The 72,089-nt window shown below is 45.9% G+C and overlaps 1 pseudogene across 1 annotated transcript; it reads left to right on the plus strand.

Moving 5' to 3' along the window:
* The first annotated feature begins 38,099 nt into the window (after positions 1 to 38,099).
* Positions 38,100 to 57,599, plus strand: LOC311116645 (transcription factor AP-2-delta-like; annotated as a pseudogene). Its single transcript has 8 exons — positions 38,100 to 38,373; positions 38,906 to 39,415; positions 43,933 to 43,993; positions 49,663 to 49,828; positions 50,325 to 50,443; positions 55,170 to 55,311; positions 55,608 to 55,721; positions 57,389 to 57,599. The product of its transcript is annotated as a transcription factor AP-2-delta-like (transcript).
* The last annotated feature ends 14,490 nt before the right edge of the window (positions 57,600 to 72,089 follow it).

The raw sequence follows: 72,089 nt of genomic DNA on the forward strand, positions 1-72,089 counted from the left end.
AAATACTGGTGGCCAACGTTAGCTAGGGATGTGAGGGTTTATGTCTCCTCCTGCTCGGTGTGTGCCTGGTGTAAGGCGCCTAGACATTTGCCCAGGGGTAAGCTACATCCCCTGCCCGTTCCACAACGACCATGGTCCCACCTATCGGTGGATTTCGTAACCGATCTTCCCCCCTCCCAGGGGAATACCACCATTTTGGTCGTTGTGGATCGGTTTTCCAAGGCCTGTCGTCTCCTTCCCATGCCGGGTCTCCCTACTGCCCTACAAACCGCTGAGGCCCTATTTACCCATGTTTTCCGGCACTATGGGGTCCCCGAGGATATAGTGTCTGACCGAGGTCCCCAGTTCACCTCCAGAGTTTGGGGGGCGTTCATGGAACGGTTGGGGGTCTCGGTAAGCCTTACCTCGGGGTACCACCCAGAGAGCAATGGGCAGGTGGAACGTGTCAACCAGGATGTGGGTAGGTTTTTGATGTCCTATTGCCGGGACCGGCCGGAGGAGTGGTCTAGGTTCATCCCCTGGGCAGAGATGGCCCAGAACTCTCTCCGCCACTCCTCCACCAATTTAACACCTTTCCAGTGTGTTTTAGGTTATCAGCCGGTCCTGGCACCATGGCACGAGAGCCAGATCGAGGTCCCTGCGGTGGACGAGTGGATTCGGCGCTCGGAGGAGACGTGGGACGCTGCCCATGTCCATCTGCAGCGTGCCATCCGTCAACAAAAGGCGAGCGCCGACCGCCACCGCAGTGAGGGACCGGTGTACGCACCGGGAGATCGAGTCTGGCTCTCGACTCGAAACCTGCCCCTCCGCCTGCCCTGCCGGAAGCTGGGTCGGCGGTTTGTGGGGCCCTTCAAAGTCCTGAGAAGATTGAACGAGGTGTGTTACAGGTTACAACTGCCTATAGAGTATAAAAATATTAACCCCTCGTTCCATGTGTCTCTTCTCAGGCCGGTGGTAGCTGGCCCACTCCAAGAAGATGAGATAGGAGAGACCCCTCCGCCCCCTTTGGACATCGAGGGGGCCCCGGCGTACAGGGTCCGGACCATCTTGGACTCGAGGCGCCGGATGAGTGGTCTCCAGTATCTCGTGGAGTGGGAGGGGTACGGTCCGGAGGAACGGTGCTGGGTGCCCAGGAGGGACATACTCGATCCATCCCTCCTGACTGAGTTTCACCATGGGCATCCCACGCGCCCGGGTCCGCGTCCTCCTGGCTGGAGCCGCGCGTCAAGGGGGGGTACTGTCACGGTTTCGGCCGAGGCTGCTCCTCCTCCTGGTTCGGGCAGGCTTCGGCGATCGCCGTCCCCGGAGTACCAGCTGCCACCGCTCTATGTTTCGTCATTCGATTGCTTTTGTCTGTCTGTATCACCTGTGTCCATTTGTGTGTTGATTGCGTGTCTTATAAGTTCCTTGTTTTGTTCTAGTATGATTGTGTGTTGTTAATTACTGCCACAGTGTCGGAGCTACGTCTTTGCTCCCTGTTTGTTTTGTGTTTTAGTGTTTACACGTGTGCGTAATTCTCCCTCGCCTCTTTGTGTTTTTGAGGTCGGAGGTTTTCCTATTATACTTTGGACTATTAAATACTGTTGGACTTAACCTCAGTGTCCGGCGCCTGACTCCTCCACCACATCCACATCGGTTTAGTGACATTGGTTCTCCATGTTTACTCTCCGAAATTTTTGGGTGTTGATTGTTTTGGTACTATTGGTCGATCATTTTCTCAAGCATTATAATTTGTTTTGTGTTGTTATCCAGATTGAAGGTTATTACCCACGAGTATGTGGAGGGAAGTGCTAATATTTAGTAAAACTGACAGATATTGAATATTATTCTTGAGGCGATCTGCACCACTGTTTTCAGTCTGCCATCTTACCTCCTCTTTCGTCGGCAAACTTAATGATGGTGATGAGTCGTGCTTTGCCACGCAGTTGTGGGTGAACAGGGAGTACAGGAGGGGACTAAGCATTCACCCCTGAGGGGCCCCTGTGTTGAAGATCAGCGTGGCAGATGTGTTGTTACCTACCCTCACCACCTGGGGGCAGCCCGTCAGGAAGTCCAGGATCCAGTTGCAGAGGGAGGTGTTTAGTCCCAGGGTCCTTAGCTTAGTGATGAGCTTTACAGGCACTATGGTATAGGGGTATACCATTAGTATAGAGTTAGTCTATATGTTTAACAGAATAGGGTTAGTCTATAGGATTAGTCTATATGTTTAACAGTATAGAGTTAGTCTATATGTTTAACAGTATAGGGTTAGTCTATAGGGTTAGTCTATAGGGTTAGTCTATAGGGTTAGCCAATGTGTGTCCTAGAAGTATCAATATAGTTTGGTCACTTATCTTAACGGTACAAAGGCTCTAGAAGTCATCACGCAACACATGTCATCAAAGCGGGCAAGAGAACAGTATACTCTCTATACTCAGTTTGTTGTTTTTATGAAATAGTTTTAATTAAAATGTTTTTAATCATAGCTAAAGTTTGTATTGCTACGGATTCCACGACACGGTCAGCCTTTACGGCTGGCACCGCAAGTTTGTGTCCCGGATTCCTGTTAAGTAGCAGTTAGCTGCTAGCCATCATGAAAACAGAGCAGGCTAACACTAGCAGTGCTAGCCATCATGAAAACAGAGCATGCTAAAGCTAGCAGTGCTAGCCATCATGAAAACAGAGCAGGCTAACACTAGCAGTGCTAGCCCACCGGTGTTTTTATCCACAGCTGGGCACAAATGTGTCAGGTGTGAGATGTTTTCCACACAATCACAAGATGAAGATAAGGTGGAACTGGAAAATGGACATGTATTTGTCTGCCCTAAATGCACGACCATCAAGCATCTTAGGGAAGAGATCCTCCGGCTGTTAGTCCGGCTGGGAGAAAAGGATAACCTGCTTTCTAAGTACACCAACCTTGCTGTAACCCAGGCAAACCCAATCTCCATTTTAAATGTCTCCTATAGCAAAGCTGTCGATGAGTCGGGTGGCGTTGATCTGTCCCAACCAACTGACAGATGTTAAGCTCAACTTCGCGGCCCATGGGAGACAGGACACTCGCAAGGCGTAGGAGATCGGCGAGGCAGTCTGGCCACCCTTCATTTAGCAGAGAAGATTTGATCCAGCTTTCAAACAGCTTTGCCTCGCTTGAGACGGACATATCAGCCCCGGGAGTCAGCACGGTGTATACCCCCAGCCGGCAGCCTCCCAGTGGCACCCTCCCCCACGGCCGCCCAGTGGCACCCTCCCCCACGGCCACCCAGTGGCTTCCCACGGCCACCCAGTGGCTCCCTCCCCCACGGCACCCTCCCCCACGGCCACCCAGTGGCAACCTCCCCCACGGCATCCTCCCCCACGGCCACCCAGTGGCTCCCTTCCCCACGGCCGCCCAGTGGCCTCTCCCCCACGGCCTCCCAGTGGCACCCTCCCCCACGGCCTCCCAGTGGCTCCCTCCCCCACGGATGCCCAGTGGCACCCTCCCCCACGGCCTCCCAGTGGCACCCTCCCCACGGCCTCCCAGTGGCTCCCTCCCCCACGGATGCCCAGTGGCACCCTCCCCCACGGCAACCTCCCCCACGGCCACCCAGTGGCTTCTCCCCCACGGCCGCCCAATGGCACCCTCCCCCACGGTCACCCAGTGGCTCCCTCCCCCACAGCACCCTCCCCCACGGCCACCCAGTGGCACCCTCCCCCACGGCATCCTCCCCCACAGCAACCCAGTGGCTCCCTTCCCCACGGCCGCCCAGTGGCCTTTCCCCCACGGCCGCCCAGTGGCTCCCTCCCCCACGGCCGCCCAGTGGCTCCCTCCCCCACAGCACCCTCCCCCACAGCCACCCAGTGGCACCCTCCCCCACGGCATCCTCCCCCACAGCAGCCCAGTGGCTCCCTTCCCCACGGCCACCCAGTGGCTCCCTCCCCCACGGCCACCCAGTGGCTCCCTCCCCCACGGCCACCCAGTGGCTCCCTCCCCCACGGCCGCCCAGTGGCTCCCTCCCCCACGGCCACCCAGTGGCTCCCTCCCCCTCGGCTCCCTCCCCTACGGCCACCCAGTGGCTCCCTCCCCCTCGGATCCCTCCCCCACGGCCACCCAGTGGCTCTCTCCCCCTCGGCTCCCTCCCCCACGGCCACCCAGTGGCTCCCTCCCCCTCGGCTCCCTCCCCCACGGCCACCCAGTGGCTCTCTCCCCCTCGGCTCCCTCCCCCACGGCCGCCCAGTGGCCTCTCCCCCACGGCCACCCAGTGGCTCCCTCCCCCTCGGCTCCCTCCCCCACGGCCACCCAGTGGCTCTCTCCCCCTCGGCTCCCTCCCCCACGGCCACCCAGTGGCTCCCTCCCCCTCGGCTCCCTCCCCCACGGCCACCCAGTGGCTCTCTCCCCCTCGGCTCCCTCCCCCACGGCCGCCCAGTGGCCTCTCCCCCACGGCCACCCAGTGGCTCCCTCCCCCTCGGCTCCCTCCCCCACGGCCACCCAGTGGCTCTCTCCCCCTCGGCTCCCTCCCCCACGGCCACCCAGTGGCTCCCTCCCCCTCGGCTCCCTCCCCCACGGCCACCCAGTGGCTCTCTCCCCCTCGGCTCCCTCCCCCACGGCCACCCAGTGGCTCCCTCCCCCTCGGCTCCCTCCCCCACGGCCACCCAGTGGCTCTCTCCCCCTCGGCTCCCTCCCCCACGGCCGCCCAGTGGCCTCTCCCCCACGGCCACCCAGTGGCTCCCTCCCCCTCGGCTCCCTCCCCCACGGCCACCCAGTGGCTCTCTCCCCCTCGGCTCCCTCCCCCACGGCCACCCAGTGGCTCCCTCCCCCTCGGCTCCCTCCCCCACGGCCACCCAGTGGCTCTCTCCCCCTCGGCTCCCTCCCCCACGGCCGCCCAGTGGCCTCTCCCCCACGGCCACCCAGTGGCTCCCTCCCCCACGGCCACCCAGTGGCTCCCTCTCCCTCGGCTCCCTCCCCCACGGCCACCCAGTGGCTCTCTCCCCCACGGCCACCCAGTGGCACCCTCCCCCATGACCAACGCAGTTCAGCAGTTCACTTCCCTATCGGATTCCATCACGACCAATATCATTGTGGGCAGCTCGATGGTGAGAGATTTTGACCTGCCTACGATCTGTGGACCGACCAAGGTCCACTGTCACCCAGGAGCTCCGTGTCCATGACATCAACTCCCTCCTGGCAACGGTTCTGACCAAGTACTCCAATATTGACACCATCTTCAGTCACGTAGGTTTTAACGACCTTCATTTTAGGCGATCTGAGGAACTGAGGGAGGACTGCAGAAGAAAATGTAGCACCCTTCACTAGCACAGGGAAGAGAATAATTATCTGGCCCCCTCCTGTGCTATCGAAGGGGTTCGGAACGTTTCAGCCGACTCTTTGCCCTGAACGAGTACCTGAAGAAACTTTGCAATGACAGGAATGTCTCTTTTTGTGACAACTTTGATTTGCTGTGGAGCAACCAGCACTTTTTAAAAGAGACAGGATTCACCCTAACCACAGCGGTTCCAGGATTATTCCAGCAACATCTCAAACTGTTTTAGAGACTGACAGACAGTCTGGTAGCGCTCCAGTTCTCCTTGTCAGAATAACCAACAGAGGACTTGGAAACCATACAGTGCATTCGGAAAGTATTCAGACCCCTTGACTTTTTCTACATTTTGTTACATTACAGCCTTATTCTAAAATTGATAAAATTGTTTTTACCCCTCATCAATCTGAACACAATAGAAATCTAAAATGGATTGTGTTAAGAGATAGATGGGAGGGGTTGAGTGGATCTGAAGGTTGGGATTAAAAACATCAAGATAACTAATGTAAAATATACTGTGTCCGTAAAATGTATATGGGTTCGGAACTTTTGTGAAACAACAGTTAAAAATATATGGCAAAATAGAAATCAAACTGGATGGTCTTCAGAGATAGATGGGAGGGGTTGAGGTAGCTGAAGGATGGGATTAAAAACAAACTAAACATAACTGTTGTAAAATACATTGTGTCCATAAAATGTATATAGTATGTATAAGCTGGAAGTAGAAGCCTAAGTATTGTTGTTCACTACTTTACTCCTATCAGGGGAGGGGTGGTAGGGTTAGAAATGATTTAATAATAATAATAATAAACATAAATTCTGAATACAATACCTCATAATGACAAAGCGAAAACAGGTTTAAAGAACATTTTGCAAATGTTTTCAAAATAAAAAACAGAAATACTCAGACCCTTTACTCAGTATTTTGTTGAAGCACCTTTGGCAGCGATTACAGACTTGAGTCTTCTTGTGTATCACACTACAAGCTTAGCACACCTGTATTTGGGGAGTTTCTCCCATTCTTCTCTGCAGATCCTCTCAAGCTCTGTCAGGTTGGATGGGGAGCGTTGCTGCTCATCTATTTTCAGGTCTCTCCAGAGATGTTCGATCGGGTTCAAGTCCGGGCTCTGGCTGGGCAACTCTAGGACATTCAGAGACTTGTCCCGAAGCCACTCCTGCGTTGTCTTGGCTGTGTGCTTAGGGTCACTGTTCTGTTGGAAGGTAAACCTTCGCCCCAGGTCCTGAGCGCTCTGGAGCAGGTTTTCATCAAGGATCTCTCTGCACTTTGCTCCGTTCATCTTTCCCTCGATCCTGACTAGTCTCCCAGTCCCTGCCACTGAAAAACATCCCCACAGCATGATGCTGCCACCAAAATGCTTTACTGTAGGGATGGTGCCAGGTTTCCTCCAGGCATGACGCTTGGCATTCAGGCCAAATAGTTCAATCTTGGTTTCATCAGACGAGAGAATCTTGTTTCTCATGCTCTGAGAGTCCTTTAGGTGCCTTTTGGCAAACTCTAATCAGGCTGTCATGTGCCTTTTACTGAGGAATGGCTTCCGTCTGGCCACTCTACCATAAAGGCCTGATTGGTGGAGCGCTGCAGAGATGATTGTCCTTCTGGAAGGTTCCCCCATCTCCACAATGGAACTCTGGAGCTCTGTGAGAGTGAACATAGGGTTCTTGGTCACCTCCCTGACCAAGGCCCTTCTCCCCCGATTGCTCAGTTTGGCCGGGCGGCTAGCTCTAGGAACTTCTTCCATTTAAGAATGATGGAGACCACTGTGTTCTTGGGGACCTTCAATGCTGCAGAAATGTTTTGGTACCCTTCCCCAGATCTGTGCCTTGACACAATCCTGTCTCAGAGCTTTACGGACAATTCGTTCGACCTCATGGCTTGGTTTTTCCTCTGACATGCACTGTCAACTGTGGGACCTTATATAGACAGGTGTGTGCCTTTTGAAATCATGTCCAATCAATTGAATTTACCACAGGTGGACTCCAATCAAATTGTAGAAACATCTCAAGGATGATCAATGGAAACAGGACGCACCTGAGCTCAATTTCGAGTCTCATAGCAAAGGGTCTGAATACTTATGTAAATGAGGTATCTGTTTTATTGTAAATGAGGAATTTTCCTTTCTTTTTTTATACATTTGCAAAATAAATTAAAAACCTGTTTTCGCTTTGTCATTATGGGGTATTTTGTGTAGATTGATGAGGGATAAAATGAATTTAATTAATTTTTTTTAAAGGCTGTAACGTAACAAAATGTGGACAAAGTCAAGGGGGCAGAGAGGCCCACATTCATTGAATATGGCACTTTTAAATGTTAGAGGAATCACAAGTAAACGTTTATCGTGAATGACCTCATCACTGAGCGCAAAGTTGATTGCATGTTTCACACTGAAACATGGCTGTCTTCAGACTGTAGTGCCTCTCTTATTGAAGCCTCCCTCCAGACTACAGCTTTTCATACTCTATCACTGAAACATGGCTGTCTTCAGACTGTAGTGCCTCTCTTATTGAAGCCTCCCCCCCAGACTACAGCTTTTCATACTCTATCACTGAAACATGGCTGTCTTCAGACTGTAGTGCCTCTCTTATTGAAGCCTCCCCCCAGACTACAGCTTTTCATACTCTATCACTGAAACATGGCTGTCTTCAGACTGTAGTGCCTCTCTTATTGAAGCCTCCCCATCCCCAGACTACAGCTTTTCATACTCTATCACTGAAACATGGCTGTCTTCAGACTGTAGTGCCTCTCTTATTGAAGCCTCCCCCCCAGACTACAGCTTTTCATACTCTATCACTGAAACATGGCTGTCTTCAGACTGTAGTGCCTCTCTTATTGAAGCCCCTCCCCCAGACTACAGCTTTTCATACTCTATCACTGAAACATGGCTGTCTTCAGACTGTAGTGCCTCTCTTATTGAAGCCTCCCCCCAGACTACAGCTTTTCATACTCTATCACTGAAACATGGCTGTCTTCAGACTGTAGTGCCTCTCTTATTGAAGCCCCTCCCCCAGACTACAGCTTTTCATACTCTATCACTGAAACATGGCTGTCTTCAGACTGTAGTGCCTCTCTTATTGAAGCCCCTCCCCCCCCCCCAGACTACAGCTTTTCATACTCTATCACTGAAACATCGCTGTCTTCAGACTGTAGTGCCTCTCTTATTGAAGCCCCTCCCCCAGACTACAGCTTTTCATACTCTATCACTGAAACATGGCTGTCTTCAGACTGTAGTGCCTCTCTTATTGAAGCCTCCCCCAGACTACAGCTTTTCATACTCTATCACTGAAACATGGCTGTCTTCAGACTGTAGTGCCTCTCTTATTGAAGCCTCCCCCCAGACTACAGCTTTTCATACTCTATCACTGAAACATGGCTGTCTTCAGACTGTAGTGCCTCTCTTATTGAAGCCTCCCCCCAGACTACAGCTTTTCATACTCTATCACTGAAACATGGCTGTCTTCAGACTGTAGTGCCTCTCTTATTGAAGCCCCTCCCCCAGACTACAGCTTTTCATACTCTATCACTGAAACATGGCTGTCTTCAGACTGTAGTGCCTCTCTTATTGAAGCCTCCCCATCCCCAGACTAAAGCTTTTCATACTCTATCACTGAAACATGGCTGTCTTCAGACTGTAGTGCCACTCTTATTGAAGCCTCCCCCCAGACTACAGCTTTTCATACTCTATCACTGAAACATGGCTGTCTTCAGACTGTAGTGCCTCTCTTATTGAAGCCTCCCCCCAGACTACAGCTTTTCATACTCTATCACTGAAACATGGCTGTCTTCAGACTGTAGTGCCTCTCTTATTGAAGCCCCTCCCCCAGACTACAGCTTTTCATACTCTATCACTGAAACATGGCTGTCTTCAGACTGTAGTGCTGCTATTATTGAAGCCTCCCTCCAGACTACAGCTTTTCATACTCTATCACTGAAACATGGCTGTCTTCAGACTGTAGTGCCTCTCTTATTGAAGCCTCCCCCAGACTACAGCTTTTCATACTCTATCACTGAAACATGGCTGTCTTCAGACTGTAGTGCCTCTCTTATTGAAGCCTCCCCCAGACTACAGCTTTTCATACTCTATCACTGAAACATGGCTGTCTTCAGACTGTAGTGCCTCTCTTATTGAAGCCTCCCCCAGACTACAGCTTTTCATACTCTATCACTGAAACATGGCTGTCTTCAGACTGTAGTGCCTCTCTTATTGAAGCCTCCCCCCAGACTACAGCTTTTCATACTCTATCACTGAAACATGGCTGTCTTCAGACTGTAGTGCCTCTCTTATTGAAGCCTCCCCCAGACTACAGCTTTTCATACTCTATCACTGAAACATGGCTGTCTTCAGACTGTAGTGCCTCTCTTATTGAAGCCTCCCCCAGACTACAGCTTTTCATACTCTATCACTGAAACATGGCTGTCTTCAGACTGTAGTGCCTCTCTTATTGAAGCCTCCCCCCAGACTACAGCTTTTCATACTCTATCACTGAAACATGGCTGTCTTCAGACTGTAGTGCCTCTCTTATTGAAGCCCCCCCCCAGACTACAGCTTTTCATACTCTATCACTGAAACATTGCTGTCTTCAGACTGTAGAGCCTCACTTATTGAAGTGCCAACTGTATTAAAAAAAAATCCAATCTGTTTTTTTGTGCCCAGCACAGCACAGAGACAGCCTCAGCTAAAGTAATAAATTATCGTAGAGCCAAACAGCTCTCTGTCCTTGTGCTCTTAGATTTATGTGCTGCATTCAACACTGTTGACCATGATGTCCTTCTGGACAGACTGGAGAGGTGGGTTGGCCACTGTTGACCATGATGTCCTTCTGGACAGACTGGAGAGGTGGGTTGGCCACTGTTGACCATGATGTCCTTCTGGACACACTGGAGAGGTGGTTGGCCTCTGTTGACCATGATGTCCTTCTGGACAGACTGGAGAGGTGGGTTGGCCTCTGTTGACCATGATGTCCTTCTGGACAGACTGGAGAGATGGTTGGCCTCTGTTGACCATGATGTCCTTCTGGACAGACTGGAGAGGTGGGTTGGCCTCTGTTGACCATGATGTCCTTCTGGACAGACTGGAGAGGTGGGTTGGCCACTGTTGACCATGATGTCCTTCTGGACACACTGGAGAGATGGTTGGCCTCTGTTGACCATGATGTCCTTCTGGACACACTGGAGAGGTGGTTGTCCTCTGTTGACCATGATGTCCTTCTGGACAGACTGGAGAGGTGGGTTGGCCTCTGTTGACCATGATGTCCTTCTGGACAGACTGGAGAGGTGGTTGACCTCTGTTGACCGTGATGTCCTTCTGGACAGACTGGAGAGGTGGTTGACCTCTGCTGACCATGATGTCCTTCTGGACAGACTGGAGAGGTCGTTGGCCTCTGTTGACCATGATGTCCTTCTGGACAGACTGGAGAGGTGGTTGGCCTCTGTTGACCATGATGTCATTCTGGGCAGACTGGAGAGGTGGTTGACCTCTGTTGTCCATGATGTCCTTCTGGACAGACTGGAGAGGTGGTTGGCCTCTGTTGACCATGATGTCCTTCTGGACAGACTGGAGAGGTGGGTTGGCCTCTGTTGACCATGATGTCCTTCTGGAGAGACTGGAGAGGTGGGTTGGCCTCTGTTGACCATGATGTCCTTCTGGACAGACTGGAGAGGTGGGTTGGCCTCTGTTGACCATGATGTCCTCCTGGACAGACTGGAGAGGTGGGTTGTCCTCTGTTGACCATGATGTCCTTCTGGACAGACTGGTGAGGTGCTTGACCTCTGTTGACCATGATGTCCTTCTGGACAGACTGGAGAGGTGGTTGGCCTCTGTTGACCATGATGTCCTTCTGGAGAGACTGGAGAGGTGGGTTGGCCTCTGTTGACAATGATGTCCTTCTGGACAGACTGGAGAGGTGGTTGACCTCTGTTGACCATGATGTCCATCTGGACAGACTGGAGAGGTGGGTTGGCCTCTGTTGACCATGGTGTCCTTCTGGACAGACTGGAGAGGTGGGTTGACCTCTGTTGACCATGATGTCCTTCTGGACAGACTGGAGAGGTGGGTTGACCTCTGTTGACCATGATGTCCTTCTGCACAGACTGGAGAGGTGGGTTGGCCTCTGTTGACCATGATGTCCTTCTGGACAGACTGGAGAGGTGGGTTGACCTCTGTTGACCATGATGTCCTTCTGGACAGACTGGAGAGGTGGGTTGACCTCTGTTGACCATGATGTCCTTCTGCACAGACTGGAGAGGTGGGTTGGCCTCTGTTGACCATGATGTCCTTCTGGACAGACTGGAGAGGTGGGTTGGCCTCTGTTGACCATGATGTCCTTCTGGACAGACTGGAGAGGTGGTTGGCCTCTGTTGACCATGATGTCCTTTTGGACAGACTGGAGAGGTGGTTGTCCTCTGTTGACCATGATGTTCTTCTGGACAGACTGGAGAGGTGGGTTGACCTCTGTTGACCATGATGTCCTTCTGGACAGACTGGAGAGGTGGGTTGACCTCTGTTGACCATGATGTCCTTCTGGACAGACTGGAGAGGTGGTTGTCCTCTCCGGTCCAGTTCTAAATTGGTTCAGGACCTATTTAACCAGTCGAAAGTTTTTTGTCACCCTTGGTGAACATAACATTTCTCTATCATGTGGCGTTCCACAGGGTTCAAATATGGATCCGGTACTGTTCAGTTTATATACAGTATGTTACCCCTTGGCAGCGTTATCAGAAAGTACAGCATTTAGCAGACGCTCTTATCCAGAGCGACTTACAAATTGGTGCATTCACCTTATGATAGCCAGTGGGACAACCACTTTACAATATGTTTATTTATTTTTTATGGGGGGGGGTTGGGTAAGGGGGGGTAGAAGGATTACTTTATCCTATCCCAGGTATTCCTTAAAGAGGTGGGGTTTCAAGTGTCTCCGGAAGGTGGTGAGTGACTCCGCTGTCCTGGCGTCGTGAGGGAACTTGTTCCACCATTGGGGTGCCAGAGCAGCGAACAGTTTTGACTGGGCTGAGCTGGAACTGTGCTTCCGCAGAGGCAGGGGAGCCAGCAGGCCAGAGGTGGATGAACGCAATGCCCTTGTTTGGGTGTAGGGACTGATCAGAGCCTGATGGTACGGAGGTGCCGTTCCCCTCACAGCTCCGTAGGCAAGCACCATGGTCTTGTAGCAGATGCGAGCTTCAACTGGAAGCCAGTGGAGTGTGCGGAGGAGCGGGGTGACGTGAGAGAACTTGGGAAGGTTGAACACCAGATGGGCTGCGGCGTTCTGGATGAGTTGTAGGGGTTTAATGGCACAGGCAGGGAGCCCAGCCAACAGCGAGTTGCAGTAATCCAGACGGGAGATGACAAGTGCCTGGATTAGGACCTGTGCCGCTTCCTGTGTAAGGCAGGGTCGTACTCTGTGAATGTTGTAGAGCATGAACCTACAGGATCGGGTCACCACCTTGATGTTAGCGGAGAACGACAGGGTGTTGTCCAGGGTCACGCCAAGGCTCTTTGCACTCTGGGAGGAGGACACAACGGAGTTGTCAACCGTGATGGCGAGATCATGGAACGGGTAGTCCTTCCCCAGGAGGAAGAGCAGCTCCGTCTTGCCGAGGTTCAGCTTGAGGTGGTGATCCGTCATCCACACTGATATGTCTGCCAGACATGCAGAGATGCGATTCGCCACCTGGTTATATGAAGGGGGAAAGGAGAAGATTAATTGTGTGTCGTCTGCGTAGCAATGATAGGAGAGGCCATATGAGGATATGACAGAGCCAAGTGACTTGGTGTATAGCGAGAATAGGAGAGGGCCTAGAACTGAGCCCTGGGGGACACCAGTGGTGAGAGCATGTGGTGCAGAGACAGCTTCTCGCCACGCCACTTGGTAGGAGCGACCGGTCAGGTAGGACGCAATCCAAGAGTGAGCCGCGCCGGAGATGCCGAGCTCGGAGAGGGTGGAGAGGAGGATCTGATGGTTCACAGTATCAAAGGCAGCAGACAGGTCTAGAAGGACAAGAGCAGAGGAGAGAGAGTTAGCTTTAGCAGTGCGGAGAGCCTCCGTGACACAGAGAAGAGCAGTCTCAGTTGAATGACCAGTCTTGAAACCTGACTGGTTTGGATCAAGAAGGTCATTCTGAGAGAGATAGCAAGAGAGTACACAACTTTACATTTCTGTGTAACCAAAGGATTTTAGCTCCACGGAAAAATGATTAGACTGTATTAGTGATTTAATTAGTGAAATCTGGGCTCACATTTTAATTCACGGGCAATAAAGATAAAACACCAGGTAAAAAACCCAGGTGTTATTTTAGATTCTGAACTAAATTTCGAATCACACTTTAGGAATGTGACCAAAATAGCTTTTTACCACCTGAGGAACATTGCCAAGGTGAGTCCGTTTCTCTCTCAGGCTGATACAGAGAGACTCATCCATGCTTTGATTACAAGCAGGCTACTGTAATGCTCTCCTGTCTGGTCTACCCAAGAAAGCCATTGGTCAACTGCAAAACATACAGAATGCTGCAGCACGAGTACTGACCAAGTCCAGACAGAAAGAACACATTATGCCGGTTTTAAGGTCTCTGCACTGGCTGCCTGTGAGTTTTAGAATTAATTATTCTATTGGTTTTTAAATCAATCCACGATTATGTACTCCAATATATGTCAGACATGCTTTTAAGTTATGTACCCAGTAGGTCCCTCAGGTCCTCTGGCACTGGCCTTTTAACTATCCCAAACCCAGGACCAAGACGCATGGAGAGGCAGCCTTTAGTTACTATGCCTCCAGCCTTTAGTTACTATGCCCCCAGCCTTTAGTTACTATGACCCAAGCCTTTAGTTACTATGCCCCCAGCCTTTAGTTACTATGCCCCCAGCCTTTAGTTACTATGACCCCAGCCTTTAGTTACTATGCCCCCAGCCTTTAGTTACTATGACCCCAGCCTTTAGTTACTATGCCCCCAGCCTTTAGTTACTATGCCCCCAGCCTTTAGTTACTATGCCCCCAGCCTTTAGTTACTATGACCCCAGCCTTTAGTTACTATGACCCCAGCCTTTAGTTACTATGCCCCCAGCCTTTAGTTACTATGCCCCCAGCCTTTAGTTACTATGACCCCAGCCTTTAGTTACTATGACCCCAGCCTTTAGTTACTATGCCCCCAGCCTTTAGTTACTATGCCCCCAGCCTTTAGTTACTATGCCCCCAGCCTTTAGTTACTATGCCTCCAGCCTTTAGTTACTATGCCCCCAGCCTTCAGTTACTATGACCCCAGCCTTTAGTTACTATGCCCCCAGCCTTTAGTTACTATGCCCCCAGCCTTTAGTTACTATGCCCCCAGCCTTTAGTTACTATGACCCCAGCCTTTAGTTACTATGCCCCCAGCCTTTAGTTACTATGCCCCCAGCCTTTAGTTACTATGCCCCCAGCCTTTAGTTACTATGACCCCAGCCTTTAGTTACTATGCCCCCAGCCTTTAGTTACTATGCCCCCAGCCTTTAGTTACTATGCCCCCAGCCTTTAGTTACTATGCCCCCAGCCTTTAGTTACTATGACCCCAGCCTTTAGTTACTATGCCCCCAGCCTTTAGTTACTATGACCCCAGCCTTTAGTTACTATGCCCCCAGCCTTTAGTTACTATGACCCCAGCCTTTAGTTACTATGACCCCAGCCTTTAGTTACTATGCCCCCAGCCTTTAGTTACTATGCCCCCAGCCTTTAGTTACTATGCCCCCAGCCTTTAGTTACTATGACCCCATCCTTTAGTTACTATGCCCCCAGCCTTTAGTTACTATGATCCCAGCCTTTAGTTATTATGACCCCAGCCTTTAGTTACTATGATCCCAGCCTTTAGTTACTATGATCCCAGCCTTTAGTTACTATGCCCCCAGCCTTTCGTTACTATGACCCCAGCCTTTAGTTACTATGACCGCAGCCTTTAGTTACTATGACCCCAGTCTTTAGTTACTATGCCCCCAGCCTTTAGTTACTATGACCCCAGCCTTTAGTTACTATCACCCCAGCCTTTAGTTACTATGCCCCCAGCCTTTAGTTACTATGCCCCCAGCCTTTAGTTACTATGCCCCCAGCCTTTAGTTACTATGCCCCCAGCCTTTAGTTACTATGCCCCCAGCCTTTAGTTACTATGACCCCAGCCTTTAGTTACTATGACCCCAGCCTTTAGTTACTATGCCCCCAGCCTTTAGTTACTATGCCCCCAGCCTTTAGTTACTATGACCCCAGCCTTTAGTTACTATGACCCCATCCTTTAGTTACTATGCCCCCAGCCTTTAGTTACTATGATCCCAGCCTTTAGTTATTATGACCCCAGCCTTTAGTTACTATGATCCCAGCCTTTAGTTACTATGATCCCAGCCTTTAGTTACTATGCCCCCAGCCTTTCGTTACTATGACCCCAGCCTTTAGTTACTATGACCGCAGCCTTTAGTTACTATGACCCCAGTCTTTAGTTACTATGCCCCCAGCCTTTAGTTACTATGACCCCAGCCTTTAGTTACTATCACCCCAGCCTTTAGTTACTATGCCCCCAGCCTTTAGTTACTATGCCCCCAGCCTTTAGTTACTATGCCCCCAGCCTTTAGTTACTATGCCCCCAGCCTTTAGTTACTATGCCCCCAGCCTTTAGTTACTATGACCCCAGCCTTTAGTTACTATGACCCCAGCCTTTAGTTACTATGCCCCCAGCCTTTAGTTACTATGCCCCCAGCCTTTAGTTACTATGACCCCAGCCTTAAGTTACTATGACCCCAGCCTTTAGTTACTATGACCCCAGCCTTTAGTTACTATGACCCCAGCCTTTAGTTACTATGCCCCCAGCCTTTAGTTACTATGCCCCCAGCCTTTAGTTACTATGCCCCCAGCCTTTAGTTACTATGACCCCAGCCTTAAGTTACTATGACCCCAGCCTTTAGTTACTATGACCCCAGCCTTTAGTTACTATGACCCCAGCCTTTAGTTACTATGCCCCCAGCCTTTAGTTACTATGCCCCCAGCCTTTAGTTACTATGACCCCAGCCTTTAGTTACTATGACCCCAGCCTTTAGTTACTATGACCCCAGCCTTTAGTTACTATGCCCCCAGCCTTTAGTTACTATGCCCCCAGCCTTTAGTTACTATGCCCCCAGCCTTTAGTTACTATGATCCCAGCCTTTAGTTACTATGACCCCAGCCTTTAGTTACTATGCCCCCAGCCTTTAGTTACTATGCCCCCAGCCTTTAGTTACTATGCCCCCAGCCTTTAGTCACTATGACCCCAGCCTTTAGTTACTATGCCCCCAGCCTTTAGTTACTATGACCCCAGCCTTTAGTTACTATGCCCCCAGGTTTAGTTACTATGCCCCCAGCCTTTAGTTACTATGCCCCCAGCCTTTAGTTACTATGACCCCAGCCTTTAGTTACTATGCCCCCAGCCTTTAGTTACTATGCCCCCAGCCTTTAGTTACTATGCCCCCAGCCTTTAGTTACTATGCCCCCAGCCTTTAGTTACTATGCCCCCAGCCTTTAGTTACTATGCCACCAGCCTTTAGTTACTATGCCCCCAGCCTTTAGTTACTATGCCCCCAGCCTTTAGTTACTATGCCCCCAGCCTTTAGTTACTATGCCCCCAGCCTTTAGTTACTATGCCCCCAGCCTTTAGTTACTATGCCCCCAGCCTTTAGTTACTATGCCCCCAGCCTTTAGTTACTATGCCCCCAGCCTTTAGTTACTATGACCCCAGCCTTTAGTTACTATGACCCCAGCCTTTAGTTACTATGCCCCCAGTCTTTAGTTACTATGACCCCAGCCTTTAGTTACTATGCCCCCAGTCTTTAGTTACTATGCCCCCAGCCTTTAGTTACTATGCCCCCAGCCTTTAGTTACTATGCCCCCAGCCTTTAGTTACTATGACCCCAGCCTTTAGTTAATATGCCCCCAGCCTTTAGTTACTATGACCCCAGCCTTTAGTTACTATGCCCCCAGCCTTTAGTTACTATGCCCCCAGCCTTTAGTTACTATGACCCCAGCCTTTAGTTACTATGCCCCCATCCTTTAGTTACTATGACCCCAGCCTTTAGTTACTATGACCCCAGCCTTTAGTTACTATGACCCCAGCCTTTAGTTACTCTGCCCCCAGCCTTTAGTTACTATGCCCCCAGACTTTAGTTACTATGACCCCAGCCTTTAGTTACTATGACCCCAGCCTTTAGTTACTATGCCCCCAGCCTTTAGTTGCTATGCCCCCAGCCTTTAGTTACTATGCCCCCAGCCTTTAGTTACTATGCCCCCAGCCTTTAGTTACTATGACCCCAGCCTTTAGTTACTATGACCCCAGCCTTTAGTTACTATGCCCCCAGCCTTTAGTTACTATGCCCCCAGCCTTTAGTTACTATGACCCCAGCCTTTAGTTACTATGACCCCAGCCTTTAGTTACTATGCCCCCAGCCTTTAGTTACTATGACCCCAGCCTTTAGTTACTATGACCCCAGCCTTTAGTTACTATACCCCCAGCCTTTAGTTACTATGACCCCAGCCTTTAGTTACTATGCCCCCAGCCTTTAGTTACTATGACCCCAGCCTTTAGTTACTATGACCCCAGCCTTTAGTTACTATGCCCCCAGCCTTTATTTACTATGCCCCCAGCCTTTAGTTACTATGCCCCCAGCCTTTAGTTACTATGCCCCCAGCCTTTAGTTACTATGCCCCCAGTCTTTAGTTACTATGACCCCAGCCTTTAGATACTATGACCCCAGCCTTTAGTTACTATGACCCCAGCCTTTAGTTACTATGCCCCCAGCCTTTAGTTACTATGACCCCAGCCTTTAGTTACTATGACCCCAGCCTTTAGTTACTATGCCCCCAGCCTTTAGTTACTATGCCCCCAGCCTTTAGTTACTATGACCCCAGCCTTTAGTTACTATGACCCCAGCCTTTAGTTACTATGACCCCAGCCTTTAGTTACTATGCCCCCAGCCTTTAGTTACTATGCCCCCAGCCTTTAGTTACTATGACCCCAGCCTTTAGTTACTATGCCCCCAGCCTTTAGTTACTATGCCCCCAGCCTTTAGTTACTATGACCCCAGCCTTTAGTTACTATGCCCCCAGCCTTTAGTTACTATGACCCCAGCCTTTAGTTACTATGCCCCCAGCCTTTAGTTACTATGCCCCCAGCCTTTAGTTACTATGCCCCCAGCCTTTAGTTACTATGCCCCCAGCCTTTAGTTACTATGACCCCAGTCTTTAGTTACTATGACCCCAGCCTTTAGTTACTATGACCCCAGCCTTTAGTTACTATGACCCCAGCCTTTAGTTACTATGCCCCCAGCCTTTAGTTACTATGACCCCAGCCTTTAGTTACTATGACCCCAGCCTTTAGTTACTATGCCCCCAGCCTTTAGTTACTATGCCCCCAGCCTTTAGTTACTATGACCAATCAATCAATCAATCAATTTTATTTTATATAGCCCTTCTTACATCAGCTAATATCTCGAAGTGCTGTACAGAAACCCAGCCTAAAACCCCAAACAGCTAGTAATGCAGGTGTAGAAGCACGGTGGCTAGGAAAAACTCCCTAGAAAGGCAAAACCTAGGAAGAAACCTAGAGAGGAACCAGGCTATGAGGGGTGGCCAGTCCTCTTCTGGCTGTGCCGGGTGGAGATTATAACAGAACCATGCCAAGATGTTCAAAAATGTTCATAAGTGACAAGCATGGTCAAATAATAATCAGGAATAAATCTCAGTTGGCTTTTCATAGCCGATCATTAGAGTTTAAAACAGCAGGTCTGGGACAGGTAGGGGTTCCATAACCGCAGGCAGAACAGTTTAAACTGGAATAGCAGCAAGGCCAGGCGGACTGGGGATAGCAAGGAGTCACCACGGCCGGTAGTCCCGACGTATGGTCCTAGGGCTCAGGTCTCTCAGTTGGCTTTTCATAGCCGATCATTTAGAGTTGAAAACAGCAGGTCTGGGACAGGTAGGGGTTTCGTAGCCGCAGGCAGAACAGTTGAAACTGGAATAGCAGCAAGGCCAGGCGGACTGGGGGCAGCAGGGTGTCATCATGCCCGGTAGTCCTGACGTATGGTCCTAGGGCTCAGGTTCTCAGAGAGAAAGAGAGAACGAGAGAATTAGAGAGAGCATACTTAAATTCACACAGGACACTGGATAAGACAGGAGAAGTACTCCAGGTATAACCAACTAACCCCAGCCCCCCGACACATAAACTACTGCAGCATAAATACTGGAGGCTGAGACAGGAGCGGTCCGGAGACACTGTGGCCCCATCCGAAGAAACCCCCGGACAGGGCCAAACAGGAAGGATATAACCCCACCCACTCCGCCAAAGCACAGCCCCCGCACCACTAGAGGGATATCCCCAACCACCAACTTACAATCCTGAGACAAGGCCGAGTATAGCCCACAGAGGTCTCCACCACAGCACAAACCAAGGGGGGGGGGGGGCGCCAACCCAGACAGGAAGATCACGTCAGTAACTCAACCCACTCAAGTGACGCACCCCTCCCAGGGACGGCATGAAAGAGCACCAGCAGGCCAGTGACTCAGCCCCTGCAACAGGGTTAGAGGCAGAGAACCCCAGTGGAGAGGGGAACCGGCCTGGCAGAGACAGCAAGGGCTGTTCGTTGCTCCAGCCTTTCCGTTCACCTTCACACTCCTGGGCCAGACTACACTCAATCATATGACCTACTGAAGAGATAAGTCTTCAGTAAAGACTTAAAGGTTGAGACCGAGTCTGCGTCTCTCACATGGGTAGGCAGACTGTTCCATAAAAATGGAGATCTATAGGAGAAAGCCCTGCCTCCCGCTGTTTGCTTAGAAATTCTAGGGACAATTAGGAGGCCTGCGTCTTGTGACCGTAGCGTACGTATTGGTATGTACGGCAGGACCAACTCGGAAAGATAGGTAGGAGCAAGCCCATGTAACGCTTTATAGGTTAACAGTAAAACCTTGAAATCAGCCCTTGCCTTAACAGGAAGCCAGTGTAGGGAAGCTAGCACTGGAGTAATATGATCAAATTTCTTGGTTCTAGTCAGGATTCTAGCAGCCGTATTTAGCACTAACTGAAGTTTATTTAGTGCTTTATCCGGGTAGCCGGAAAATAGAGCATTGCAGTAGTCTAATCTAGAAGTAACAAATGCATGGATTAATTTTTCTGCATCATTTTTGGACAGAAAATTTCTGATTTTTGCAATGTTACGTAGATGGAAAAAAGCTGTCCTTGAAACAGTCTTGATATGTTCGTCAAAAGAGAGATCAGGGTCAAGAGTAACGCCTAGGTCCTTCACAGTTTTATTTGAGACGACTTTACAACCATCAAGATGAATTGTCAGATTTAACAGAAGATCTCTTTGTTTCTTGGGACCTAGAACAAGCATCTCTGTTTTGTCCGAGTTTAAAAGTAAAAAGTTTTCAGCCATCCACTTCCTTATGTCTGAAACACAGGCTTCTAGCGAGGGCAATTTTGGGGCTTCACCATGCTTCATTGAAATGTACAGCTGTGTGTCATCCGCATAGCAGTGAAAGTTAACATTATGTTTTCGAATAACATCCCCAAGAGGTAAAATATATAGTGAAAACAATAGTGGTCCTAAAACGGAACCTTGAGGAACACCGAAATGTACAGTTGATTTGTCGGAGGACAGACCATTCACAGAGACAAACTGATATCTTTCCGACAGGTAGGATCTAAACCAGGCCAGAACTTGTCCGTGTAGACCAATTTGGGTTTCCAGTCTCTCCAAAAGAATGTGGTGATCGATGGTGTCAAAGGCAGCACTAAGGTCTAGTAGCACGAGGACAGATGCAGAGCCTCGGTCTGACGCCATTAAAAGGTCATTTACCACCTTCACAAGTGCAGTCTCAGTGCTATGATGGGGTCTAAAACCAGACTGAAGCATTTCGTATACATTGTTTGTCTTCAGAAAGGCAGTGAGTTGCTGCGCAACAGCTTTTTCTAAAATTTTTGAGAGGAATGGAAGATTCGATATTGGCCGATAGTTTTTTATATTTTCCGGGTCAAGGTTTGGCTTTTTCAAGAGAGGCTTTATCACTGCCACTTTTAGTGAGTTTGGTACACATCCGGTGGATAGAGAGCTGTTTATTATGTTCAACATAGGAGGGCCAAGCACAGGAAGCAGCTCCTTCAGCAGTTTAGTAGGAATAGGATCCAGTATGCAGCTTGAAGGTTTAGAGGCCATGATTATTTTCATCATTGTGTCAAGAGATATAGTACTAAAACACTTAAGTGTCTCTCCCGATTCCAGGCCCTCGCAGAGCTGTGCAGATCCAGGACAGCTAAGCCCTGGAGGAATACGCAGATTCAAAGAGGAGTCCGTAATTTGCTTTCTAATGGTCATGATCTTTTCCTCAAAGAAGTTCATGAATTTATCACTGCTGAAGTGAAAACCATCCTCTCTTGGGGAATGCTGCTTTTTAGTTAGCTTTGCAACAGTATCAAAAAGAAATTTTGGATTGTTCTTATTTTCCTCGATTAATTTGGAAAAGTAGGATGATCGAGCAGCAGTGAGGGCTCTTCGGTACTGCACGGTACTGTCTTTCCAAGCTAGTCGGAAGACTTCCAGTTTGGTGTGGCGCCATTTCCGTTCCAATTTCCTGGAAGCTTGCTTCAAAGCTCGGGTATTTTCTGTATACCAGGGAGCTAGTTTCTTATGACAAATGTTTTTCGTTTTTAGGGGTGCAACTGCATCTAGGGTATTGTGCAAGGTTAAATTTAGTTCCTCAGTTAAGTGGTTAACTGATTTTTGTCCTCTGACGTCCTTGGGTAGGCAGAAGGGGTCTGGAAGGGCATCAATGAATTTTTGTGTTGTCTGAGAATTTATAGCACGACTTTTGATGCTCCTTGGTTGGGGTCTGAGCAGATTATTTGTTGCGATTGCAAACGTAATAAAATGGTGGTCCGATAGTCCAGGATTTTGTGGAAAAACATTAAGATCTACAACATTTATTCCATGGGACAAAACTAGGTCCAGAGTATGACTGTGGCAGTGAGTAGGTCCAGAGACATGTTGGACAAAACCCACTGAGTCGATAATGGCTCCGAAGGACTTTTGGAGTGGGTCTGTGGACTTCTCCATGTGAATATTAAAATCACCAAAAATTAGAATATGATCTGCTATGACTACAAGGTCTGATAGGAATTCAGGAAACTCAGAGAGGAACGCTGTATATGGCCCAGGAGGCCTGTAAACAGTAGCTATAAAAAGTGATTGAGTAGGCTGCATAGATTTCATGACTAGAAGCTCGAAAGATGAAAACGTCATTTTTTTTTTTGTAAATTGAAATTTGCTATCGTAAATGTTAGCAACACCTCCGCCTTTGCGGGATGCACGGGGAATATGGTCACTAGTGTAACCAGGAGGTGAGGCCTCATTTAACACAGCAAATTCATCAGGCTTAAGCCATGTTTCAGTCAGGCCAATCACATCAAGATTATGATCAGTGATTAGTTCATTGACTATGACTGCCTTTGAAGTGAGGGATCTAACATTAAGTAACCCTATTTTGAGATGTGAGGTATCACGATCTCTTTCAATAATGGCAGGAATGGAGGAGGTCTTTATCCTAATAAGATTGCTAGGGTGGACACCACCATGTTTAGTTTTGCCCAACCTAGGTCGAGGCACAGACACAGTCTCAATGGGTATGGCTGAGCTGACTACACTGACTATGCTATTGGCAGACTCCACTAAGCTGGCAGGTTGGCTAACAGCCTGCTGCCTGGCCTGCACCCTATTTCACTGTGGGGCTAAAGGAGTTAGAGCCCTATCTATGTTGGTAGATAAGAGGAGAGCACCCCTCCAGCTAGGATGGAGTCCGTCACTCCTCAGCAGGTCAGGCTTGATCCTGTTTGTGGGTGAGTCCCAGAAAGAGGGCCAATTATCCACAAATGTTATCTTTTGGGAGGGGCAGAAAACAGTTTTCAACCAGCGATTAAGTGCTGAGACTCTGCTGTAGAGCTCGTCACTTCCCCTAACTGGGAGGGGGCCAGAGACAATTACTCGATGCCGACACATCTTTCTAGCTGATTTACACGCTGAAGCTATGTTGCACTTGGTGACCTCTGACTGTTTCATCCTAACATCGTTGGTGCCGACGTGGATAACAATATCTCTATACTCTCTACACTCGCCAGTTTTAGCTTTAGCCAGCACCATCTTTAGATTAGCCTTAACGTCGGTAGCCCTGCCCCCTGGTAAACAGTGTATGATCGCTGGGTGATTCGTTTTAAGTCTAATACTGCGGGTAATGGAGTCGCCAATGACTAGGGTTTTCAATTTGTCAGAGCTAATGGTGGGAGCCTTCGGCGTCTCAGACCCCGTAACGGGAGGAGTAGAGACTAGAGAAGACTCAGACTCAGACTCCGACTCGCTACATAATGGGGAAAACCGGTTGAAGGTTTCTGTCGGCTGAATGAGCGACACCGGTTGAGCATTCCAACAGTATTTCCCTCCAGAAGCCATGAGAAAGTTGTCCGGCTGCAGGGACTGTGCGGGGTGAGTTATACTAACGTTACTGTCTGTACTTACTGGTGGCACAGACGCTGTTTCTTCCTTTCCTACACTGATAATACTCTTGCCTAACGATTGCGTCTGAAGCTGGGCTTGTAGCACAGCTATTCTCGCCGTAAGGCGAGAATTCTCCTGTATATTATGAGTACAGCGACTGCAATTAAAAGACATCATGTTAATGTTACTACTTAGCTTCGGCTGTTGAAGATGTTGATGAGCCATGTCCAGATAAAGCGTCCGGAGTGAAAAAGTTGAATAAGGGAAAAAAAAGTTGCGATGGAAAAACGGAAAATAACGTAAAGTTGGCAGCTAAAACGCACAGGAAAATGACTCTTCTGTCTCGGGATAAACGTCCGGGGTGAAAAAGTTTAACGAAAAAAGATGAGTGAGGACAAAACTAAAAAGTTGGTAAATTTGTTGAACAGAGATTGATTAAACGTTTATTAAAAGTAAAACGTGAATAGTTTGGCAGGTAGCCAAGTAGCAACAAACAGCAGAGCAGCACCACAGGCTTTAGTTACTATGCCCCCAGCCTTTAGTTACTATGCCCCCAGCCTTTAGTTACTATGACCCCAGCCTTTAGTTACTATGCCCCCAGCCTTTAGTTACTATGCCCCCAGCCTTTAGTTACTATGCCCCCAGCCTTTAGTTACTATGACCCCAGCCTTTAGTTACTATGCCCCCAGCCTTTAGTTACTATGCCCCCAGCCTTTAGTTACTATGACCCCAGCCTTTAGTTACTATGCCCCCAGCCTTTAGTTACTATGACCCCAGCCTTTAGTTACTATGACCCCAGCCTTTAGTTACTATGCCCCCATCCTTTAGTTACTATGCCCCCAGCCTTTAGTTACTATGCCCCCAGCCTTTAGTTACTATGACCCCAGCCTTTAGTTACTATGACCCCAGCCTTTAGTTACTATGACCCCATTCTTTAGTTACTATGACCCCAGCCTTTAGTTACTATGACCCCAGCCTTTAGTTACTATGACCCCAGCCTTTAGTTACTATGCCCCCAGCCTTTAGTTACTATGACCCCAGCCTTTAGTTACTATGCCCCCAGCCTTTAGTTACTATGCCCCCAGCCTTTAGTTACTATGACCCCAGCCTTTAGTTACTATGCCCCCAGCCTTTAGTTACTATGCCCCCAGCCTTTAGTTACTATGACCCCAGCCTTTAGTTACTATGACCCCAGCCTTTAGTTACTATGCCCCCAGCCTTTAGTTACTATGACCCCAGCCTTTAGTTACTATGCCCCCAGCCTTTAGTTACTATGACCCCAGCCTTTAGTTACTATGACCCCAGCCTTTAGTTACTATGCCCCCAGCCTTTAGTTACTATGCCCCCAGCCTTTAGTTACTATGACTCCAGCCTTTAGTTACTATGACCCCAGCCTTTAGTTACTATGACCCCAGCCTTTAGTTACTATGCCCCCAGCCTTTAGTTACTATGCCCCCAGCCTTTAGTTACTATGCCCCCAGCCTTTAGTTACTATGACCCCAGCCTTTAGTTACTATGACCCCAGCCTTTAGTTACTATGCCCCCAGCCTTTAGTTACTATGCCCCCAGCCTTTAGTTACTATGACCCCAGCCTTTAGTTACTATTACCCCAGCCTGTAGTTACTATGCCCCCAGCCTTTAGTTACTATGACCCCAGTCTTTAGTTACTATGACCCCAGCCTTTAGTTACTATGACCCCAGCCTTTAGTTACTATGACCCCAGCCTTTAGTTACTATGCCCCCAGCCTTTAGTTACTATGACCCCAGCCTTTAGTTACTATGCCCCCAGCCTTTAGTTACTGTGACCACAGCCTTTAGTTACTATGCCCCCAGCCTTTAGTTACTATGACCCCAGCCTTTAGTTACTATGCCCCCAGCCTTTAGTTACTATGACCCCAGCCTTTAGTTACTATGCCCCCAGCCTTTAGTTACTATGACCCCAGCCTTTAGTTACTATGACCCCAGCCTTTAGTTACTATGCCCCCAGCCTTTAGTTACTATGACCCCAGCCTTTAGTTACTATGCCCCCAGCCTTTAGTTACTATGACCCCAGCCTTTAGTTACTATGCCCCCAGCCTTTAGTTACTATGACCCCAGCCTTTAGTTACTATGCCCCCAGCCTTTAGTTACTATGCCCCCAGCCTTTAGTTACTATGACCCCAGCCTTTAGTTACTATGACCCCAGCCTTTAGTTACTATGACCCCAGCCTTTAGTTACTATGCCCCCAGCCTTTAGTTACTATGCCCCCAGCCTTTAGTTACTATGCCCCCAGCCATTAGTTACTATGCCCCCAGCCTTTAGTTACTATGACCCCAGCCTTTAGTTACTATGCCCCCAGCCTTTAGTTACTATGACCCCAGCCTTTAGTTACTATGCCCCCAGCCTTTAGTTACTATGCCCCCAGCCTTTAGTTACTATGCCCCCAGCCTTTAGTTACTATGACCCCAGCCTTTAGTTACTATGACCCCAGCCTTTAGTTACTATGACCCCAGCCTTTAGTTACTATGACCCCAGCCTTTAGTTACTATGCCCCCAGCCTTTAGTTACTATGACCCCAGCCTTTAGTTACTATGACCCCAGCCTTTAGTTACTATACCCCCAGCCTTTAGTTACTATGACCCCAGCCTTTAGTTACTATGCCCCCAGCCTTTAGTTACTATGACCCCAGCCTTTAGTTACTATGACCCCAGCCTTTAGTTACTATGCCCCCAGCCTTTATTTACTATGCCCCCAGCCTTTAGTTACTATGCCCCCAGCCTTTAGTTACTATGCCCCCAGCCTTTAGTTACTATGCCCCCAGTCTTTAGTTACTATGACCCCAGCCTTTAGATACTATGACCCCAGCCTTTAGTTACTATGACCCCAGCCTTTAGTTACTATGCCCCCAGCCTTTAGTTACTATGACCCCAGCCTTTAGTTACTATGACCCCAGCCTTTAGTTACTATGCCCCCAGCCTTTAGTTACTATGCCCCCAGCCTTTAGTTACTATGACCCCAGCCTTTAGTTACTATGACCCCAGCCTTTAGTTACTATGACCCCAGCCTTTAGTTACTATGCCCCCAGCCTTTAGTTACTATGCCCCCAGCCTTTAGTTACTATGACCCCAGCCTTTAGTTACTATGCCCCCAGCCTTTAGTTACTATGCCCCCAGCCTTTAGTTACTATGACCCCAGCCTTTAGTTACTATGCCCCCAGCCTTTAGTTACTATGACCCCAGCCTTTAGTTACTATGCCCCCAGCCTTTAGTTACTATGCCCCCAGCCTTTAGTTACTATGCCCCCAGCCTTTAGTTACTATGCCCCCAGCCTTTAGTTACTATGACCCCAGTCTTTAGTTACTATGACCCCAGCCTTTAGTTACTATGACCCCAGCCTTTAGTTACTATGACCCCAGCCTTTAGTTACTATGCCCCCAGCCTTTAGTTACTATGACCCCAGCCTTTAGTTACTATGACCCCAGCCTTTAGTTACTATGCCCCCAGCCTTTAGTTACTATGCCCCCAGCCTTTAGTTACTATGACCACAGGCTTTAGTTACTATGCCCCCAGCCTTTAGTTACTATGCCCCCAGCCTTTAGTTACTATGACCCCAGCCTTTAGTTACTATGCCCCCAGCCTTTAGTTACTATGCCCCCAGCCTTTAGTTACTATGCCCCCAGCCTTTAGTTACTATGACCCCAGCCTTTAGTTACTATGCCCCCAGCCTTTAGTTACTATGCCCCCAGCCTTTAGTTACTATGACCCCAGCCTTTAGTTACTATGCCCCCAGCCTTTAGTTACTATGACCCCAGCCTTTAGTTACTATGACCCCAGCCTTTAGTTACTATGCCCCCATCCTTTAGTTACTATGCCCCCAGCCTTTAGTTACTATGCCCCCAGCCTTTAGTTACTATGACCCCAGCCTTTAGTTACTATGACCCCAGCCTTTAGTTACTATGACCCCATTCTTTAGTTACTATGACCCCAGCCTTTAGTTACTATGACCCCAGCCTTTAGTTACTATGACCCCAGCCTTTAGTTACTATGCCCCCAGCCTTTAGTTACTATGACCCCAGCCTTTAGTTACTATGCCCCCAGCCTTTAGTTACTATGCCCCCAGCCTTTAGTTACTATGACCCCAGCCTTTAGTTACTATGCCCCCAGCCTTTAGTTACTATGCCCCCAGCCTTTAGTTACTATGACCCCAGCCTTTAGTTACTATGACCCCAGCCTTTAGTTACTATGCCCCCAGCCTTTAGTTACTATGACCCCAGCCTTTAGTTACTATGCCCCCAGCCTTTAGTTACTATGACCCCAGCCTTTAGTTACTATGACCCCAGCCTTTAGTTACTATGCCCCCAGCCTTTAGTTACTATGCCCCCAGCCTTTAGTTACTATGACTCCAGCCTTTAGTTACTATGACCCCAGCCTTTAGTTACTATGACCCCAGCCTTTAGTTACTATGCCCCCAGCCTTTAGTTACTATGCCCCCAGCCTTTAGTTACTATGCCCCCAGCCTTTAGTTACTATGACCCCAGCCTTTAGTTACTATGACCCCAGCCTTTAGTTACTATGCCCCCAGCCTTTAGTTACTATGCCCCCAGCCTTTAGTTACTATGACCCCAGCCTTTAGTTACTATTACCCCAGCCTGTAGTTACTATGCCCCCAGCCTTTAGTTACTATGACCCCAGTCTTTAGTTACTATGACCCCAGCCTTTAGTTACTATGACCCCAGCCTTTAGTTACTATGACCCCAGCCTTTAGTTACTATGCCCCCAGCCTTTAGTTACTATGACCCCAGCCTTTAGTTACTATGCCCCCAGCCTTTAGTTACTGTGACCACAGCCTTTAGTTACTATGCCCCCAGCCTTTAGTTACTATGACCCCAGCCTTTAGTTACTATGACCCCAGCCTTTAGTTACTATGCCCCCAGCCTTTAGTTACTATGACCCCAGCCTTTAGTTACTATGCCCCCAGCCTTTAGTTACTATGACCCCAGCCTTTAGTTACTATGACCCCAGCCTTTAGTTACTATGCCCCCAGCCTTTAGTTACTATGACCCCAGCCTTTAGTTACTATGCCCCCAGCCTTTAGTTACTATGACCCCAGCCTTTAGTTACTATGCCCCCAGCCTTTAGTTACTATGACCCCAGCCTTTAGTTACTATGCCCCCAGCCTTTAGTTACTATGCCCCCAGCCTTTAGTTACTATGACCCCAGCCTTTAGTTACTATGACCCCAGCCTTTAGTTACTATGACCCCAGCCTTTAGTTACTATGCCCCCAGCCTTTAGTTACTATGCCCCCAGCCTTTAGTTACTATGCCCCCAGCCTTTAGTTACTATGCCCCCAGCCTTTAGTTACTATGACCCCAGCCTTTAGTTACTATGCCCCCAGCCTTTAGTTACTATGCCCCCAGCCTTTAGTTACTATGCCCCCAGCCTTTAGTTACTATGACCCCAGCCTTTAGTTACTATGACCCCAGCCTTTAGTTACTATGACCCCAGCCTTTAGTTACTATGCCCCCAGCCTTTAGTTACTATGCCCCCAGCCTTTAGTTACTATGCCCCCAGCCTTTAGTTACTATGCCCCCAGCCTTTAGTTACTATGACCCCAGCCTTTAGTTACTATGCCCCCAGCCTTTAGTTACTATGACCCCAGCCTTTAGTTACTATGCCCCCAGCCTTTAGTTACTATGCCCCCAGCCTTTAGTTACTATGACCCCAGCCTTTAGTTACTATGCCCCCAGCCTTTAGTTACTATGACCCCAGCCTTTAGTTACTATGCCCCCAGCCTTTAGTTACTATGCCCCCAGCCTTTAGTTACTATGACCCCAGCCTTTAGTTACTATGACCCCAGCCTTTAGTTACTATGACCCCAGCCTTTAGTTACTATGCCCCCAGCCTTTAGTTACTATGCCCCCAGCCTTTAGTTACTATGCCCCCAGCCTTTAGTTACTATGCCCCCAGCCTTTAGTTACTATGACCCCAGCCTTTAGTTACTATGCCCCCAGCCTTTAGTTACTATGCCCCCAGCCTTTAGTTACTATGCCCCCAGCCTTTAGTTACTATGACCCCAGCCTTTAGTTACTATGACCCCAGCCTTTAGTTACTATGACCCCAGCCTTTAGTTACTATGCCCCCAGCCTTTAGTTACTATGCCCCCAGCCTTTAGTTACTATGCCCCCAGCCTTTAGTTACTATGCCCCCAGCCTTTAGTTACTATGACCCCAGCCTTTAGTTACTATGCCCCCAGCCTTTAGTTACTATGACCCCAGCCTTTAGTTACTATGCCCCCAGCCTTTAGTTACTATGCCCCCAGCCTTTAGTTACTATGACCCAAGCCTTTAGTTACTATGCCCCCAGCCTTTAGTTACTATGCCCCCAGCCTTTAGTTACTATGCCCCCAGCCTTTAGTTACTATGCCCCCAGCCTTTAGTTACTATGCCCCCAGCCTTTAGTTACTATGCCCCCAGCCTTTAGTTACTATGCCCCCAGCCCAGACCCAGGCTTATAATTATTAGCCTAATGGATGATGTCTGATTAATTCAATTAGATCAAATTAATTTCGTCTTCATATTATCATTTATCAAAATGCATAAAACATTTTTAATATGCAACCAACAAATCAATTCCCCTTGGACCCGCTGCTGCCTGTCTGCTGCCTGTCTGCTGCCTGTCTGTCTGCCTGTCTGTTTGTCTGCTGCCTGTCTGCTGCCTGTCTGTCTGCCTGTCTGTCTGTCTGCTGCCTGTCTGCTGCCTGTCTGCTGCCTGTCTGCTGTCTGTCTGTCTGTCTGCTGCCTGTCTGCTGCCTGTCTGCTGCCTCTCTGCTGCCTGTCTGTCTGCTGCCTGTCTGCTGTCTGTCTGTCTGTCTGTCTGCTGCCTGTCTGCTGCCTGTCTGCTGCCTGTCTGCTGCCTGTCTGTCTGCTGCCTGTCTGTCTGCCTGTCTGTCTGTCTGCTGCCTGTCTGCTGCCTGTCTGTCTGTCTGCCTGTCTGTCTGTCTGCTGCCTGTCTGCTGCCTGTCTGCTGCCTGTCTGCTGCCTGTCTGTCTGCTGCCTGTCTGCTGTCTGTCTGTCTGCTGCCTGTCTGCTGTCTGTCTGCCTGTCTGCTGCCTGTCTGCTGCCTGTCTGCTGCCTGTCTGCTGCCTGTCTGCTGCCTGTCTGCTGTCTGTCTGTCTGCTGTCTGTCTGTCTGCTGCCTGTCTGCTGTCTGTCTGTCTGCTGCCTGTCTGCTGCCTGTCTGCTGCCTGTCTGTCTGCTGCCTGTCTGCTGCCTGTCTGCTGTCTGTCTGCTGTCTGTCTGCTGCCTGCCTGTCTGCTGCCTGTCTGCTGCCTGTCTGCTGTCTGTCTGCTGCCTGTCTGCTGCCTGTCTGCTGCCTGTCTGCTGCCTGTCTGCTGTCTGTCTGCTGCCTGTCTGTCTGCTGCCTGTCTTCTGTCTGTCTGCTGCCTGTCTGCTGCCTGTCTGCTGCCTGTCTGTCTGCTGCCTGTCTGCTGCCTGTCTGTCTGCTGCCTGTCTGTCTGCTGCCTGTCTGCTGCCTTTCTGCTGCCTGTCTGCTGCCTGTCGGTCTGCTGCCTGTCTGCTGCCTGTCTGCTGCCTGTCTGTCTGCTGCCTGTCTGCTTCCTGTCTGCTGCCTGTCTGTCTGCTGCCTGTCTGCTGCCTGTCTGCTGCCTGTCTGTCTGCTGCCTGTCTGCTGCCTGTCTGCTGCCTGTCTGTCTGCTGCCTGTCTGCTGCCTGTCTGCTGCCTGTCTGTCTGCTGCCTGTCTGCTGCCTGTCTGTCTGCTGCCTGTCTGTCTGCTGCCTGTCTGCTGCCTGTCTGCTGCCTGTCTGTCTGTTGCCTGTCTGTTGCCTGTCTGCTGCCTGTCTGTCTGCTGCCTGTCTGCTGCCTGTCTGTCTGCTGCCTGTCTGTCTGCTGCCTGTCTGCTGCCTGTCTGCTGCCTGTCTGCTGCCTGTCGGTCTGCTGCCTGTCTGCTGCCTGTCTGCTGCCTGTCTGCTGCCTGTCTGTCTGCTGCCTGTCTGCTGCCTGTCTGCTGCCTGTCTGTCTGCTGCCTGTCTGCTGCCTGTCTGCTGCCTGTCTGTCTGCTGCCTGTCTGCTGCCTGTCTGCTGCCTGTCTGCTGCCTGTCTGTCTGCTGCCTGTCTGCTGCCTGTCTGCTGCCTGTCTGTCTGCTGCCTGTCTGCTGCCTGTCTGCTGCCTGTCTGTCTGCTGCCTGTCTGCTGCCTGTCTGCTGCCTGTCTGTCTGCTGCCTGTCTGCTGCCTGTCTGCTGCCTGTCTGTCTGTAGCCTGTCTGCTGCCTGTCTGCTGCCTGTCTGCTGCCTGTCTGTCTGCTGCCTGTCTGCTGCCTGTCTGCTGCCTGTCTGCTGCCTGTCTGTCTGCTGCCTGTCTGCTGCCTGTCTGCTGCCTGTCTGTCTGCTGCCTGTCTGCTGCCTGTCTGCTGCCTGTCTGTCTGCTGCCTGTCTGCTGCCTGTCTGCTGCCTGTCTGTCTGCTGCCTGTCTGCTGCCTGTCTGCTGCCTGTCTGTCTGTAGCCTGTCTGCTGCCTGTCTGCTGCCTGTCTGCTGCCTGTCTGTTGGCCATCTGAGAAGGAGCAGATTGGCCTTTTTCTGCACTCCTTTGTTTTTATTGCAGATGGCACGTGTCTGGTCTGAATGGACTGACTGGGGTAGTAATTAAATGAACAATGAACAACAATTACTCTGTTAATGAATTAGACAAACGGTTAATGATACCAGTAGCTTGTAGCCGGGATGTTGACGTGTTTCTGATGTCAGAAGTCGTTCTGAATAACGGGGGGATACCTTCGCTCCGCGGTGTGACCGGGCCATGACCGGCTGGCTCCCCGGGCTTACCGGCAGCTCCTTATAACGACTATATGATGACTTTATGGGTATGAGACTGTGACTGAGGGGTAGCCTATGACTGAGGGGTCCTGGTGAAGGGTGAGATGTAGCCCATGGGTTAGGGATGAGGGTAAGGGTGAGGGGTGAAGGTAGGCTGGGATGAGTTTCGAGGTGCAGGAACCAAGACATCTTTTCAGGGTTTAGACTAAATCTACAGCGCTATAATAGCTATTAATTAAAACAATAAAACATCCTAACTACAAATAAAAGCTAGAATCTACACTATTAATGAGACATTTCAGTCTGTAGGCCTATGTGTTTATATTTGGGCTGTTAGTCTGTGTAAATAATGCATCGCTAATGTCGTTAATACTACAGCCATATTAGAAGCTCCCATTTAGACCCTAAGGTCATTTTGAATGGGCTCTGGCCTCATGGCTACAGGCTTCATTTAAATACTGACCAATGTTTCCTGCTCCACACCTATCGCGCTGTGAAATTAATTTAGTGTTAATCTGTAAATAAACCAGGCATTGATTCATTGATTCCCCCACCCCCCCCCCCACCCCCGCCCCGCCCCCCCTTCCATATTAGCAACCTGGCTAACATCCCATTACTGGGCTATGTAGGTCAGTGCCAGGCTGTTGTCATGGCAATTGTTATGTCGCCTTATAATAATAACGGAGATTCTGTCGGAGACTCTTATTGTGGCTGACGGTGGAAAGGTAACAGATGCTCAAGGCCATATGAGTCGCTGAGGTCTGGCGACGGGTCTGCCGGTGTCTGTTTACAACAACTTTGCCACATGCACACACCACAGTCCTCAACACACCACAGTCCTCAACACACCACAGTCCTCAACACAACATAGTCCTCAACACACCACAGTCCTCAACACAACATAGTCCTCAACACACCACAGTCCTCAACACAACACAGTCCTCAACACACCACAGTCCTCAACACAACATAGTCCTCAACACACCACAGTCCTCAACACAACACAGTCCTCAACACACCACAGTCCTCAACACAACACAGTCCTCAGCACATCGTTCAATACAACACAGTCCTCAGCACATCATTCAATACAACACAGTCCACAGCACAACACAGTCCTCAGCACATCATTCAATACAACACAGTCCTCAGCACATCATTCAATACAACACAGTCCTCAGCACATCATTCAATACAACACAGTCCTCAGCACATCATTCAATACAACACAGTCCTCAGCACATCGTTCAATACAACACAGTCCTCAGCACATCGTTCAATACAACACAGTCCTCAGCACATCGTTCAACACAACACATTAATATCCAACACATTAATATCCAACACATTAATATCCAACACATTAATATCCAACACATTAATATCCAACCTATCGGCCTACATCCCTTAAAATAGCTATTCTAGAAATTATTCATTTAAAACATTTCTTAAACGTTTATTTTTTCTTGGATTGTGGTGGTGTCTATTTTAGTAGTAGTAGTAGTAGTAGTAGTAGTATGCTATTGATATCGATATTGTTGATTTATCAAATTGTTAACATATTGTTGATATAGGCTAATTTTAACTTGCTCTACTGATGAGAATTAGCTTTAAATTGATACATCTTTACATTGGTGTAATGAAATGTGGATTGATTTGTACTGTCTCTGTCAAATACATTCAATGAATAAAAATAAATACATTCAGCATTGCATTAATATATAGCCTACACACGTGAAGCATTTGCACTTCCGATAATAACTGAAATCCACTGCTGGAAACTGAAACGGCGGTAGGCCTATAGTCATTGTGTAGAGACAAGAAGGGAGCAAGAGAGGAGAAAGGACGTTTAGAGGAAACCATCTGGCATTCCTTTAAAAAAATATCTATTTCAGGTTTGACATATTGAAAAAACAACACAAGCTAAGCCTGTTCCAAAGCCTGCAAAATTACGGTTCAACTTGATTTATAAACGTTGCAATATTTTTTATAGAATTAGACCTATGCTGGTTGTGTTATGAAAGTACAAGAAAAATTATCCCAAATTTCCAACAAGGCCTATAGGTTTTCACAGTTTCTCAGATTAGTGGTCTGTAAATGGTTTGGTTATTTCACGTGAATATTTCGATTAGATTCCAGTCCCAATGAAAGCGAAGAGGTTTAATCTACAAAAAACTACCTCAAGACGCTGAAGACAAGTTGGTAATAGTGTCTCATCTAAGAGACAACATTAAGACGCTGAAGACGAGTTGGTAATAGTGTCTCATCTAAGAGACAACATTAAGACGCTGAAGACAAGTTGGTAATAGTGTCTCATCTAAGAGACAACATTAAGACGCTTTCACAGGGTCTTCATCACTCTCTTATAAAAGTGGTGACATTTTCTTTCAAGGAGGTCTGCATTTTACTTTTAACATTTTTGTTTTTAAAATGTCAATTTCACGCCTAAAGTTTGGCTACTTAGTAGGCATATATTTATGATAAATAGTATAGGCTAGTATATTTATCATAAAGAGTATAGGTTAGTATATTTATCACATATAGTATAGGCTAGTATATTTATGATAAAGAGTATAGGTTGGTATATTTATCATATAGAGTATAGGCTAGTATATTTAGCATAAAGAGTAAGCAGATTTCAACCTCAATTGGATGTTGATAGACACGGTTAACTGTATAAGACTATATATAATATAATGTGATAGTTATTATAGGATAGTAGTATAGTATTATAGTAGTCTATTTGACAGTAAATTGTATGATTTGACCCTGTGTGTCTGAGTGTTCATTTCGCTCCCGCGCTAAGATTATGAGTCTCTCCGAACCTCGCAAGGCAGCAGATGGAGCCGGGCCGGGCTCGAACTCACTGCGCATCTTGCGCTGCGCTTCCTGCCCTGTCCGGGAGGCTGCTCCACTAGCTAAGCCCTATTAGCACCGTCTACCGCGCAACTGGTGCCTCGCGCACACACAGCGCGCTCTGCCCGGTGGATATGCAGAGAAGCCTAATCCTCACGTGCTACAACTGGCCTTCAATCGCATCAAGCCTCGAGGCAAAACAATCGAATTACTTAATTTACTCACGGACTTGCTGTCTTGAGAACTTTCTATTTTAAAAAGCATATATTAGGCTAAACCTTCCGTAATGTGTGTGTTTCATGATCTTGTTTTGTGGTTGTAATTTCTCATTTTAATTTTGATATTATTGAGATGAGAGAGTGTTGTGGTGGTTATTTAGCGATGCCCTGAGACCTGTATAGGAACAGATGGAGAAATAGTTTGTTAATTGAAGACTAAGAGTAAATAAGGCGTCTAATGGGTCTGTCTGTCTGCCTGCCTGCCTGTCTGTCTGTCTGTCTGTCTGTCTGTCTGTCTGTCTGTCTGTCTGTCTGTCTGTCTGTCTGTCCGTCCGTCCGTCCGTCCGTCCGTCCGTCCGTCTGTCTGTCTGCCTGTCTGTCTGCCTGCCTGCCTGCCTGCCTGCCTGCCTGCCTGCCTGTCTGCCTGTCTGCCTGTCTGTCTGTCTGCCTGCCTGTCTGCCTGTCTGCCTGTCTGTCTGTCGTCTTTGGTGACTTATTATTATAATGACACAGAGTCATCATATTAATATCACACCAATACAGTTTACACCACAACCATTGTTTAAGTTAACCATTGATGAACGTATCTGCGCGCATGTTGGGGGTGCCGGTTTTAAGTGGAGTGGGCGGGTGGGTTTAGCGTCTCCTGGAGTAATTGCGATAATTCGGGTTAAATAAGGAGAGCTCCAGGCTTTACAACACTAAAAGCACCGTTCTGCCCTTGCGCTTAGACTCGCTTAACGTTATCTCACCCTCCCTCCCTCTCTCTCCCTCTCTCTCCATCAGTGCGTGTTATATCTGACAGACTGCTAGAATAGTTCAGTACTGAGGCATACAGACAGAGCGCTGCAGGGCCTGACCGGAAGCACAGCCTTCTGTTATTCCACATGTATCTTTTCCTCTCTTCCCTCCAAAGCAGCAGGGACGTTACCGGCAGACCCTCTTCTCTCTCTACCGGATGTTACCGGCAGACCCTCTTCTCTCTCTTCCGGACGTTACTGGCAGACCCGCTTCTCTCTCTACCGGACGTTACCGGCAGACCCTCTTCTCTCTCTACTGGCCCCTTACCGGCAGACCCTCCTCTCTCTCTACGGCCGTTACCTGCAGACCCTCCTATCTCTCTACCCTCTCTCTCTCAACCGGTCCGTTACCAGCAGGCTCTCTCTCTCTCTCTCTCTCTCTCTCTCTCTCTCTCTCTCTCTCTCTCTCTCTCTCTCTCTCTCTCACTCTGCCTGTTTACCGTCTAACCAAGTCCAGGTGAGTGCGGGTGGTTGAGATCATCATACTGACCGCTGTGTCTCGCGCTGGTCTCCCGGTCCTAACCGAATATAATAAGCTGACCTCCATTCACGCTCCCGCCACTCTCACAATGGAGTCAGAGTCTTGTTTCGGCCTGCTTGAGGGCAACACCGACTTTGCCACTTCTCCACAGCGCTTGAGCCCTGGTTGAAGAGGCTTGATCCAAACCGCCAAAGAACAGAGATGAGTCGGTGTCTCTGTTTCTCTCATGAGCTGAAGCCCCATCAGAGCAGAAAAACACACAAACTTCTCCTGGTAATATCACAATGCCTCAACAATTCACTGTGAAATGCCGTTTTGTTAGCCTATAAATGTACGTTATAAATGTCCATGTTCCATTCATGACATAAGAGAAAAGTAACGAGGTTTTTTGCTCAGAGAAATCCAGAGCTGTTAGGATTTTTTTTTAATTTTTTTTTTTTTTTTAGCAGAAATTATCTCCTGATTATTCTCGTTACTAATCTCCACGAAATTATCTTCTTTCCAGGTAGTACACTCATTCCATATTTATAATTCCGATCAAAACATAATATCTTCGTTATTTCCAAATACATCTGGAGGAGATATTACTGTTTAATATCGAGTCTATTAGATTTAAAAACAATGACTATAGTATAATAATAATAACCACAATAAAAAGGTATATTATAAGATAAAATAATGATAATAATTAAACACCAATAATAAGGATAATAATAACAATAAAACAACAATAATAATAGTAGGAGTAATATGGCAATAGTCGTAGTAATCATAATGGGGTTAATAGATATTCGTTGACGTCCACTGCAATGAAGTCCTCATAAAACACATTTAGTTTAAACGAAAATACATTTTTATTTAATAATCAATACATAAACCAGGGGATGTTTTAAAATCAACTTACATTCCTGTTGTTACAGCCTTCCTGATGTAATAGCCTAGGTTTAAGCCATGTGGGTAAAACGAACAAAGGAAATACAAACGAGCAAAAAGAAAATGTCCACAAAAATTGATGAAAATGTTGAAAGAGTGTCGGTTCCTTATTAGGGAAGATACAATATTTATTCCTTGTCTCCTGGGATGGAAGCAGCTAGCTCGTCTATTGTCCTCCATCCATTCCTCAGTGCTGATGCTTAATTTTCTAACTATATTATCAGGGGACCACCGACGACATCACAACAGAAATACCCTGCAAGTACAAAATCGGCGCGCCAGCCGGTGTGACTGGTACAGAGGGGAAACGCTGCTGTTTCACCAGCTATCTGCGGCTCTACGCGGGGACTTTTTCCATTTCTCTCGTTTTGGGGATTTAACGGAAAGCATTTATTTGATCAAGAGGGAAAGCAGGTTACCGGAGCAACACCATGTCAGCCACATTTCCCGGCCTGGTCCATGATTCCGAGGTATTTATTCATTATCACTCTTCATTTTTCATTATAAATAACATTAAGGAATATTCTGTATCAGTTATAGTAATCACAACTGTTTGATAGGCTACATGCAGATTTAGAGTAGAGTTTTTTTTTTTTTATTAGTCTGGAGAGAAAGAATGAATGGAGAGCAAGGCAGATGAGGCTCCTCTGTGCAAAACCGGTAACGGGTGTGATTAGAACATTCAGGGCGGAATACTAGGGTGGCTCACCCTACTTACCTGCCATCCAGCTCGCGTATAGCTGAGACCGCAGTTCGATAGGAATAATATAAAAATAATAACAGAACAACATGCGCTCTAAAACGATGCACGCAGAATGACAGATACTGTGAACAACACACTGAGGGCTCATGGAATGACATATTCATGTATTTTTTTCTAAGCGTTTTGAATTTTGAGTTGTGTCAACGTGTGTGAGAGCATATTTGGGAGGCATCTGGGGGTTAAAGAGATGGTAAATGAAATGACACTGCCGATGTTTTCCTTTCCTTTCTTCCTCTCAGATACGTCATGATGGGTCCAACAGTTATCGTCTGATGCAGCTCGGTTGCCTCGAGAGCGTCGCCAACTCCTCGGTGGCCTACAGCTCATCCTCGCCGCTCACAGCCTACCCCCCGGCGGCCACAGAGTTCGCCTCGCCCTACTTCTCCACCAACCACCAGTACACCCCCCTGCACCACCAGTCCTTCCACTATGACTTCCAGCACTCCCACCCCGCGGTGGGACCGGAGGCGTACGGCCTCAACTCTCTCCACTCTGGGCAGTATTACCAGCAGATTCACCATGCAACACATGGAGATGCAGACTTCATCAACCTGCACAGTGCCCGTGCACTCAAGTCCTCGTGCCTGGATGAGCAGCAGCGGCGCGAGTTGGGCTGCCTGGACGCTTACCGGAGACATGACCTGTCTTTGATGACGTCACACGGCGGGCAGTATGGCATGCACCACGACCAGAGGCTGCTGCCTGCGGCAGGTCTGGGGCTCCCTACCCCTGGGGCGGATGACCTGCAGGTACCTCCTCTCTCCTCTCCTCTCCTCTCCTCTCCTCTCCTCTCCTCTCCTCTCCTCTCCTCTCCTCTCCTCTCCTCTCCTCTCCTCTCCTCTCCTCTCCTCTCCTCTCCTCTCCTCTCCACTCCACTCCACTCCACTCCTCTCCTCTCTACTCCTCTCCTCCACTGTTGTAATCCTGATCAAACACCAAGCACAGTTGCTGACATTTTTCATCCAAAAGCCACACTGGCTATAGTGAACTACAAAGTTATGTTCAGGCCCTAACTCCTAAGCCCTAGCTCCTAGCTCCTTAAGCCTGTCTCCTATCTCCTATCTCCTAAACCCTAACTCTTATCTTACTCAGTCAGAGTCATAGAAATAGATAGATAGAGAGATAGATAGATAGATAGATAGATAGATAGATAGATAGATAGATAGATAGATAGATAGATATATAGATAGATAGATAGATAGATAGATAGATAGATAGATAGATAGATAGATAGATAGATAGATAGATAGATAGATAGATAGATAGATAGATAGATAGATAGATAGATAGATAGATAGATAGATAGATAGACAGATAGTACTCACCATGTATATAACCGTTTTAGAATGGACATTGCCATTGAGGCCTTCCACCATTTTAAAGTAGTCAACTGGGTCTGGATTCCTATGAGTTGGGAGCAATCAGACAATGAAGAACAAAATTGACCACTTTAAAATGGAGGTAGCCTCAATGGCGCCCATGCTGTCACAGACGCTATAATTTCACAGATACAAAGATGAGTCCTCTATCTATCTCTATTGTCAAAGTCCGTCTCCGCCCAGCTCTGTTCCCTCTCACGCGCTGCAGTCCTTCTGGAAAGCAGCAAGAGGACGGTTCAGTCAAAATGGAAATACAACATTCAATGAATGACAGTCGATACCTACATTAGGCTAATATTACACTCGATGGAGAGAAATTAAATCAACATTTGTCAAATGAAGATGAAGTAATCTAGAATAAAACGAAATATAATAAATGCTGCATTTAAACAGTTAATCTGAGAAATCCACTTCCATTATGCACTCCACCCTTTATTTTACTCCAAATGCACGTGACATATATTTTAACTATTCTTTTAGATGTAAATAAATTGTGTGTGTGTGTGTGTGTGTGTGTGTGTGTGTGTGTGTGTGTGTGTGTGTGTGTGTGTGTGTGTGTGTGTGTGTCCGGCTGGTGAGGCGGTGTGAAGCCGCTGTTTCTCTCTTCTCCTCTGAAAGGCGGATTAAGGGATCCGGGTTCGCGGCACAATGGGCCGCTCTAGCGCCATAAAGCACCGTAGTTTATCCAATTACCGACTTAATGTCAATCAACCGGTTCTTTCTTCCACAACATCTGAGCCGCGGCTCCGGTTAAACACATGCAGCACGGGACAGAAACATCTCCGGTTAAACACGCTGCACGGGACAGAAAGATCATTCCTTTATTGAAATATTCCTTTTTCAACTGTACAACCAAACTACTAGGATACTAGAAGTGATTCAACTGGTAGGCCTAGATATATATTAATATAGAGCTATTTTATAATTAATGCACTTGTAAGTAATATTACTATAGGTTTAAATTATAACAAATTGATTAATACTATTAATATAGGTTTAAATGATAACTACTTGATTCATAATATTAATATAGGTTTAAATGATAACAAATGGATTAATACTATTAATATAGGTTTAAATGATAATAAATTGATTAATACTATTAATATAGGTTTAAATGATAACTACTTGATTCATAATATTAATATAGGGTTAACATATTATTAATAATATTTGTTTTTGTAAATAATATAACAAATGTGTTATTGTCACAAACACCTGATAGGTCTAATGCGTTGTTTTACAGGGTCAGTAATAGCAGTATGATAGACCAGTGTAATGTGTTGTTTTACAGGGTCAGTAATAGCAGTATGATAGATCCAGTGTAATGTGTTGTTTTACAGGGTCAGTAATAGCAGTATGATAGATCCAGTGTAATGTGTTGTTTTACAGGGTCCGTAATAGCAGTATGATAGATCCAGTGTAATGTGTTGTTTTACAGGGTCCGTAATAGCAGTATGATAGATCCAGTGTAATGTGTTGTTTTACAGGGTCCGTAATAGCAGTATGATAGATCCAGTGTAATGTGTTGTTTTACAGGGTCAGTAATAGCAGTATGATAGATCCAGTGTAATGTGTTGTTTTACAGGGTCCGTAATAGCAGTATGATAGATCCAGTGTAATGTGTTGTTTTACAGGGTCAGTAATAGCAGTATGATAGATCCAGTGTAATGTGTTGTTTTACAGGGTCAGTAATAGCAGTATGATAGATCCAGTGTAATGTGTTGTTTTACAGGGTCAGTAATAGCAGTATGATAGATCCAGTGTAATGTGTTGTTTTACAGGGTCAGTCATAGTACTACGATAGGTGCAGTGTAATGTGTTGTTTTACAGGGTCAGTCATAGTACTACGATAGGTGCAGTGTAATGTGTTGTTTTACAGGGTCAGTCATAGTACTACGATAGGTGCAGTGTAATGTGTTGTTTTACAGGGTCAGTCATAGTACTACGATAGGTGCAGTGTAATGTGTTGTTTTACAGGGTCAGTCATAGTACTACGATAGGTGCAGTGTAATGTGTTGTTTTACAGGGTCAGTCATAGTACTACGATAGGTGCAGTGTAATGTGTTGTTTTACAGGGTCAGTCATAGTACTACGATATGTGCAGTGTAATGTGTTGTTTTACAGGGTCAGTAATAGCAGTATGATAGATCCAGTGTAATGTGTTGTTTTACAGGGTCAGTCATAGTACTACGATAGGTGCAGTGTAATGTGTTGTTTTACAGGGTCAGTCATAGTACTACGATAGGTGCAGTGTAATGTGTTGTTTTACAGGAGCAAATTAGGGTTAAGTTCCTTGCTCAAGGCAGATCAACTGATAACAATATAGATTTATCTGATTACTTGATTCATATAAATATAGGATTATATGATAACTAGTTCATTAATATTAATATAGGTCTATAGATAACTACTTTATGAATAATATTAATATAGGCTAGGTCTATATGATAACTACTTCATTAATAATATTAATATAGGCTAGGTCTATATGATAACTACTTCATTAATAATATTAATAAAGGTTTATATGATAACTACTTCATTCATAATAGTAATATAGGGATATATGATAACTTGTTGAATAATAATATGAATAACATAGCGTAGCATGGCATAGTAAATTAGTATCCTGGTACGATCTATAATAATAATAATAATAATAATAGTAATAATAATAATAATACTGATAATGGGGATGGTGTTCTAGAACCAATAGCCTACCATATTGTTCTTTTTGTTGTGAATATTTTCTTATTTAGGCTATTATGGTTGATGGTGATGAGGATAACTGATATTCTGATTCTGATTATAAGAATATTGTTTTTATTTAGATGTTAATATATTTCAATATGTCACCATCTTTACCACTTTCATTATGTAGATTGTTATCAGATCTGTGAGTGGTGTGTTGGTAGGAAGGGTAGAGGGCCACACACGCACACACAGGCACGCACACACACACACACACACACACACACACACACACACACACACACACACACACACACACACACACACACACACACACACACACACGACCGAGAAAGGGGGCTCACACACTCACACACGACCGAGCAAGGGGGCTCACACACACAGAATAGGTCTTCGACCTTCTTTAGAAATAAAAGGCACGTGAACCTGAGTAGAACAGATGCGGTCTGATCCAGCGCGTGCAGAAACAGACATCGCATGTTTGAGCGGGTAAAGAGATTTTCATGCTCCACAAAAGAGCTGCCACACCTTTCCCCCGTCAGCCTGCCTAACCCTAACCCTTTCTCCTGTTAGACACTTAATATATGCAAGACCTCTGCGTTTTGTATATTGATTTTATAATCACTTTAGCTTCGGAGTAAAAAGATACTATACAGACAGAGTTTGTTAAAAAGACTAACACGGCCTGTTCCATGTGGCGCGAGATAGACAGCGGAGTGTTTTATTTTAATCAGGGTTGTGTCTGTGCCCGGCCGCCTCGCGGCTCACACCGGGGATTAACCGGCTCCTTTTCAATAAGAGCCCGTGTTCCTCAGTCATTTTGATGCCATCACTGATACCAGGCTCTGCACGCGGCCATTTTTAACAGGTTCCACATGCTGCCACATTTGTGGTTATGATTGGTTATAAGCGGTAACAACAGGTAGGTGCAGATATCAGCGTTCTCGCCCATCCGGAGGTTGACGCATTGTGCCGAGCTGCATTTGTGTGTTTCTTGATTCTCATTCTTGATCGTTTCTCTTTGGACCTTATTAATGCATTATTATTATTATTATTATTATTATTATTATTATTATTAATACAAATGTATTATTATTATTGCTATTATTAATAAACGTGTTCTTATTCTTATTGTTGCTGTTATTATTATGAATAATGTGACACCGTTTCAGGGCTCCGTGGAGGCGCAGTGCGGGCTCATGCTCAATGGCCAAGGTGGCGTCATCCGAAGAGGTAAGACACACTTTAAACACACATTAACATGAATACCCCATCTCCTTCTCTGTCTGGTCAACTGAAGAATCGAAAAGACAAGATGGAAGCATTATCTAAATCAAGTGAAAATATATTTTAGTTGAATTAGCCAATTTTATGACACACCACGGTACTATTTTTAAATGTTTCTGTCAGTTTGTTTTTTAAAGTTGTTAAATTAGTAAGTGAAATGTCCGGACATGATGTATACTTTCACTTCAATCCAGACAATTCTACTACTCTGCCTGAAGCTGGTTTACTTGACACTATCAACTTCCATTGTAGAATAGAGAGTGCATCATCCTTTCACTCTGATCAGTCATTCTCAAACGAACTCTATTATGAAAAGTAAAAATGAAAATAATAAATTAAAAATCATATTGCCTAACAACAACGACAACAACAAGAAACAATAACATGAATAATAACAATAACAGTTATAGTAGCTTAATATTAATAATTACAGTTGTAATGACAGTACAAAATAGTAATAATAATAATAACAGTAATAATAATAGCTAGAAAAGTAACAAAAAAAATAAAAAAAATAAAAATCCTGAAGAAAATGTGGTGACCTTGCTACTATTTATGGGATGGCAGGTTGCCCACCGTTAAGAGGGTTGGGCCACTAAACCAAAAGTTCGCTGGTTTGAATCCCGAGCTGACTAGGTGGAACATCTGTTGATGTGCCCTTGAGCAAGGAACGTAACCCTAATTGCTTCTGTAAATGCATTTAAAATGTCTATTTTTGGCATTGTATCCATGAAATGTTGTGCTAATTTATGCTAATTACCTCTGTTTATAGTTTATCAAAGTTTTAAAGAATGTGAAATTAGGGTAGCCTGAACAAGTGAAAGTTGGTTTGGTGTCTCTAGCTTGAACGGTTCAAGAGTTACTGTTAGTGAGTTATTTCATGCACATTTTTGCAAAAATATACAGTACATAGTTATAAGTTGAAAAAAGTTTTTAAGAATGTGAATTTAGAATAGCTTGAATGTTTTATCTTTGGTCTTGTAGCTAACCCTAACCCTAACCCTAACCCTAACCCTAACCCTAACCCTAACCGGCCAAGGAGCAGGACCATTTTGAATTGCTACCTCTGTATTCCTGTAACCCTAACCCTAACCCTAACCCTAACCCTAACCCTAACCCTAACCCTAACCCTAACCCTATCCGGCCAAGGAGCAGGACCATTTTGAATTGCTACCTCTGTATTCCTGTAACCCTAACCCTAACCCTAACCCTAACCCTAACCCTGTAACCCTAACCCTAACCCTAACCCTAACCCTAACCCTAACCCTAACCCTAACCCTAACCCTAACCCTAACCTAACCCTAACCCTAACCCTAACCCTAACCCTAACCCTAACCCTAACCCTAACCCTAACCCTAACCCTAACCCTAACCCTAACCGGCCAAGGAGCAGGACCATTTTGAATTGCTACCTCTGTATTCCTGTGGTTTTTATTTAAACCCTTGTTCATTTATACAAAAAGTATAAATAGTATAAAAAAATCGGTATAAAAATGTTGTTGTTGACAGCTCATACGATCAGATTTAGAAACTAACCCTAACCCTAACTATAACCCAGCTCATACGATCAGATTTAGAAACTAACCCTAACCCTAACCCTAACCCTAACCCTAACCCTAACCCTAACCCTAACCATAACCCAGCTCATACGATCAGATTTAGAAACTAACCCTAACCCTAACCATAACCCAGCTCATACGATCAGATTTAGAAACTAACCCTAACCCTAACCCTAACCCTAACCCTAACCATAACCACACTGCTAACCCTAATGCCTAATCCTAAACTTAAATTAAGACCAAAATGTTTTGTTTTCATACATTTATCCAATAGCCTACCGCCAATGTTGACTTTGTAACTGGCCTATCTAAGGGGAAATCGCTCAGTTCTGCCCCCAGGACAAGACTCATGACAATAAACATCAACCTGCTCACTAAGTTTGAAAGCTATCAAAAACATTTTCTCAATCAATCTAAATTGGGGCAGTCTGGATATTTGGATATTGGTTTCGTGTTAATTGCTTAAATAGTTTACGCTCTAGAGCAGACAGAATAAATATAATAATAATACTCTCCTGAGTGGCGCAGTGGTCTAAGGCTGGTTCGAATCCAAGATCCTGGTTCGAATCCAGGCTCTGTCGTAGCCGGCCCATCGTCGTCCAGGGTAGGGGAGGGAATGGCCTGCAGGGATGTAGCTCTGTTGGTAACGCCAGGGTTGTGGGTTCGATTCCCAAGGGGGGCCAGTATGAAAAATTTAAAAAATAATGTATGCACAAACTGTAAGTGACTCTGGATAAGAGCGTCTGCTAAATGTCAAAAAATTATTTAAAAAAATGTAAAATAATATGATTATGAGAAAATCTATAGTTGTGCTATGCCTTCAGCAAGATCAACAAATAATAATTTCATTGTGTTGGTCTTCACAGTAATAACTGGAGGATGTTTTGATGTCATTAGTAAAGACCTTATGACTGTTTTTATTATTTGTTATTGTTGACAAATGAACTGTATAATGAAATATAGCCTAATGGTGTAGAAAGAGATCATTCACTCTGATTTGAATCCAATAGTCTGTTGAAACCAGACTTTTCCAGGTGTTTGTGTGGTAAAAAAGATACAGATAAAAACCTTTTAGCTCCAGCTTGGTGTGGAGAACAAAGAGCTACCTGCTTTCCGCTATTTTACCTGTTATCTGTTGCTGTAATAGTATGTTTACCTTATCACTCTCTGTTGCTGTAATAGTATCTTTACCTTATCACTCTCTGTTGCTGTGATAGTATGTTTACCTTATCACTCTCTGTTGCTGTGATAGTATGTTTACCTTATCACTATCTGTTGCTGTGATAGTATGTTTACCTTATCACTCTCTGTTGCTGTGATGGTATCATTACCTTATCACTCTCTGTTGCTGTGATAGTATCATTACCTTATCACTCTCTGTTGCTGTGATAGTATCATTACCTTATCACTCTCTGTTGCTGTGATAGTATGTTTACCTTTTTTAATATAATAATACCTTTTCACTCTCTGTTGCTGTAATAGTATGTTTACCTTATCACTCTCTGTTGCTGTAATAGTATCTTTACCTTATCACTCTCTGTTGCTGTGATAGTATGTTTACCTTATCACTCCCTGTTGCTGTGATAGTATGTTTACCTTATCACTCTCTGTTGCTGTGATAGTATCATTACCTTATCACTCTCTGTTGCTGTGATAGTATCATTACCTTATCACTATCTGTTGCTGTGATAGTATCATTACCTTATCACTATCTGTTGCTGTGATAGTATCATTACCTTATCACTCTCTGTTGCAGTGATAGTATCATTACCTTATCACTCTCTGTTGCTGTGATAGTATGTTTACCTTTTTTAATATAATAATACCTTTTCACTCTCTGTTGCTGTAATAGTATGTTTACCTTATCACTCTCTGTTGCTGTAATAGTGTCTTTACCTTATCACTCTCTGTTGCTGTGATAGTATGTTTACCTTATCACTCTCTGTTGCTGTGATAGTATCATTACCTTATCACTCTCTGTTGCTGTGATAGTATCATTACCTTATCACTATCTGTTGCTGTGATAGTATCATTACCTTATCACTCTCTGTTGCTGTGATAGTATCATTACCTTATCACTCTCTGTTGCTGTGATAGTATGTTTACCTTTCACTCTCTGTTGCTGTAATAGTATGTTTACCTTATCACTCTCTGTTGCTGTAATAGTATCATTACCTTATCACTATCTGTTGCTGTGATAGTATCATTACCTTATCACTATCTGTTGCTGTGATAGTATCATTACCTTATCACTCTCTGTTGCAGTGATAGTATCATTACCTTATCACTCTCTGTTGCTGTGATAGTATGTTTACCTTTTTAAATATAATAATACCTTTTTCACTCTCTGTTGCTGTAATAGTATGTTTACCTTATCACTCTCTGTTGCTGTAATAGTATCATTACCTTATCACTATCTGTTGCTGTGATAGTATCATTACCTTATCACTCTCTGTTGCTGTGATAGTATCATTACCGTATCACTCTCTGTTGCTGTGATAGTATGTTTACCTTTTCACTCTCTTTTGCTGTAATAGTATGTTTACCTTATCACTCTCTGTTGCTGTAATAGTATCATTACCTTACCACTCTCTGTTGCTGTGATAGTATCATTACCTTATCACTCTCTGTTGCTGTGATAGTATGTTTACCTTTTTTAATATAATAATACCTTTTCACTCTCTGTTGCTGTAATAGTATGTTTACCTTATCACTCTCTGTTGCTGTGATAGTATCATTACCTTACCACTCTCTGTTGCTGTGATAGTATCATTACCTTATCACTCTCTGTTGCTGTGATAGTATCATTACCTTATCACTCTCTGTTGCTGTAATAGTATCATTACCTTATCACTCTCTGTTGCTGTGATAGTATCATTACCTTATCACTCTCTGTTGCTGTGATAGTATCATTACCTTATCACTCTCTGTTGCTGTAATAGTATCATTACCTTATCACTCTCTGTTGCTGTGATCTATCAAACAAGTTTCTCGAGCTATACACACACGTGTAATTTTCCATCAAGCAGCCTGTGTCTAGTAGTTAACGTTGAATAAACTGTGCAGGTGTGTGTGAGTTAATCTGTCTTGGTGTTGGGTTTTGGAGTTTTCTGGAGGACTGATGCGGGAATCCCTCCGCTTTCACTTTCGGTTAATGGTGTGCAGGATTTAGCCGCGAGCTCCTCTTCTCCAACCATCACAACCAATAATCTTTGCTTTACCTCGCGCTCCGGTATCGATAGCTTCTCTCGCCTCGGGCGTCAGCTTTGATATGCTAATGCTGCGCGGCCCGAATTCAGCTGAGATCATATTAATGTTGTTCTTTCTGACGGCGGCTTTGGCGCCATGAATATTCACACAACCTTTTTCAAAAGAAATGTCTCCAGAAACGCGGCTCCTACTTAGAGCAGTGTCTGTGTTCTAATCACTAGTATCCCACCAAGCTTTCAGCATCTGATCAAGCTTATCACCAGACTTGTGCCCTCTACGTGCACACGCCCTCGCTCAGACGGCTGCTGGGTTTGTGTGGGCTGTGCTGTCTTGTGACAGGTGCTATAAACATTGTGGTTAAAATAGGAGGAGAATGACATTTGGCCCGTGTCTCTTTTTCTTTAATTTTCGTGGCAAACGTGTAAAAGCGCTTGATTCCGCGTATGATTCCGCCGCTGCTCGCGCCGCCGCCCGAGGCTACTCTCCACTGCTTAAATAGAGCTATCGCCTCTGGGCCCACGTGCTCCACCGCACTACCGGCAATAGCTCTTTTTCCATTGCCCGTGGCAACATAAAATACATAATACTTTGATTCAAAACATTTTTGGAGGAATTAATATGATGTGAACTCACAGCTTTCAGAGACGTGAGTCTGACTGACAGGCAAGGCAGGAAACTGTCACACATCTGGACTTCACACACGACTATCACACTCACACACACACACACATACGCACACGCACACGTTTATTTGTTGTGTTACTGTGTTGTGTCTAGGAGGTACCTGTGTGGTGAACGCTAGATGTTACTAGTGTTTATTTAACATTTGTTACTGTGTTGTGTCTAGGAGGTACCTGTGTGGTGAACCCCACAGATCTGTTCTGCTCTGTCCCCGGCCGTCTGTCTCTCCTCAGCTCAACCTCTAAATATAAAGTCACCATCGCTGAGGTGAAGAGACGCCTCTCACCTCCAGAGTGTCTCAACGCCTCACTACTGGGAGGAATCCTCCGCAGGTACACACACACACACACACACACACACACACACACACACACACACACACACACACACACACACACACACACACACACACACACACACACACACACACACACACACACACACACACACACACACACACACACACACACACACACACACACACACAAACACACACACACACACACAGAAACGCACACACAAACGCACACACAAACGCACACACAAACGCGCACACAATCGTTTTACACATTTCGAAGCTAAACATTTATGTAATTTTAAAAGACTCAAATTAAATGTTTTTGCGTGATCATTTATTTTATTGATAGAGATGCAATAATGGGGAGTAATACATTGCAAAACAGATAGTTTCTCACAGCAGAAAAATAATTCTGCAGCAACAGGAAATGGGAATTATTACGTGGATTATAATTAATGGAAATGTTTTATAGGGGTTGATACGTTTTTGGTATTGATGTGACGATGATGTGCTCATGTCTTTTAATGCAGAGCTAAGTCTAAGAACGGTGGACGTTGTCTGAGAGAGAAGTTGGATCGACTGGGACTCAACCTGCCAGCTGGTCGGAGAAAAGCTGCCAACGTTACACTCCTCACCTCTCTGGTGGAAGGTAGGAATAACTCATCCCTCTATCAATCTACACCTCCTAATAAAACTCATCCCTCGCTCAATCTACACCTTCTTATAAAACTCATCCCTCTATCAATCTACACCTCCAAATGAAACTCATCCCTCTATCAATCTACACCTTCTAATAAAACTCATCCCTCTATCAATCTACACCTTCTAATAAAACTCATCCCTCTATCAATCTACAACTTCTAATAACTCATCCCTCTATCAAGCTACACTTTCTAATAAAACTCATCCCTCTATCAATCTACACCTTCTAATAAAAATCATCCCTCTATCAATCTACACCTATTAATAAAACTCATCCCTCTATCAATCTACACATTCTAGTAAAACTCATCCCTCTATCAATCTACACCTTCTAGTAAAACCCATCCCTCAATCAATCTACCCCTTCTAGTAAAACTCATCCCTCTATCAATCTACACCTAATAAAACTCATCCCTCTATCAATCTACACACTCTAATAAAACTCATCCCTCTATCAATCCACACTTTCTAATAAAACTCATCCCTCTATCAATCTACACACTCTCTAATAAAACTCATCCCTCTATCAATCTCCACCTTCTAATAAAACTCATCCCTCTATCAATCTACACCTTCTAATAACACTCATCCCTCTATCAATCTACAACTACTAATAACACTCATCCCTCTATCAATCTACACCTTCTAATAAAACTCATCCCTCTATCAATCTACACCTTCTAATAAAACTCATCCCTCTATCAATCTACACCTTCTAATAAAACTCATCCCTCTATCAATTTACACTTTCTAATAAAACTCATCCCTCTATATATCTACACTGTCTAGTAAAACTCATCCCTCTATCAATCTACGCATTCTAATAAAAGTCATCCCTCTATCAATCTACACATTCTAGTAAAACTCATCCCTCTATCAATATACACCTTTAAAAAAACACATCCCTCTATCAATCTACACCTTCTATTAAAACTCATCCCTATATCAATCTACACCCTCCAATAAAACCCATCCCTTTATTAATCTACACCTTCTAATAAAACTCATCCCTCTATCAATCTACACCCTCTAATAAAACTCATCCCTCTATCAAGCTACACCTTCTAATATAACTCATCCCTCTATCAAGCTACACTTTCTAATAAAAGTCATCCCTCTATCAATCTACACCTTCTAATAAAACTCATCCCTCTATCAATCTACACCTTCTAATAAAACTCATCCCTCTATCAATCTACACCTTCTAATAAAACTCATCCATTTTCAATGTACACCCTCTAATAAAAGTCATCCCTCTATCAATCTACACCTTCTAATAAAACTCATCCCTCTATCAATCTACACCTTCTAATAAAACACATCCCTCTATCAATCTACACCTTCTAACAAAACTCATCCCTCTATCAATCTACACTTTCTAATAAAACTCATCCCTCTATCAATCTACACCTTCTAGTAAAACTCATCTCTCAATCAATCTACACCTTCTAATAACACTCATCCCTCTATCAATCTACACCTTCTAATAAAACTCATCCCTTTTCAATGTACACCCTCTAATAAAAGTCATCCCTCTATCAATCTACACCTTCTAATAGAACACATCCCTCTATCAATCTACACATTGTAGTAAAACTCATCCCTCTATCAATCTACACCTTCTAGTAAAACTCATCTCTCAATCAATCTACAACTTCTAATAAAACTCATCCCTCTATCAATCTACACCTTCTAATAAAACTCATCCCTCTCTCAATCCACACTTTCTAATAAAACTCATCCCTCTATATATCTACACTATCTAGTAAAACTCATCCCTCTATCAATCTACACCTTCTAATAAAACTCATCCCTCTATCAATCCACACTTTCTAATAAAACTCATCCCTCTATCAATCTACACCTTCTAATAAAACTCATCCCTCTATCTATCTACACATTCTAGTAAAACTCATCCCTCTATCAATCTACACCTTCTAATAAAACTCATCCCTCTATCAATCTACACCTTCTAATAAAACTCATCCCTCTATCAATCTACCCCTTCTAATAAAAGTCATCCCTCTATCAATCTCCACCTCCTAATAAAACTCATACCTCTCTCAATTTACACTTTCTAATAAAACTCATCCCTCTATATATCTACACTGTCTAGTAAAACTCATCCCTCTATCAATCTACGCATTCTAATAAAAGTCATCCCTCTATCAATCTACACATTCTAGTCAAACTCATCCCTCTATCAATATACACCTTTAAAAAAACACATCCCTCTATCAATATACACCTTCTATTAAAACTCATCCCTCTATCAATCTACACCTTCTAATAAAACTCATCCCTCTATCAATCTACACCTTCTAATAAAACACATCCCTCTATCAATCTACACCTTCTAACAAAACTCATCCCTTTATCAATCTACACCTTCTAATAAAACACATCCCTCTATCAATCTACACTTTCTAATAAAACTCATCCCTCTATCAATCTACACCTTCTAGTAAAACTCATCTCTCAATCAATCTACACCTTCTAATAAAACTCATCCCTCTATCAATCTATACATTGTAGTAAAACTCATCCCTCTATCAATCTACACCTTCTAGTAAAACTCATCTCTCTATCAATCTACACCTTCTAATAAAACTCATCCCTCTATCAATCTACACCCTCTACTAAAACTCATCCCTCTATCAAGCTAAACCTTCTAATAAAACTCATCCCTCTATCAAGCTACACCTTCTAATAACACTCATCCCTCTATCAATCTACACCTTCTAATAAAACTCATCCCTTTTCAATGTACACCCTCTAATAAAAGTCATCCCTCTATCAATCTACACCTTCTAATAGAACACATCCCTCTATCAATCTACACATTGTAGTAAAACTCATCCCTCTATCAATCTACACCTTCTAGTAAAACTCATCTCTCAATCAATCTACAACTTCTAATAAAACTCATCCCTCTATCAATCTACACCTTCTAATAAAAGTCATCCCTCTATCAATCTCCACCTCCTAATAAAACTCATACCTCTCTCAATTTACACTTTCTAATAAAACTCATCCCTCTATATGTCTACACTGTCTAGTAAAACTCATCCTTCTATCAATCTACGCATTCTAATAAAAGTCATCCCTCTATCAATCTACACATTCTAGTAAAACTCATCCCTCTATCAATATACACCTTTAAAAAAACACATCCCTCTATCAATCTACACCTTCTATTAAAACTCATCCCTATATCAATCTACACCCTCCAATAAAACCCATCCCTCTATCAATCTACACTTTCTAATACAACTCATCCCTCTATCAATCTAAACCTTCTGATAAAACTCATCCCTTTATTAATCTACACCTTCTAATAAAACTCATCCCTCTATCAATCTACACCCTCTAATAAAACTCATCCCTCTATCAAGCTACACCTTCTAATATAACTCATCCCTCTATCAAGCTACACTTTCTAATAAAACTCATCCCTCTATCAATCTACACCTTCTAATAAAACTCATCCATTTTCAATGTACACCCTCTAATAAAAGTAATCCCTCTATCAATCTACACCTTCTAATAAAACTCATCCCTCTATCAATCTACACCTTCTAATAAAACACATCCCTCTATCAATCTACACCTTCTAATAAAACTCATCCCTTTATCAATCTACACCTTCTAATAAAACACATCCCTCTATCAATCTACACCTTCTAATAAAACTCATCCCTCTATCAATCCACACCTTCTAATACAACTCATCCCTCTATCAATCTATGCATTGTAGTAAAACTCATCCCTCTATCAATCTACACCTTCTAGTAAAACTCATCTCTCAATCAATCTACACCTTCTAATACAACTCATCCCTCTATCAATCTATGCATTGTAGTAAAACTCATCCCTCTATCAATCTACACCTTCTAATAAAACTCATCCCTCTATCAATCTACACCCTCTACTAAAACTCATCCCTCTATCAAGCTACACCTTCTAATAAAACTCATCCCTCTATCAAGCTACACCTTCTAATAACACTCATCCCTCTATCAATCTACACCTTCTAATAAAACTCATCCCTTTTCAATGTACACCCTCTAATAAAAGTCATCCCTCTATCAATCTACACCTTCTAATAGAACACATCCCTCTATCAATCTACACATTGTAGTAAAACTCATCCCTCTATCAATCTACACCTTCTAGTAAAACTAATCTCTCAATCAATCTACAACTTCTAATAAAACTCATCCCTCTATCAATCTACACCTTCTAATAAAACTCATCCCTCTATCAATCTACACCTTCTAATAAAACTCATCCCTTTTCAATGTACACCCTCTAATAAAACTCATCCCTCTATCAATCTACACCTTCTAATAAAACTCATCCCTTTATCAATGTACACCCTCTAATAAAACTCATCCCTCTATCAATCCACACTTTCTAATAAAACTCATCCCTCTATCAAGCTACACCCTCTAATAAAACTCATCCCTCTATGAAGCTACACTTTCTAATAAACCTCATCCCTCTATCAAGCTACACATTTCAATAAAACTCATCCCTCTATCAATCAATACCCTCTAATAAAACTCATCCCTCTATCAATCTACACCTTCTAATAAAACTCATCCCTCTATCAAGCTACACATTCTAATAAAACTCATCCCTCTATCCTAATATAATGTATGTGTTTGTAGGTGAGGCGCTCCACCTGGCCAGAGACTTTGGTTATACGTGTGAGACAGAGTTTCCTACCAAGGCAGCAGGAGAACACCTAGCCAGTCAACACAACGAACCCAAGGAGACGAGTGCTCGCAAGAAGATGGTGCTGGCCACCAAGTACGACACACACACAGACACACTTACACAAACACAGACACACACACACACACTTACACACACGGAAACACACACACCATTACACACACCAGTACACACACACACACACACACACACACACACACACACACACACACACACACACACACACACACACACACACACACACACACACACACACACACACACACACACACACACACACACACACACACACACACACACACACACACACACGCACACTGAACCCTTAACCTCTGACCCCTAACCTCTAATATGTGCCCTGTGACCTTTAGGCAGATCTGTAAGGAGTTCCAGGACCTGTTGAGTCAGGACCGTTCTCCTCTTGGCTCCTCCAGACCCACACCTATACTGGACCTTGATATACAGAGACACCTCACACACTTCAGGTACACACACACACACACACACACACACACACACACACACACACACACACACACACACACAATGTAATACGCAATATGTACAACTTTAGCTAGTGTCAGGCAATCTTTCCGGCCGAAAGGCACTACAGAGGGTATTGCATACTGCCCAGTACATCAGTGGGGCCAAGCTTCCTGCCATCCAGGACCTCTATACCAGGCGGTGTCAGAGGTAGGCCCTAAAAATGGTCAAAGCCACTCTGCTACCCAAGTCATAGACTGTTCTCTCTGCTACCGCACGGCAAGCGGTACTGATGCACCAAGTCTGGAACCAACAGTACCCTGAACAGCTTCTACCCCCAAGCCAAAAGACTGCTAAATAGTTAGTAAAATAGTTAACCAAATAGCTACCTGGACTATCTGCATTGACCCTTTTTACACTCACTTTTTTAACTCATCACATACGCCGCTGCTACTGTTTATTATCTGTCACTTTAGTCCTAGTTATATGTACATATTTACCTCAATTACCTTGTACCCCTACACATGGACTCAGTACTGGTAGACCGTGTATATAGCCACGTTATTACCTGGTACCCCTACACATGGACTCAGTACTGGTACCCCGTGTATATAGCCACGTTATTACCTGGTACCCCTACACATGGACTCAGTACTGGTACCCCGTGTATATAGCCACGTTATTACCTGGTTCCCCTGCACATGGACTCAGTACTGGTACCCCGTGTATATAGCCACGTTATTACCTGGTACCCCTACCCATGGACTCAGTACTGGTACCCCGTGTATATAGCCACGTTATCGTTACTCATTGTGGATTTATTATTACTTTTATTATTACCTGTTATTATTTCTCAACTTTCTTTCCCTCTGCATTGTTGGGAAGTATTTCACTGTTAGTCCACACCTTTTGTTTACCAAGCACGTGACAAATAACATTTGTATTTATTATGGATCCCCATTAGCTGCCAAGGCAGCAGCTGCTCTTCCTGGGGTCCGGCAAAATTAAAGCAGCTGTACAATTCTAAAAACATTACAATACATTTAACAACAGATTTCACAATATATTAAGTGTGTGCCCTCAGGCCCCTACTCCACTACCACATATATACAATACAAAATCCATGTGTACGTGTGTGTATAGTGCGTATGTTATCATGTAATATGCCATTTAGCAGACGCTTTTATCCAAAGCGACTTACAGTCATGTGTGCATACATTTTTACGTATGGGTGGTCCCGGGGATCGAACCCACTACCCTGGCGTTACAAGCGCCATGCTCTACCAATTGAGCTACAGAGGACCACATTACCATGTGTGTATGCATGTGTCTGTGCCTATGTTTGTGTTGCTTCAAAGTTCCCGCTGTTCCATAAGGTGTATTTTTATCTGTTTTTATAATCTGATTCTAGTGCTTGCGTCAGTTACCTGATGTGGAATAGTTCCATGTAGTCATGGCTCTATGTAGTACTGTGCATCTCCTATAGTCTGTTCTGGACTTGGGGACTGTGAAGAGACCTCTGGTGGCATGTCTTGTGGGGTATGCACGGGTGTCTGAGCTGTGTGCCAGTAGTTTAAACAGACAGCTCGGTGCTTCAACCAGCTCCAATACTGATGTCTGTGGTTAGGGATATATAGTGTGCATTTATATGTGTGTGTATATTCTCCAGTCTCATCACCCATGGGTTCGGGACTCCGGCAGTGTGCGCGGCTCTCAGCACCTTCCAGACTGTTCTCAGTGAGATGCTCAACTTCCTGGACAAACATTCTGCCGCCGGGAACCATGGGAAAACCTCTGGTCAGGAGACGGAAAAGACAGGAACCGCCCGGAAAAACAGCGAACCGCTCAATAAAGAGGAGAAAGCTGAAAAGACAGAGTAACCCCTTCCTTGTGCCTTGCAGGAGGAGCAAATCTCCATGGAGACGGACAGAGATGATTATTAATTCTGAACAACAGGAAGTAGAGACATTGTCTTCTGGTCACCGCCATTTGGGAGCCAAGGGAGAGGAGTGGGGTACACACACACACACACACACACACACACACACACACACACACACACACACACACACACACACACACACACACACACACACAGTTTCCCCTCCAGCCTCCACCTGGACAGTGCAATGAATGCCATCAGAGTGTTTAACCCTTTTAGAACTGAGAGACTGGGGTCTGGGGTTACTATGTTGGTGAGAGACTGGGGTCTGGGGTTACTATGTTGGTGAGAGACTGGGGTCTGGGGTTACTATGTTGGTGAGAGACTGGGGTCTGGGGTTACTATGTTGGTGAGAGACTGGGGTCTGGGGTTACTATGTTGGTGAGAGACTGGGGTCTGGGGTTACTATGTTGGTGAGTATGTGTGTGTGTGTGCCTGTTGCTTGCGTGTGTGTGTGAGTCCAGATTTCTGAGACTCACACATTTTGTAAAGATGACTATTTAGTTGCCATAGAAACAGTTTGTTGTGCATGTCTATCTTTGTACACTCCCCAGAACAACGTTTACGACACAAGCTCTTTGACCCTTCATAAACATTTGTATAGATATATATAAATATTTAAATAACTTTTCTTGTAGGCTTTGAACTACATACGCTGTATGTTAAAACCATACCTTCTAAAATACCTGTGTTCAATAAAAACAATTGATACATGTTCCTACCTACTAGTTCCTGTGTAGTGGGTGGGTCAATCAATTAATCAATCAATCAATACAAACACACACACACTCAACAAAATATATGATCACATGTTGTGGTATTGTATAATAACAGACAGTTTGATTGAATACTCCTCCTCAATGGAAGAACTTCTGAAACAGACAAATATGAAGAATAACGACCTGCCAGTTCCCCGGGAGCATTCTACCTAATAGAATAACGACCTGCCAGTTCCCCAGGAGCATTCTACCTAATAGAATAACGACCTGCCAGTTCCCCAGGAGCATTCTACCTAATAGAATAACGACCTGCCAGTTCCCCAGGAGCATTCTACCTAATAGAATAACGACCTGCCAGCTCCCCAGGAGCATTCTACCTAATAGAATAACGACCTGCCAATTCCCCAGGAGCATTCTACCTAATAGAATAACGACCTGCCAGCTCCCTAGGAGCATTCTACCTAATAGAATAACGACCTAACAGTTCCCCAGGAGCATTCTACCTAATAGAATAACGACCTGCCAGCTCCCCAGGAGCATTCTACCTAATAGAATAACGACCTGCCAGTTCCCCAGGAGCATTCTACCTAATAGAATAACGACCTGCCAGTTCCCCAGGAGCATTCTACCTAATAGAATAACGACCTGCCAGCTCCCCAGGAGCATTCTACCTAATAGAATAACGACCTGCCAGTTCCCCAGGAGCATTCTACCTAATAGAATAACGACCTGCCAGTTCCCCAGGAGCATTCTACCTAATAGAATAACGACCTGCCAGTTCCCCAGGAGCATTCTACCTAATAGAATAACGACCTGCCAGCTCCCCAGGAGCATTCTACCTAATAGAATAACGACCTGCCAGTTCCCCAGGAGCATTCTACCTAATAGAATAACGACCTGCCAGTTCCCCAGGAGCATTCTACCTAATAGAATAACGACCTGCCAGTTCCCCAGGAGCATTCTACCTAATAGAATAACGACCTGCCAGTTCCCCAGGAGCATTCTACCAAATAGAATAACGACCTGCCAGTTCCCCAGGAGCATTCTACCTAATAGAATAACGACCTGCCAGTTCCCCAGGAGCATTCTACCTAATAGAATAACGACCTGCCAGTTCCCCAGGAGCATTCTACCTAATAGAATAACGACCTGCCAGTTCCCCAGGAGCATTCTACCTAATAGAATAACGACCTGCCAGTTCCCCAGGAGCATTCTGCCTAATAGAATAACGACCTGCCAGTTCCCCAGGAGCATTCTACCTAATAGAATAACGACCTGCCAGTTCCCCAGGAGCATTCTACCTAATAGAATAACGACCTGCCAGTTCCCCAGGAGCATTCTACCTAATAGAATAACGACCTGCCAGCTCCCCAGGAGCATTCTACCTAATAGAATAACAACCTGCCAGTTCCCCAGGAGCATTCTACCTAATAGAATAACGACCTGCCAGTTCCCCAGGAGCATTCTACCTAATAGAATAACGACCTGCCAGTTCCCCAGGAGCATTCTACCTAATAGAATAACGACCTGCCAGCTCCCCAGGAGCATTCTACCTAATAGAATAACGACCTGCCAGTTCCCCAGGAGCATTCTACCTAATAGAATAACGACCTGCCAGCTCCCCAGGCGCATTCTACCTAATAGAATAACGACCTGCCAGTTCCCCAGGAGCATTCTACCTAATAGAATAACGACCTGCCAGTTCCCCAGGCGCATTCTACCTAATAGAATAACGACCTGCCAGTTCCCCAGGAGCATTCTACCTAATAGAATAACGACCTGCCAGTTCCCCAGGAGCATTCTACCTAATAGAATAACGACCTGCCAGTTCCCCAGGAGCATTCTACCTAATAGAATAACGACCTGCCAGTTCCCCAGGAGTATTCTACCTAATAGAATAACGACCTGCCAGTTCCCCAGGAGCATTCTACCTAATAGAATAACGACCTGCCAGCTCCCCAGGAGCATTCTACCTAATAGAGTAACGACCTGCCAGTTCCCCAGGAGCATTCTACCTAATAGAATAACGACCTGCCAGTTCCCCAGGAGCATTCTACCTAATAGAATAACGACCTGCCAGTTCCCCAGGAGCATTCTACCTAATAGAATAACGACCTGCCAGCTCCCCAGGAGCATTCTACCTAATAGAATAACGACCTGCCAGCTCCCCAGGAGCATTCTACCTAATAGAATAACGACCTGCCAGTTCCCCAGGAGCATTCTACCTAATAGAATAACGACCTGCCAGTTCCCCAGGAGCATTCTACCTAATAGAATAACAACCTGCCAGTTCCCCAGGAGCATTCTACCTAATAGAATAACGACCTGCCAGCTCCCCAGGAGCATTCTACCTAATAGAATAACGACCTGCCAGCTCCCCAGGAGCATTCTACCTAATAGAATAACGACCTGCCAGCTCCCCAGGAGCATTCTACCTAATAGAATAACGACCTGCCAGCTCCCCAGGAGCATTCTACCTAATAGAATAACGACCTGCCAGTTCCCCAGGAGCATTCTACCTAATAGAATAACGACCTGCCAGTTCCCCAGGACCATTCTACCTAATAGAATAACGACCTGCCAGTTCTCCAGGAGCATTCTACCTAATAGAATAACGACCTGCCAGTTCCCCAGGAGCATTCTACCTAATAGAATAACGACCTGCCAGTTCCCCAGGAGCATTCTACCTAATAGAATAACGACCTGCCAGCTCCCCAGGATTATTCTACCTAATAGAATAACGACCTGCCAGCTCCCCAGGAGCATTCTACCTAATAGAATAACGACCTGCCAGCTCCCCAGGAGCATTCTACCTAATAGAATAACGACCTGCCAGTTCCCCAGGAGCATTCTACCTAATAGAATAACGACCTGCCAGTTCCCCAGGAGCATTCTACCTAATAGAATAACGACCTGCCAGTTCCCCAGGAGCATTCTACCTAATAGAATAACGACCTGCCAGTTCCCCAGGAGCATTCTACCTAATAGAATAACGACCTGCCAGCTCCCCAGGATTATTCTACCTAATAGAATAACGACCTGCCAGTTCCCCAGGAGCATTCTACCTAATAGAATAAAGACCTGCCAGTTCCCCAGGAGCATTCTACCTAATAGAATAACGACCTGCCAGTTCCCCAGGAGCATTCTACCTAATAGAATAACGACCTGCCAGCTCCCCAGGAGCATTCTACCTAATAGAATAACGACCTGCCAGCTCTCCAGGATTATTCTACCTAATAGAATAACGACCTGCCAGCTCCCCAGGAGCATTCTACCTAATAGAATAACGACCTGCCAGTTCCCCAGGAGCATTCTACCTAATAGAATAACGACCTACCAGCTCCCCAGGAGCATTCTACCTAATAGAATAACGACCTGCCAGTTCCCCAGGAGCATTCTACCTAATAGAATAACGACCTGCCAGCTCCCCAGGCGCATTCTACCTAATAGAATAACGACCTGCCAGTTCCCCAGGAGCATTCTACCTAATAGAATAACGACCTGCCAGTTCCCCAGGCGCATTCTACCTAATAGAATAACGACCTGCCAGTTCCCCAGGAGCATTCTACCTAATAGAATAACGACCTGCCAGTTCCCCAGGAGCATTCTACCTAATAGAATAACGACCTGCCAGTTCCCCAGGAGCATTCTACCTAATAGAATAACGACCTGCCAGTTCCCCAGGAGCATTCTACCTAATAGAATAACGACCTGCCAGTTCCCCAGGAGCATTCTACCTAATAGAATAACGACCTGCCAGCTCCCCAGGAGCATTCTACCTAATAGAATAACGACCTGCCAGTTCCCCAGGAGCATTCTACCTAATAGAATAACGACCTGCCAGTTCCCCAGGAGCATTCTACCTAATAGAATAACGACCTGCCAGTTCCCCAGGAGCATTCTACCTAATAGAATAACGACCTGCCAGCTCCCCAGGAGCATTCTACCTAATAGAATAACGACCTGCCAGCTCCCCAGGAGCATTCTACCTAATAGAATAACGACCTGCCAGTTCCCCAGGAGCATTCTACCTAATAGAATAACGACCTGCCAGTTCCCCAGGCGCATTCTACCTAATAGAATAACGACCTGCCAGTTCCCCAGGAGCATTCTACCTAATAGAATAACGACCTGCCAGTTCCCCAGGAGCATTCTACCTAATAGAATAACGACCTGCCAGTTCCCCAGGAGCATTCTACCTAATAGAATAACGACCTGCCAGTTCCCCAGGAGCATTCTACCTAATAGAATAACGACCTGCCAGTTCCCCAGGAGCATTCTACCTAATAGAATAACGACCTGCCAGCTCCCCAGGAGCATTCTACCTAATAGAATAACGACCTGCCAGTTCCCCAGGAGCATTCTACCTAATAGAATAACGACCTGCCAGTTCCCCAGGAGCATTCTACCTAATAGAATAACGACCTGCCAGTTCCCCAGGAGCATTCTACCTAATAGAATAACGACCTGCCAGCTCCCCAGGAGCATTCTACCTAATAGAATAACGACCTGCCAGCTCCCCAGGAGCATTCTACCTAATAGAATAACGACCTGCCAGTTCCCCAGGAGCATTCTACCTAATAGAATAACGACCTGCCAGTTCCCCAGGAGCATTCTACCTAATAGAATAACAACCTGCCAGTTCCCCAGGAGCATTCTACCTAATAGAATAACGACCTGCCAGCTCCCCAGGAGCATTCTACCTAATAGAATAACGACCTGCCAGCTCCCCAGGAGCATTCTACCTAATAGAATAACGACCTGCCAGCTCCCCAGGAGCATTCTACCTAATAGAATAACGACCTGCCAGCTCCCCAGGAGCATTCTACCTAATAGAATAACGACCTGCCAGTTCCCCAGGAGCATTCTACCTAATAGAATAACGACCTGCCAGTTCCCCAGGACCATTCTACCTAATAGAATAACGACCTGCCAGTTCTCCAGGAGCATTCTACCTAATAGAATAACGACCTGCCAGTTCCCCAGGAGCATTCTACCTAATAGAATAACGACCTGCCAGCTCCCCAGGATTATTCTACCTAATAGAATAACGACCTGCCAGCTCCCCAGGAGCATTCTACCTAATAGAATAACGACCTGCCAGCTCCCCAGGAGCATTCTACCTAATAGAATAACGACCTGCCAGTTCCCCAGGAGCATTCTACCTAATAGAATAACGACCTGCCAGTTCCCCAGGAGCATTCTACCTAATAGAATAACGACCTGCCAGTTCCCCAGGAGCATTCTACCTAATAGAATAACGACCTGCCAGTTCCCCAGGAGCATTCTACCTAATAGAATAACGACCTGCCAGCTCCCCAGGATTATTCTACCTAATAGAATAACGACCTGCCAGTTCCCCAGGAGCATTCTACCTAATAGAATAAAGACCTGCCAGTTCCCCAGGAGCATTCTACCTAATAGAATAACGACCTGCCAGTTCCCCAGGAGCATTCTACCTAATAGAATAACGACCTGCCAGCTCCCCAGGAGCATTCTACCTAATAGAATAACGACCTGCCAGCTCTCCAGGATTATTCTACCTAATAGAATAACGACCTGCCAGCTCCCCAGGAGCATTCTACCTAATAGAATAACGACCTGCCAGTTCCCCAGGAGCATTCTACCTAATAGAATAACGACCTACCAGCTCCCCAGGAGCATTCTACCTAATAGAATAACGACCTGCCAGTTCCCCAGGAGCATTCTACCTAATAGAATAACGACCTGCCAGCTCCCCAGGCGCATTCTACCTAATAGAATAACGACCTGCCAGTTCCCCAGGAGCATTCTACCTAATAGAATAACGACCTGCCAGTTCCCCAGGCGCATTCTACCTAATAGAATAACGACCTGCCAGTTCCCCAGGAGCATTCTACCTAATAGAATAACGACCTGCCAGTTCCCCAGGAGCATTCTACCTAATAGAATAACGACCTGCCAGTTCCCCAGGAGCATTCTACCTAATAGAATAACGACCTGCCAGTTCCCCAGGAGCATTCTACCTAATAGAATAACGACCTGCCAGTTCCCCAGGAGCATTCTACCTAATAGAATAACGACCTGCCAGCTCCCCAGGAGCATTCTACCTAATAGAATAACGACCTGCCAGTTCCCCAGGAGCATTCTACCTAATAGAATAACGACCTGCCAGTTCCCCAGGAGCATTCTACCTAATAGAATAACGACCTGCCAGTTCCCCAGGAGCATTCTACCTAATAGAATAACGACCTGCCAGCTCCCCAGGAGCATTCTACCTAATAGAATAACGACCTGCCAGCTCCCCAGGAGCATTCTACCTAATAGAATAACGACCTGCCAGTTCCCCAGGAGCATTCTACCTAATAGAATAACAACCTGCCAGTTCCCCAGGAGCATTCTACCTAATAGAATAACGACCTGCCAGCTCCCCAGGAGCATTCTACCTAATAGAATAACGACCTGCCAGCTCCCCAGGAGCATTCTACCTAATAGAATAACGACCTGCCAGCTCCCCAGGAGCATTCTACCTAATAGAATAACGACCTGCCAGCTCCCCAGGAGCATTCTACCTAATAGAATAACGACCTGCCAGTTCCCCAGGAGCATTCTACCTAATAGAATAACGACCTGCCAGTTCCCCAGGAGCATTCTACCTAATAGAATAACGACCTGCCAGTTCCCCAGGATCATTCTACCTAATAGAATAACGACCTGCCAGTTCCCCAGGAGCATTCTACCTAATAGAATAACGACCTGCCAGTTCCCCAGGAGCATTCTACCTAATAGAATAACGACCTGCCAGTTCCCCAGGAGCATTCTACCTAATAGAATAACGACCTGCCAGGTCTCCAGGAGCATTCTACCTAATAGAATAACGACCTGCCAGTTCCCCAGGAGCATTCTACCTAATAGAATAACGACCTGCCAGTTCCCCAGGAGCATTCTACCTAATAGAATAACGACCTGCCAGGTCCCCAGGATTATTCTACCTAATAGAATAACGACCTGCCAGCTCCCCAGGAGCATTCTACCTAATAGAATAACGACCTGCCAGCTCCCCAGGAGCATTCTACCTAATAGAATAACGACCTGCCAGTTCCCCAGGAGCATTCTACCTAATAGAATAACGACCTGCCAGTTCCCCAGGAGCATTCTACCTAATAGAATAACGACCTGCCAGTTCCCCAGGAGCATTCTACCTAATAGAATAACGACCTGCCAGTTCCCCAGGAGCATTCTACCTAATAGAATAACGACCTGCCAGCTCCCCAGGATTATTCTACCTAATAGAATAACGACCTGCCAGTTCCCCAGGAGCATTCTACCTAATAGAATAAAGACCTGCCAGTTCCCCAGGAGCATTCTACCTAATAGAATAACGACCTGCCAGTTCCCCAGGAGCATTCTACCTAATAGAATAACGACCTGCCAGTTCCCCAGGAGCATTCTACCTAATAGAATAACGACCTGCCAGTTCCCCAGGAGCATTCTACCTAATAGAATAACGACCTGCCAGTTCTCCAGGAGCGTTCTACCTAATAGAATAACGACCTGCCAGTTCCCCAGGAGCATTCTACCTAATAGAATAACGACCTGCCAGTTCCCCAGGAGCATTCTACCTAATAGAATAACGACCTGCCAGCTCCCCAGGAGCATTCTACCTAATAGAATAACGACCTGCCAGCTCCCCAGGAGCATTCTACCTAATAGAATAACGACCTGCCAGTTCCCCAGGAGCATTCTACCTAATAGAATAACGACCTGCCAGCTCCCCAGGATTATTCTACCTAATAGAATAACGACCTGCCAGCTCCCCAGGAGCATTCTATCTAATAGAATAACGACCTGCCAGCTCCCCAGGAGCATTCTACCTAATAGAATAACGACCTGCCAGCTCTCCAGGATTATTCTACCTAATAGAATAACGACCTGCCAGCTCCCCAGGAGCATTCTATCTAATAGAATAACGACCTGCCAGCTCCCCAGGAGCATTCTACCTAATAGAATAACGACCTGCCAGTTCCCCAGGAGCATTCTACCTAATAGAATAACGACCTGCCAGTTCCCCAGGAGCATTCTACCTAATAGAATAACGACCTGCCAGTTCCCCAGGAGCATTCTACCTAATAGAATAACGACCTGCCAGTTCCCCAGGAGCATTCTACCTAATAGAATAACGACCTGCCAGCTCCCCAGGATTATTCTACCTAATAGAATAACGACCTGCCAGCTCCCCAGGAGCATTCTACCTAATAGAATAACGACCTGCCAGCTCCCCAGGAGCATTCTACCTAATAGAATAATGACCTGCCAGTTCCCCAGGAGCATTCTACCTAATAGAATAACGACCTGCCAGTTCCCCAGGAGCATTCTACCTAATAGAATAACGACCTGCCAGTTCCCCAGGAGCATTCTACCTAATAGAATAACGACCTGCCAGTTCCCCAGGAGCATTCTACCTAATAGAATAACGACCTGCCAGCTCCCCAGGATTATTCTACCTAATAGAATAACGACCTGCCAGTTCCCCAGGAGCATTCTACCTAATAGAATAAAGACCTGCCAGTTCCCCAGGAGCATTCTACCTAATAGAATAACGACCTGCCAGTTCCCCAGGAGCATTCTACCTAATAGAATAACGACCTACCAGTTCCCCAGGAGCATTCTACCTAATAGAATAACGACCTGCCAGTTCCCCAGGAGCATTCTACCTAATAGAATAACGACCTGCCAGTTCTCCAGGATGGTTCTACCTAATAGAATAACGACCTGCCAGTTCCCCAGGAGCATTCTACCTAATAGAATAACGACCTGCCAGTTCCCCAGGAGCATTCTACCTAATAGAATAACGACCTGCCAGCTCCCCAGGATTATTCTACCTAATAGAATAACTACCTGCCAGCTCCCCAGGAGCATTCTACCTAATAGAATAACGACCTGCCAGCTCCCCAGGAGCATTCTACCTAATAGAATAACGACCTGCCAGTTCCCCAGGAGCATTCTACCTAATAGAATAACGACCTGCCAGTTCCCCAGGATCATTCTACCTAATAGAATAACGACCTGCCAGCTCCCCAGGATTATTCTACCTAATAGAATAACGACCTGCCAGCTCCCCAGGAGCATTCTATCTAATAGAATAACGACCTGCCAGCTCCCCAGGAGCATTCTACCTAATAGAATAACGACCTGCCAGCTCTCCAGGATTATTCTACCTAATAGAATAACGACCTGCCAGCTCCCCAGGAGCATTCTATCTAATAGAATAACGACCTGCCAGCTCCCCAGGAGCATTCTACCTAATAGAATAACGACCTGCCAGTTCCCCAGGAGCATTCTACCTAATAGAATAACGACCTGCCAGTTCCCCAGGAGCATTCTACCTAATAGAATAACGACCTGCCAGTTCCCCAGGAGCATTCTACCTAATAGAATAACGACCTGCCAGTTCCCCAGGAGCATTCTACCTAATAGAATAACGACCTGCCAGCTCCCCAGGATTATTCTACCTAATAGAATAACGACCTGCCAGTTCCCCAGGAGCATTCTACCTAATAGAATAACGACCTGCCAGTTCCCCAGGAGTATTCTACCTAATAGAATAACGACCTGCCAGTTCCCCAGGAGTATTCTACCTAATAGAATAACGACCTGCAAGTTCCCCCGGAGCATTCTACCTAATAGAATAACGACCTGCCAGTTCCCCAGGAGCATTCTACCTAATAGAATAACGACCTGCCAGCTCCCCAGGAGCATTCTACCTAATAGAATAACGACCTGCCAGTTCCCCAGGAGCATTCTACCTAATAGAATAACGACCTGCCAGCTCTCCAGGATTATTCTACCTAATAGAATAATGACCTGCCAGCTCCCCAGGAGCATTCTATCTAATAGAATAACGACCTGCCAGCTCCCCAGGAGCATTCTACCTAATAGAATAACGACCTGCCAGTTCTCCAGGAGCATTCTACCTAATAGAATAACGACCTGCCAGTTCCCCAGGAGCATTCTACCTAATAGAATAACGACCTGCCAGTTCCCCAGGAGCATTCTACCTAATAGAATAACGACCTGCCAGTTCCCCAGGAGCATTCTACCTAATAGAATAACGACCTGCCAGCTCCCCAGGATTATTCTACCTAATAGAATAACGACCTGCCAGTTCCCCAGGAGCATTCTACCTAATAGAATAACGACCTGCCAGTTCCCCAGGAGCATTCTACCTAATAGAATAACGACCTGCCAGCTCCCCAGGAGCAATCTACCTAATAGAATAACGACCTGCCAGCTCCCCAGGATTATTCTACGTAATAGAATAACGACCTGCCAGTTCCCCAGGAGCATTCTACCTAATAGAATAACGACCTGCCAGTTCCCCAGGAGCATTCTACCTAATAGAATAACGACCTGCCAGCTCCCCAGGAGCATTCTACCTAATAGAATAACGACCTGCCAGTTCCCCAGGAGCATTCTACCTAATAGAATAACGACCTGACAGTTCCCCAGGAGCATTCTACCTAATAGAATAACGACCTGCCAGCTCCCCAGGATTATTCTACCTAATAGAATAACGACCTGCCAGTTCCCCAGGAGCATTCTACCTAATAGAATAACGACCTGCCAGTTCCCCAGGAGCATTCTACCTAATAGAATAACGACCTGCCAGCTCCCCAGGAGCATTCTACCTAATAGAACAACGACCTGCCAGCTCCCCAGGATTATTCTACCTAATAGAATAACGACCTGCCAGTTCCCCAGGAGCATTCTACCTAATAGAATAACGACCTGCCAGTTCCCCAGGAGCATTCTACCTAATAGAATAACGACCTGCCAGTTCCCCAGGAGCATTCTACCTAATAGAATAACGACCTGCCAGTTCCCCAGGAGCATTCTACCTAATAGAATAACGACCTGCCAGTTCTCCAGGAGCATTTTACCTAATAGAATAACGACCTGCCTGTTCCCCAGGAGCATTCTACCTAATAGAATAACGACCTGCCAGCTCCCCAGGAGCATTCTACCTAATAGAATAACGACCTGCCAGCTCCCCAGGAGCATTCTACCTAATAGAATAACGACCTGCCAGTTCCCCAGGAGCATTCTACCTAATAGAATAACGACCTGCCAGTTCCCCAGGAGCATTCTACCTAATAGAATAACGACCTGCCAGTTCCCCAGGAGCATTCTACCTAATAGAATAACGACCTGCCAGCTCCCCAGGAGCATTCTACCTAATAGAATAACGACCTGCCAGCTCCCCAGGAGCATTCTACCTAATAGAATAACGACCTGCCAGTTCCCCAGGAGCATTCTACCTAATAGAATAACGACCTGCCAGTTCCCCAGGAGCATTCTACCTAATAGAATAACGACCTGCCAGCTCCCCAGGCGCATTCTACCTAATAGATATTTAGTTTTGGTTTTACATCTGTGTTTGGTTGTGTCATAGTAAGTTACAGGTCACGTTTTAACCGGAACTCTAACCCAGTACCTATAATTAGTTAATAGATTCAAATCAAATCACATTTTATTTGTCACATGCGCCGAATACAACAGGTGTAGAACTTACAGTGAAATGCTTACAAGCCCTTAACCAACAATGCAGTTTTAAGAAAAATAAGTTAAGTAAAAAATAGATAAATAACAGTAGCGAGGTAATATACAGGGGGTACCGGTACAGAGTCAATGTGCGGGGGCACAGGTTAGTTGAGGTAATTGAGGGAATATGTACATGTAGGTAGAGTTAAAGTGACTATGCATAGATAATAAACAGAGTGTAGCAGGAGGCCGAGCAGTTGCCATACCAGGAAGATGCAGCGCTCCTAGTGGCCGGGGACTTTAATGCAGGGAAACTTAAATCCGTTCTACCTAATTTCTACCAGCATGTTAAATGTGCAACCAGAGGGAAAAAAACTCTAGACCACCTTTACTCCACACACAGAGATGCATACAAAGCTCTCCCTCGCCCTCCATTTGGCAAATCTGACCATAACTCTATCCTCCTGATTCCTGCTTATAAGCAAAAACTGAAGCAGGAAGCACCAGTGATTCGGTTAATAAAAAAGTGGTCAGATGACGCAGATGCTAAGCTACAGGACTGTTTTGCTAGCACAGACTGGAACATGTTCCGGGATTCTTCAGACAGCATTGAGGAGTACACCACATCAGTCACTGGCTTCATCAATAAGTGCATCGATGATGTCGTCCCCACAGTGACCGTACGTACATACCCCAACCAGAAGCCATGGATTACAGGAAACATCCGCACTGAGCTAAAGGGTAGAGCTGCCGCTTTCAAGGAACGGGACTCTAACCCGGACGCTTATAAGAAATCCCGCTATGACCTCCGACGAACCATCAAACAGGCAAAGAGTCAATACAGGTCTAAGATTGAATCATACTACACTGGCTCTGACGCTCGTCGGATGTGGCATGGCTTGAAAACTATTACAGACTACAAAGGGAAGCACAGCCGCGAGCTGCACAGTGACACAAGCCTACCAGACGAGCTAAACCACTTCTATGCTCGCTTCGAGGCAAGCAACACTGAAGCATGCATGAGAGCACCAGCTGTTCCGGATGACTATGTGATCACGCTCTCCGTAGCCGATGTGAGTAAGACTTTTAAGCAGGTCAACATTCACAAGGCCGCAGGGCCAGACGGATTACCAGGACGTGTACTCCGAGCATGTGCTGACCAACTGGCAAGTGTCTTCACTGACATTTTCAACATGTCCCTGACTGAGTCTGTAATACCAACATGTTTCAAGCAGACCACCATAGTCCCCGTGCCCAAGAACTCTAAGATAACCTGCCTAAATGACTACCGACCCGTAGCACTGACGTCTGTAGCCATGAAGTGCTTTGAAAGACTGGTCATGGCTCACATCAACAGCATAATCCCAGAAACCCTAGACCCACTCCAATTTGCATACCGCCCCAACAGATCCACAGATGATGCAATCTCTATCGCACTCCACACTGCCCTTTCCCACCTGGACAAGAGGAACACCTACGTGAGAATGCTATTCATTGACTACAGCTCAGCATTCAACACCATAGTGCCCTCTAAGCTCATCACTAAGCTAAGGATCCTGGGACTAAACACCTCCCTCTGCAACTGGATCCTGGACTTCCTGACGGGCCGCCCCCAGGTGGTAAGGGTAGGTAACAACACATCTGCCACACTGATCCTCAACACGGGGGCCCCTCAGGGGTGCGTGCTCAGTCCCCTCCTGTACTCTCTGTTCACCCATGACTGCATGGCCAGGCACGACTCCAACACCATCATTAAGTTTGCCGACGACACAACAGTGGTAGGCCTGATCACCGACAACGATGAGACAGCCTATAGGGAGGAGGTCAGAGACCTGGCCGTGTGGTGCCAGGACAACAACCTCTCCCTCAACGTGACCAAGACAAAGGAGATGATTGTGGACTACAGGAAAAAAAAGAGGACTGAGCACGCCCCCATTCTCATCGGCGGGGCTGTAGTGGAACAGGTTGAGAGCTTCAAGTTCCTTGGTGTCCACATCACCAACGAACTATCATGGTCCAAACACACCAAGACAGTCGTGAAGAGGGCACGACAAAGCCTATTCCCCCTCAGGAGACTGAAAAGATTTGGCATGGGTCCTCAGATCCTCAAAAAATTCTACAGCTGCACCATCGAGAGCATCCTGACTGGTTGCATCACTGCCTGGTATGGCAACTGCTTGGCCTCCGAC

Source organism: Coregonus lavaretus (assembly GCF_964263955.1).
Source record: "Coregonus lavaretus genome assembly, contig: HAP1_SCAFFOLD_1101, whole genome shotgun sequence".
In the NCBI taxonomy this organism is placed as follows: Eukaryota; Metazoa; Chordata; class Actinopteri; order Salmoniformes; family Salmonidae; genus Coregonus; species Coregonus lavaretus.